Source organism: Schistocerca americana, chromosome 4 (genome assembly GCF_021461395.2).
Source record: "Schistocerca americana isolate TAMUIC-IGC-003095 chromosome 4, iqSchAmer2.1, whole genome shotgun sequence".
Lineage (NCBI taxonomy): Eukaryota > Metazoa > Arthropoda > Insecta > Orthoptera > Acrididae > Schistocerca > Schistocerca americana.
Window position 1 is genome coordinate 251,410,133 of NC_060122.1, and position 72,089 is coordinate 251,482,221.

Below are 72,089 nucleotides of genomic sequence, written 5' to 3' on the forward strand. Positions count from 1 at the left end.
TGTGGCCGAACGGTTCTAGGCGCTTTAGTCTGGAACCGCGCAACCGCTACGGTCGCAGGTTCGAATCCTGCCTCGGGCATGTATGTGTGTGATGTCCATAGGGTAGTTAGGTTTAAGTAGTTTAAGTTCTAGGGGACTGATGACCTCCAATGTTGAGTCCCATAGTGCTCAGAGCCATTTGTTACCAGTTTTAAGTACGACAGTGAGACGTGGAATTTAACTGCACAAATACTCAAACACAGAGGTGAGTTTGTTGTCAGCTGGCAATGGAATCGTTGTTGTTGTTGTTGTTGTTATCGTTCAGCAAAATGCTCTTCTCAACCAATGCTTCCGTTTCATGACCCTCGGCTCTCGTAACTCCCGCCTGGTTTCTGTACAAGTTGTAAATAGCCTTTTGCTTCCCGTATTTCACCCTTGCTACTTTCAGAGTTACAAAGACAATATTTTAGTTAACATTGCCAAAAGCTTTCTCTAAGTCTGCAAATACAATAAACCTAGGTTTGGCTTTCCTTAAGCTATCTTGTAAGGTAAGTCATAGGAACACTACTTCTTCGTGTGTTCCTGCATTTCTCTGGAATCCAAACCGATCTTCCCTGAGGTCAGCTTCTACCAGTTTTTCCCCTCTTCTGTAAAGAATTTGTTAGTATTTTGCGACCATGGCTTATGAAACTCATAGTTCGTAATATTCACGGCTGTGAAGACCACCTTTTTTTGGAAACGAAATTATTACATCTTTGTTGAAGTCTGAGGAAATTTCGCCTATATCATACATCTCGCGTACTAGATGGAAGAGTTTTGTCACGGATGGCTCTCCCAAAGCTATCAGTAGTTCTGACGGGATGTATTCTACTCTCGGGAGTTTTTTTTTCTTACATCTTTCACTATTGTGTAAGACATAAACCTTTCAAAAACAAGTCGGACGATTAATTGAAAGAAATATAAATGACTGAAAGAACGAATCGATACATTATTGGGAATAAGTGACCAAAATATGAAGTTCATTAAAGCATCATGAGTCCATTCTTGACGTTCTTGTTAGATTTTATTCCAAAATTCTGCTGTAAGATTGTCTGTGGTTTACGAGTGGCAATTGGATTTTCAAAATGCAATCAATAATGATACTTGCAAAATTAGTGTGAGGAAGAACTGTACTTATAAAATTCATTAGTAAATTGATAGTGATTGGTGAAATGATATCAGCGTTTCCCCTTTACAACTCCACATACAAACACACTGTGTGCTCGGTTTTTGCCAAAATGGCAGGCTTTCCTTAGAACATGTACCCTTACCAAACATTCCAGTTACAGGGACAGGGAGACGGAACGAAATCCAGTGGAAAAATGTTAGCTACTTACGACGAATTGGTATTGGCTATTATTTCCCGCCTGACCTGGTCGACAGCTTTCTTAGATTAGTTTAGATTAGATTAATTATTCATTCCATCTCATATTAACAGGGGATGGTTGAAGACTATTAATCCAGGTATTATCAAAACATATATAAGTTTATTGCAAAGTGAACTATGTTTTGCTGCAAAATAATCATTCTTTTACTCCGTCTCACTCGTTAGAGAGGTCAGTGAAGGTCTAAAACAAGAAGGAAACTCTGTGTTTAGCAATTGATGGCATGAATAGCTTGCCATATATATTATAGAAAACAAGGCGAGGACGAGCTGGAATTTCAAAACCATTCATCTGCGATGCAAGTACCCATATCAGAAAAATGTGATGTGTGAGACATAAATCCTAGACTATCGAATAGATAAAACGATACGTGATCGCTATCCACCTTCATTACTTTTACGTGAAGCTGCCACTACTCTGCAGGAAAAATGGTACCGGATTCCCCTGACGTGCAGTTATCCACAGAGAGATGACTAGAAGGTGTTTTGAGGATCAACATACGAAGCTTGTCTAAAAATGATCCGATCTTTGGCCAGAAAATAATATTTCGCATACCTGATGGGGATTGGACCCTAATCCCCATCAAAGTAGGCCCCTTGAGCTTGCACACAAACAGCCCATCGATTCTTCCACTGCTGGAAACACTTCTGGAAACCTTCAAAAAATCGTTCAAATGGCTCTGAGCGCTATGGGACTTAACATCTGTGGTCATCAGTCCCCTAGAACTTAGAACTACTTAAACCTAACTAACCTAAGGACATCACACACATCCATGCCCGAGGCAGGATTCGAACCTGCGACCGTAGCAGTGCGCGGTTTCGGACTGAGCGCCTAGAACCGGTTCCAGAGCTACACGCGATTAAACAACCTTATATATATATATATATATATATATATATAGCCATCAAGCGGTTTGGCGGAAGGCACTATTCGCGCAAAAATCATATTTCCCCCGCTCTGTTCCACTCGCAGATCGCGCGAGGGATAAACGACTGTCTGAACGGCTCAGTACGAGCTCTAATTTCCCTTATCTTTGAATGGTGATCATTACGCGATCTGGAAGTTGGTGTTAATAATACATGGTCTATATCCCGGGCGAAGAATAATTTAGTGAGCAGCCCCTTCCGTTTAGCGCGTCGTCTGTCTACAAGTGTGTCCCACTTCAGACGATCTATGAGAGCTGTAACGCTTTCGCGATGGCTAAATGTACCAGTCACGAATCTTGCCGCTCTTCTTTGGACCTTCTCAGTCTCTTAAATCAGTCTCAACTGGTAAGGGTCCCATACAGACGAACAATACTCTAAGACTGGACGAACTAAAGTATTCTAAGCAATGTCCTTTGTTGAAGAACTGCATTGCTTCAGGATTATGCCCATAAACCGCAATCTAGTGTTCACCTTACCCGTTACTTGTGTAATCTGATCATTCCATTTGACATCATTTGGAATAGTCACACCAAGATACTTGACGAATGTTACCGCATCCAAACATTGGGCATTTATTTTGTACTAGTACATTAATGGGGATTTTCGCCTTGTTGTACACAGTAGGTTACACTTACTAGTATTGTCATATAACTGTCAGTTAGTCTGCAAATCGTCATAGATTTTTTCACAACTATCGTGTGTCACTACTTTCCTGTAGACTACGGCATCATCGGCAAACAGTCTAATGCAACCTGTCAATACCATCAACCAGATCGTTTATGTAAATTGTAAGAAGCAGCGGACCTATTACGCAAACCTGGTGCACACCTGATGGTATGCTTGTTCTGTTGAAGTCTCCCCATTCAGGATGACATACTGCTCTCTGTTTGTTAGAAAACTTTCTATCCAACCGCATATGTCATCGGATAGACCGTAAGCGCGCACTTCTGGAAGCAAGCGATAGTGCGGGACTGAGTCGAACGCCTTTCGAAGGTCGAGAAGTATGGCATCAACCTGGGAGCCTTTATCTAGAGACTGTTGTTTCTCATGCACAGTAAGGTCCAGCTGTGTCTCGCATGACAACTGTTTCCTATAATCGTGCCGGTTTCTGCAGTGAGCTTCTCAGATTCAAGAAAGGTCATTAGCTCTGAACACAAATTATGTTCCATGATACTACAACAAAAGAAGTCAGAGAAATGGGCCAGTAATTATGTGCATTATAGAGTCCTATGACCTGGGCCTTCTTCCAGTCCCGACGAACTTTCTGCTGTTCCAATGATCTCTTATAGATGATGGATAAGAATGGTGCTATATTTGTAGCGTAGTCAACATAAAAACTTACGGGGATACCGTCTGGGCCACATCCCTTCCTCGCGTCTAAGGATATTAATTGTCTTACAATACCAGATACACTAAACACTATTTCAGTCATCCTTGCGTTCGTTCGATAATTGAAGGGGGGAATGGTGCTGCAGTCCTTCACCGCAAATGAGTTGTTGAAAGCTAGGTTTAGAATTTCAGCCTTCTGTTTATCATCATCCATTACATTACCCGTACTGTCAGCAAGAGGAGGTATTGAATTATTTGTAGCGCTCATACAATCTACGTACTACCAAAATTCTTTGGGGTAATTTTTAGAATCTGCAAATGAATTAATGCTTTCAAATTCGTTAAAAGAATCTCTCATTGAACTTTTGACAGCTGCTTTCATTTCACATAATTTCTGTTTGTCAGCGGGGCACTGACTACATTCAAAACGACTGTTCAAAATTACCTGCTTCCTCAGTAACTTCCCAATATGTTTGTTGAACCAAGGTCGATCCTTTCCCTCCCCTTTACTTTTGCTAGGCACATATTTCTCTAGAACGTAGTGGACAATACATTTAAATTCCACCAAACATGCTTACTATCTTTGTGTCCCGTGGTGAATGCTGGGAGCTGACTATGAAAATAGCCATTAATGACACTTTTATTTGCTTTCCCAAACAAGATAACTCTACCTAGTTTCTTTTTGCGACTTCCTCTAGATTAAATTCCTCAAAAAGATCATGACTGTTTGACGCCAAGATATCTAATATGTTCCAATCTCGAGTTGGTTTTCTAACCAATTTCTCAAGGTTGTATGTAGAGTGCACTCCAAGAATAACTTCACACGATCCTTTGCTTCTGCCCCCTGTGATAAACGTATAATTTTACCAGTCAGTAGACGCCAGATGAAAGTCTCCATCTATAACTAACGGATAATCGGCATATTTATGTCATGTGTACTCAAGACTTTCCCTCAAACGTTCTGCGACGTTTTCTGTGGCTGCTGGTGGTCTACAAACGCATTCTAATACAATGGTCACTCCTTGTATGATTGACAGCTTTATCCAGAACTTTTCACAGTCCGACCCAGTATTGATCTCAAATGCGTTTAAACAGCATTCAACTGCAATGAACACATCACCTCTTACAGCATCAGTGCTATACTTCCTAACAATGTCCAATCCGATTTCAAAATTTCACTGCTATTTACGTCTGGTTTCAACCAGCATTCTGTACCTAATACAATATATTATTACGGAGAATACACCGGATATCTTGCTATAGACACTTGGACTATTCACTAACATGAGATGTAGCATATTTAAATCCTTCGGAGTGACCCGCTTAGGCGAACTAATAATTTTTTCCCGCTGGCACACCCACACCAGTGTCATAAACTGGTGATTTTTCAGGCCAACGGTTTGTTTCCTCTGGGGACGAACCTAATCTAGCATACCTACATGTGCACGCTACAAGTACTGTGCTACCGACGTAGTTGCTTCCTGTGTGTAGTGCTCCCCTGATCTATCGAGGGGTGTCCTACAACATTCCACCCCATAGAGTAGGTCGAGGAATCTACAACTATTTTCGTCACAGAGTCGACGTAGCCTTTGGTTTAGATTCCCCACTCGACTCCGCACTAGAGGACCCTGGTCCACCCTGGGTACGATGTTGCATATCGTCAACTTGCCTGCCATTCCTTGAGAGATGGAGGCCGCCATCGCCAATTTAGCCAGCCATCGAAAGGACCCAAAGATTTCCTCGGAATCCCGACGACTGGCATCGTTGTACAACACCCTCATTGGCATTGTAGCGAAAAGGAAGCGCTTCTCTGGGCGGTATCACTAACCTGGTGTCTTGCTGCTAACGAGAGTCCCTCGTCCTGCAGTTGTAGCGCTCAGTCGCCAGGTTCTATGTAGGTGGTGATCCTGCTGAAAAGCAGTATGGGATGCAAGTTGTTAACTGTCAACAATGTATGAACTATACTCGTTTTAATACAGAAATGGCTTTGCACACACGTCGGAGAATCAATATTTGCAATATTGCAGCTCTGGACTATGCTGTTACATTCGACCCTTTTCACACATTAACAGTTTTCTGACTTTACATAATGATAGACACTGCCCACGACACGTGGCGTTCTTATAACTAATATCTTCACTTTATATCTTATTTAACATCTGAAATATGCACTCGCGACCGTTCGTTTAGAGCCGCCCGGTTACTCAACCGTGTGTTTTGAGTAGCGCTTCGCTGCTAACTCATCCCGTCTTCCCGAAGGCCGAGAGAGACCACCCCACCTTTCTCTCTCAGTTATTTGGACACTTTTCTCGTTCCCTATATATATACTGGGTGTTTCAAAAATGACCGGTATATTTGAAACGGCAATAAAAACTAAACGAGCAGCGATAGAAATACACCGTTTGTTGCAATATGCTTGGGACAACAGTACATTTCCAGGCAGACAAACTTTCGAAATTACAGTAGTTACAATTTTCACCAACAGATGGCGCTGCGGTCTGGGAAACTCTATAGTACGATATTTTCCACATATCCACCATGCGTGGCAATAATATGGCGTAGTCTCTGAATGAAATTACCCAAACCTTTGACAACGTGTCTGGCGGAATGGCTTCACATGCAGATGAGATGTACTGCTTCAGCTGTTCAATTGTTTCTGGATTCTGGCGGTACACCTGGTCTTTCAAGTGTCCCCACAGAAAGAAGTCACATGGGTTCATGTCCGGCGAATAGGGAGGCCAATCCACGCCGCCTCCTGTATGTATTCATTCAGGAAATTAAAGACGTCGGCCGTGCGATGTGGCCGGGCACCATCTTGCATAAACCACGAGGTGTTCGCAGTGTCGTCTAAGGCAATTTGTACCGCCACAAATTCATGAAGAATGTCCAGATAGCGTGATGCAGTAATCGTTTCGGATCTGAAAAATGGGCCAATGATTCCTTTGGAAGAAATGGCGGCCCGGACCAGTACTTTTTGAGGATGCAGGGACGATGGGACTGCAACATGGGGCTTTTTGGTTCCCCATATGCGCCAGTTCTGTTTATTGACGAATCCATCCAGGTAAAAATAAGCTTCGTCAGTGAACCAAATGCTGCCCACATGCATATCGCCGTCATCAATCCTGTGCACTATATCGTTAGCGAATGTCTCTCGTGCAGCAATGGTAGCGGCGCTGAGGGGTTGCCGCGTTTGAATTTTGTATGGATAGAGGTGTAAACTCTGGCGCATGAGACGATACGTGGACGTTGGCGTCATTTGGACCGCAGCTGCAACACGGCGAATGGAAACCCGAGGCCGCTGTTGGATCACCTGCTGCACTAGCTGTGCGTTGCCCTCTGTGGTTGCCGTACACGGTCGCCCTACCTTTCCAGCACGTTCATCCGTCACGTTCCCAGTCCGTTGAAATTTTTCAAACAGATCCTTTATTGTATCGCTTTTCGGTCCTTTGGTTACATTAAACCTCCGTTGAAAACTTCGTCTTGTTGCAACAACACTGTGTTCCAGGCGGTGGAATTCCAACACCAGAAAAATCCTCTGTTCTAAGGAATAAACCATGTTGTCTACAGCACACCTGCACATTGTGAACAGCACAAACTTACAGCAGAAAGACGACGTACAGAATGGCGCACCCACAGACTGCGTTGTCTTCTATATCTTTCACATCACTTGCAGCGCCATCTGTTGTTGAAAATTGTAACTAATGTAATTTCGAAAGATTGTCTGCCTGAAAATGTACTGTTGTCCCAAGCATATTGCAACAAACGGTGTATTTCTATAGCTGCTCGTTTAGCTTTTATTGCCGTTTCAAATATACCGGTCATTTTTGAAACACCCTGTATATATATATATATATATATATATATATAGGGAATTTAGAAAATAAAAGAACGGGTGGGAGGGTGGGGTATGTGTAACGCATATATGCATTCCCTTTATCGTGTTTAAGCCAAGTATTACACACATTTATGCGATCGGGAATGCTCAGTAGCAGCCAGGCTACATGCACATTTAACAATGAAGTGTCAGCAAGAGCATTAGTGATGAAATCATACAGGGCAATGTTGTGCAACCTTAGTAGGGACAAGATCCGACAATTTGTGAGTAGGATGTTACAATCTAAGACAGTGTTCCGAGACAAACTTCCGTCACAATGTCCGAAAACGTGTCGTCAGGTCTGCCTAGAAACAGCGATCTGTACGCCCATTGACTGAATGTTTCGATATATATATATATATATATATATATATATATATATATATATATATAATATACCATTACTAAACGATTACTGTTCTCATTATTAATCTATCTTTAACGTGATATAGCTATACACATATATATCCCGTTAAATTTGAGTATGTATTTATTTTCAAAATTAATTCTCACCTTTATCTGTTGTTGTTGTGGTCTTCAGTCCTGAGACTGGTTTGATGCAGCTCTGCACGCTACTCTGTCCTGTGCAAGCTTCTTCATCTCCCAGCACTTACTGCAGCCTACATCCCTCTGAATCTGCTTAGTATATTCATCTCTTGGTCTCCCTCTACGACTTTTACCTTCCACGCTGCCCTCCAATTCTAAATTGGTGATCCCTTGATGCCTCAGAACATGTCCTACCAACCGATCCCTTCTTCTAGTCAAGTTGTGCCACAAACTCCTCTTCTCTCCAATACAATTCAGTACCGCCTCATTACTTATGTGATCTACCCATCTGATCTTCAGCATTCTTCTGTAGCACCAAATTTCGAAACCTTCTATTCTCTTCTCGTCCAAACTATTTACCGTCCATGTTTCACTTGCATACATGTCTACACTCCATACATATGCTTTCATAAACGAATTCCTGACACTCAAATCTATACTCGATGTTAACAAATTTCTCATCTTCAGAAACGCTTTCCTTGCCATTGCCAGTTTACATTTTATATCCTCTCTACTTCGACCATCATTAGTTATTTTGCTCCCCAAATATCAAAACTCCTTTACGACTTTAAGTGTCTCACTTCCTAATCTAATTTCCTCAGCATCACCCGACTGAATTCGACTACATTCCATTATCCTCGGTTTGCTTTTGTTGATGTTCATCTTATATCCTCCTTTCAAGACACTGTCCACTCCGTTCAACTGCTCTTCGAAGTCCTTTGCTGTCTCTGACAGAATTACAATGTCATCGGCGAACCTCGAAGTTTTTATTTCTTCTCCATGGATTTTAACACCTACTCCGAATTTTTCTTTTGTTTCCTTTACTGCTTGTTCAATATACAGATTGAATAACATCGGGGAGAGACTACAACCCTGTCTCACTCCCATCCCAACCACTGCTACCCCTTCATGTCACTCGACTCTTATAACTGCCATCTGGTTTCTGTACAAATTGTAAATAGCCTTTCGCTCCCTATATTTTATCCCTGCCACCTCCAGAATTTTAAAGAGAGCATTCCAGTCAACATTGTCTAAGGCTTTTTCTGTGCCTACAAATGCTAGAAACATAGGTTTGCCTTGTCTTAATCTAGCTTCTAAAATAAGTCATAGGGTCAGTATTGCCTCACGTGTTATATTTCTACGGAATCCAAACTGAACTTCCCCAAGGTCGGCTTCTACCAGTTTTTCCATTCCTCTGTAAAGAATTCGCGTTGGTATTTTGCAGCCGTAACTTATTAAACTGATTGTTCGGTAATTTTCACATCTGTCAACGCCTGCTTTCTTTCTGATTGGAATCATTATATTCTTCTTGAAGTCTGAGGGTATTTCGCCTGTCTCATACATTTTGCTCACCAGATGGTAGAGTTTTGTCGGGACTGGCTCTCCCAAGACTGTCAGTAGTTCTAATGGAATGTTGTCTAGTCCTGGGGCCTTGTTTCGACTCAGGTCTTTCAGTGCTCTATGAAACTCTTCACGCAGAATCGTATCTCCCATTTCATCTTCATCTACATCCTCTTTCATTTCTATAACATTGTCCTCAAGTACATCTCCCTTGTATAAACCCTCTATATACTCCTTCCACATTTCTGCTTCCCCTTCTTTGCTTAGAACTGGGTTTCTATCTGAGCTCTTCATATTCATACAAGTCGTTCTCTTTTCTCCAACAGTCTCTTTAATTTTCCTGTAAGCAGTATCTATCTTACCCCTAGTGATATAAGCCTCTACATCCTTACATGTGTCCTCTAGCTATGCCTACTTAGCCATTTTGCCCTTCCTGTCGATCTCATTTTTGAGACATTTGTACTCCTTTTTGCTTGCTTCATTTACTACATTTTTATATTTTCTCCTTTCATCAATTAAATTCAACAATTCTTCTGTCACCCAAGGATTTCTACTAACCCTCGACTTTTTACCTACTTAATCCTCAGCTGTCTTTACTATTTCATCCCTCAGGGCTACCCATTCTTCTTCTACTGTATTTCTTTCCCCGATTCTTGTCAGTTCTTCCCTTATGGTCTCCCTGAAACTCTGTACAACCTCTGGTTTAGTCAGTTTATCCAGGTCGCATCTCCTTTAATTCCTACTATTTTGTAGTTTCTTCAGTTTTAATCTACAGTTCATAACCAATATAGTGTGGTCAGAGTCCATATCTGCCCCTGGAAATGTCTTACAATTTAGAACCTGGTTACTAAATCTCTTTCTTACCATTATGTAATCTATCTGAAACCTGTCAGTGTCTCCAGGCTTCTTCCATGTATACATCCTTCTTTTATGATTCTTGAACCAAGTGTTAGCTATGATTAAGTTGTGCTCTGTGCAAAATTCCACCAGACGACTTCCTCTTTCATTTCTTCCCCCCAATCCATATTCACCTACTATGCTTCCTTCTCTCCCTTTTCCTACTGACGAATTACAGTCACCCATGACTATTAAATTTTCGTCTCCCTTCACTATCTGAATAATTTCTTTTATCTCATCATACATTTCATCAATTTCTTCATCATCTGCAGAGCTAGTTGGCATATAAACTTGTACTAATGTAGTAGGTGTGGGCTTCAAGCCTATCTTGGCCACAATAATGCGTTCACTATGCTGTTTGTGGTAGCTTACCCGCACTCCTATTTTTTTATTCGTTATTAAGCCTACTCCTGCATTAACCCTATTTGATTTTGTATTTATACCGCTGTATTCACATGACTAAAAGTCTTGTTCCTCCTGCCACCGAACTTCACTAATTCCCACTATATCTAACTTTAATCTATCCACTTCCCTTTTTCTAACCTACCTGCCCGATTAAGGGATCTGACATTCCACACTCCGATCCGTAGAACACCAGTTTTCTTTCTCCTGATAACGACGTCCTCCTGAGTAGTCCCCACCCGGAGATCCAAATGGGGACTATTTTACCTCCAGAATAATTTCCCCAAGAGGACACCATCATCATTTATCCATACCGTAAAGCTGTATGCCCTAAAAAAATTACGGCCATAGTTTCCCCTTGCTTTCAGCCATTCGCAGTACCAGCACAGCAAAGCCGTTTTGGTTAGTGTTACAAGGCCAGATCAGTCAATCATCCATACTGTTGCCCCTGCAACTACTGAAAAGGCTGCTGCCCTCTTCAAGAACCATACGTTTTTCTGACCTCTCAACAGATACCCCTCCATTGTGTTTGCACCTACGGTACGGCTATCTGTATCGCTGAGGTATGCAAGCCACCCCACCAATGTCAAGCTCTATGGTTCATGGGTGGGGCCTTTATCCGATGCAAACTTTAATTGACGCCTTCATAGTGTCACCTTTCTAGCTTTAATCCTCTTCTAAATACGCCATAAACATTATCCTTATCCAACATGTACCTTATTTAAATTTGAACATTTATTCACATGTACTTTACCTTATTTAAAATTAAAAAAAATATTCAGATGTACTTTTGTTTTATCTGAGATGCAACCTCTACTCATATACCACTTCCTGTTAGCTCATCTAATCATTCACATTTTAATTATTTCTGAATACAATACAAAACAAGCTAATCAAAATTTATAAAAGAGCCATTAGGATTATCTTAATTTATGATGCCCATTTCCTACTATGTAAAATACCAGGTACTATACCATCGGCTCGGTAATTGCCATCCTATGAGTCACTGTTTCACTACTTTTTTCGTTGTCATCAGCGAATGCCATCTTTCTCACTTTTATAACTTTCAATCAATGGCCTTATTACGAATGTTCTATTGGTTATAAATCAATTTGCAATTCACTACAGTAGAAATACTTTATGAAACCTACAGTTCATGATAGGGTGAGCTGGGAGACGAGAAGAATGTGTGGTGCTGACGCCCATGTGATTGTAGCAACAGCGAACGATGTAGTGTGTAGCCGACGCTGAGGCTTTGGAGACAAGCTATCTCGCTCTATGGTGTTCTATGTCTCTCCACTCCACATTCAAGGATTACATGTAACAATTCACACATACACTTAGTCAATAATTAATGCTATTTTCACATAGCTTCAAATCCAGGTAACTTTCGATACACATTTTTTTTTCAATTTCTGTTCTATGCTTGTTAGTCAGTACTGTGCAATCAAGCAATGCAGCTGCGGTTTTCAGATTCTGCCTACTGCTCTTTTATTAATTTATTTCGTGTATGTCTTACAATTGTCTAAGACAGTTTGCGAGGTGCTGGGACTAGCAGCGTATTTAACACTAAATTCTTCTAGAATCTACATATGTAAATGATGCTCTAAGCCCCCCCCCCCCTATTCTAACTCCGACTTTTGCTGTTGCACAAGGATTAAAAAAAATACGCGAACTGACTCTAATCAACCCTGCCAGTGGAGTAGAAGAGAGTTTGGCACCTGCAATAATTTAATTTGATAAATAAGTTAAAAAACGAAGGTTTCATTAACATAGTGAGGAATGAAAGGGTTGCTCTACCGATTAACAGAATGAAAGTTCTGTCCAAAATAACAATATGATTTATTAAGACTAAACACAAAATAATAAACAAAAACACGTGAAACATTTACAATACATCAAATTGGCTCAAATTGGATACTCAAACAAACGCTGTGAATGTGAAGTTGTGCCTAAACTAGATTGTGAGGATTATGACGAAGTGGTATGTGGAGCCAATTCCTTGCAACTCAAATCTTAAGAAAAAACACATAGCCAACCCAACATTAATTGCTGCTACCCAAGACAGAACAAAGTTAGAAAAAGGCGAACAGGCGCGCACTGCTGAGCTCTGATTACCACCTAGGAAAATCCCTGTCTGCCGGTGCTGCGGACATACATTACCAATCTGTCTTCTTAACTGCAAGAACACGATTTGGCGTACCGGAGGCGATGGCTGGTTGCTTCGACGGCCCGTCGTGGTGATGATAACGTGCGAGTATAGCCCGATACAAATTATCCTGGCCTGGTTGTTCCAGACTAAAGACTTCCTAGCAATACAAATGCGCCTCTGAGGGAGACGACGAAAGCTCACCACACAATCACTGTTGGTACAGTGATTGATTTAAACAATGGAAGTCACCCAGTAACTCCGATACAGTCAATATTAACCAAAACTGCTCAAGACAGGCAACATAGGCCTCTTCTACACAGAACGCTCAATTGCCAACTGTACACGGAAAGTTATGTTGAAGTCGAAACTTTGGCAACTTCGTCAAACAGTTACAATTAAATAAAAGTATATTAGGCAGCCCACGGAAGGCAGGCTGACCCGAGCAGCGAGAGCTCAGTCTTGTAACCTACTTCCACCGAAAGGCGAGAGACGACTACACACAAGAGCACCCATACAGACTGATCACACAACATTCCCGCCCCCACGACAGTGGCCATGGTTAAACGTTCCAGTCAGCAACTCGAAAACCTGGGGAAAATTCCACTCTATTGCCGGAGCACTACCATTCCACCAATGGAGATTCTTGGCGCCAATTTCTGCGCTGATTTTGCTACGTCACGGAGCTATGCCCTGAGCAAGCCAATCACAGTTACTATTTTTCAGAAAGCGCGGGAATTTTCCCGCCACAACTGCCTGGGTACACAAGTCATTCCCACGCCTCACTGGTAGCCCGCCAGAAAGTGTTTTCGCTAAGTTTCTGCTAAGTAATGGAACCTCTAGCCCAGCCGCTACTTCAGACCCCTGCGGGCATGTCTCTTGACAATGTTGGCGTCTGGAAAGCATTCACTCGACTCCCTCACACTCGTTGGCTTAACCCTCTCGAGATCTGCAGAGACCGCCTGTCACCGGACCACCTGGGTGACGAGAGACGCTTTGTGGGAAGTCTGCGTGGGAAGTCCGCGTGTGAAGGAATAGCAACTTTTCACCGCATGCAATTAGAGACGAAAATCGTAACATAGAAATATGAGAGGGGGCTCATGCCACCTCTCATAGCCCCTACGCCATTTTAGATTGTAATTGGTGAGCGGTTGGCTCACTTAGGAGCAAGGTAGTGAGTCAGTCGCCCAAGAACAATCTTACAAACTGACTCCACTTGCCGCACTCTATAAAAAAATTATTGCAACTGAAAAATGCAGCTCCCAGAGGGAGGATCATTTATGATGTAGCCAACTTCATCTTCTTAATATGGAACACTAACACTCACATCACACATCCATACCCAGGGAGCCCCTTCCAAACACCGATTCACACAGACATTCACGCTCTAAATATGGCCCGGGCATGTGAGCCAAATATGGAGCAGTTTATTCTTTGCAATCAGAGTTGGAGAGCTCCGCAGTTAAATGCCCAAGAATTTACAACAATTTGAATCATGAAACTAACCTGAACTCACTCACACATGATACTATTTAAGTTAACAATCTCTTTGTGAGCTTTCAGAATCTAGTTACAACCTCTGATTCATTCTGTCTCCCTGCAGCAAGAATAACCTTTACAAAATGTTCCCTGAACTGATGGTCCGTTCACAATGACAGTGGTGGTATGTGCTTCAGTTTATGTGGATTTCAGCACACCATTTGCATACAGACAACAATAAATACAAAATACAAAAAAAACATGGTGTGGAGAACAATACAGTAATTTGTAATAAGAATTACAGTGTAAAACACAAACGCATACAATGTATAACATACATTACATAAACAACACTAGAGAAAGAAATTTAAGAAAAAAAACAAGGTTCATGGGGCATCAAGTTGTGCGTGCACATTGCACACTGTTCATGACCGTGCTGAGAATGAGGCACTAAATCACATTGTTAGAAATATTCGAAGCACTTCACAAATTCCACAGTACTGACATCACATAGGGCTAAATGTCGGGTGTTGTTTCTATGTTGTTGCAACGGCAATAGGGTGAGCTGGAGCATCTGCAGTACTCTGTTGAGGTTGCACCAAGACCCACGCTTATGATCACGGCAGTACAGTAGGAAGACACAGTGATAGGCTCTCCTCACGTCGATTAACTGTCTCTGAGGTCTACTTGTTGGGATACATCACTAGTCTAGGTCTCTTCTCTCGCTGGACAGTACTTTATGTTTCCCAATGTTGCAGTCCAATGAGGGATGATGGCACATGGAGTGACTCCACACGTGTGTGAGGTAATCGATACAGGATCGAACTAGGAGCGACGATTGCTCCAACTGCTCTCTAATAGAGAGGAGAAGTTAGAAATGAGACCATTCATTTGTTAGTGTGGCACGATACTGCTTTGTGTATGCAGATCGGCCAATGCTAGTGAGTTGTAAAAACCCAAACAGGTGCGTCACTTTCTGTCCTGAGGCACATGAGGCGCAGGTTCTGACACGATATGTGATCTTCTTCGTGTACTCACGACAACGTGGTCTGCTGCAGGGAATCCCTCCAAACGGCTGCCGCATCCGGAGAGCTAGCAGGCTGTCGCATGTGGGTCACATGTCAGTGTCAACGGACAGCCTCACTTTCGCTTGTGGCCCGGCGAGGGCTGTCTGCCGCCTAATCCCTCAGGGATACGGCCCGGTGACTGTCAGCTTGTAGGGCCTGATGCTCTTGTGCCCTTCACGTCAGGTGGCGCGCTGACGCTCTCTTCTTGCAGGTAGCCGATGACCTCTTGTTTTCGCTCCGGCTGGCCTCTGCATTGCCTCTGCATTGCGTCCCTTTCTGTCCTGAGGCACATGAGGCACAGGTTCTGACACGGTATGTGATCTTCTTCGTGTACTCACGACAACGTGGTCTGCCGCAGGGAATCCCTCCAAACGGCTGCTGCGTCCGGAGAGCTAGCAGGCTGTCACGTGTGGGTCGCATGTCAGTGTCAACGGCCAGCCTCACTTTCGCTTGTGGCCTGGCAAGGGCTGTCTGCTGCCTAATCCCTCAGGTATATGGCCCAGTGACTGTCAGCTTGTAGGACCGGATGCTCTCGCGCCCTTCACGTTGGTGGCGCGCTGATGCTCTCTTCTTGCAGGTAGCCGATGACCTCTTGTTTTTGCTCTGGCTGGCCTCTGCATTGCCACGATCCCCGTCATCTGCACAATTCTTACAAAAATCTTATGCCTAACTTTTCCCCATGACCTTCTATGTTATAATAAATTTACATAACGATACATTGATGGTCTGTCATTTCAGACACTCTAATTTTAATTTTATAGTTATTTATCTGTAGCTATCATTATAACAAAATCTTGGTGTATCTAATCTAGACGTGGAAATAATTTATTTTGATATTTGTGTAGAGACCGATCTCAGTATTGTACATGGTGTGTGATAACTGATGCTATGTAATGGATGAACAACTAAATGTGCGGGCCCGCACCAATATTACTATTACTTATATAGATCGACAGTAGACATGCTCAAGAATTAACTACCATATGCCATGTCTTCTGAATAAATTATGTTATTATGCAGGCTGAAGTTTTACTGAGCTATAAATAACATGCAACTATTCTACGTTCGCTCGCCGGTCGTCCCTCCATCTCGGGTCTGTGATTTGATGACCTGAAAAATGACATCCCAACAGGCGCGCGCCAAACACTTGTGGTAGAAAACCCCCACAATATTAATCTAGTTATTGTTAAATCCTACAGTTTAACTTATCCTAGTATATCGTACCCTTTTTTTTATTTATTTATTATTTTTTTTTGTTTACCTCATACAATACTCTTACATAATTCCTGTTACGTTGAGATGTCTCGCTGCTCGCCGCTATTGACGACAGTGATGTGCGCGCCATACGACATGACCTCCGAGTTTTCATTACGCCTCACTGAAACTCCAGCGACTGGGTTAGCCATGGCTATACACGACAATAAATTTATAGTTGCAACTTCTTTTTCTATGTTATGCAGTATTCGCGATCAAAGCACACCTTTCCAGAGGCAATGTAATATGACCAAGCCAGGACTGGTTCCTGTTGAGGATTCCGTCGCCCACCACACACCAGCTACACAGTATGTCACGAATTTCCAAGTATAAATCCTTGGTTATTCATCCGTGACAGTCACAAGCAGCACGCTAAATCCCCAATCCATGGTAGGCTTTGTGCCCGCATTTCTACCGTCTAGACCCTAGGGCACCATTGGAGTCAAACGCTCACAGGTTCACCCAGACTTGCAAGACAACGATGCTGGCGCATCACTGTAAAAACTATACTGCACATGTTCATCCTCGAAATCACGCAAAATACCACAATCTTGCAGTGCACAAACGCGTGCCTGCAAGCATTGGTATGAACGTCTCACGAACTGGTTGTGGCCGCTATGGAGCGAATCACGACTTCTCAGAACGCTTCTAAGAGCACGTTCGTGTATGCGCCCGTTTGTGCGACATCTCCTCACTCATCATTATCCCTCAGCATGGACACCAGACAGGAAAGGACTAAAACATTGCATCATGGAAAGATAGTGTCTCCTACTCCACCGACATTGGAAGTCGCGAACAGAAAAAAAAAGGATAGCAGCAGTAAATTCTTATGCGAGACAACGCAGCGTGTTAATACTTTAGCAATCTTAATCTGTTAATATAACGATTATCGTTCCCCGAAGAAAGGTTCATATATTTGCCTATTCTACTATGTACACCACTTACACTACTACTATAGCAAGGTTCATGTATTTGCCCATTCTACTATGTACACCACTTACACTACTACTATTCCACGAACTCCTTTATGTGAGAGATGTGGTGGAGTCCTATGGACTTCTTTCCTTTCAGCGTCTCCAATTCATAAGCATTGTGGTGAGCTGTTCTCCTTATACGGTACGGGCCGTTGTAAACAGAATAGAACTTTTGGCATTTCATTTTTTGTTTGTTCGAAAGTCGGAAAGACTTCACGAGCACCTTTTGTCCAATTTGGAAGTGTCGTAGACGAGCTCCCCTGTCGGCACGTCTCTTCGTGACCTCTACTGCAGCCCGTATCCTCTTGAGAGCCAAATCCACTATGGCTTGGTCCTGCGTTCGCGCCCTTGGTGGGAAGTTTACGACCTCGGTTATCAAGTCCTTAGGAATCCGGTTTTTCAGTACTGTAATGGGTGCCAATTTTGTTATCCCATGGGGTGCCTCATTGATCACCTCCTGGAAGTCTTTAAGGAAAACGTCCCATGTCGTGTGCTGTTTGTTACAGTACAACCGGCACAAGTTTCCGAGTTCCTTAATAACCTGTTCTGCAGCATTCGAGCTCGGATGGTGTGAAGGTATAAAAATGGGATCAATTTTACATCCACGCAACGTCTCCTTCCATGTTTTTGACTTAAACTGTGGCCCATTATCAGAAATAATTTTACTCACATGACCAACCTGTGGTAGGAAATCCCGGATTAGGGCTCGTGATACAGTTCGTCCTGTCGCCCTCTTCAGTGGCGTAAAGGTAACGTATTTGGACGTTAGTTCAACAAACACTAATACGTAAGTATATCCTCTTCTTGCTCTTGGCAAAGGTCCCATCAAATCTGTTGCTGCTAATTGTCTTAATTTGATCGGTACGATTGGGTACAATGGTGCCTGCATGCTCACAGTGGTGTGCTTAACCTTTTGGCAGTCTTTACACACCGACAGTACCCTCCGTATTCGACGCTCCATATTTCGAAAGTAACACATGGTCCTTAGCTTGAGATTGCACTTGCGTGGTCCGAAGTGTCCATAGCTGAGGTGAGTATGCCATATAACCTTGTTTATTAGGTGTTCAGGGATGCATACCCCCCATTCAGTGTCATTGGCATAATTTCGGTGGAAAATTATGCCTTTCCGCAAAAGGTAGAACTGCCTGATGGTGGCGTGTCTTCTGTCTATCCATTTCTCTTTCAATAACACTAGGGCAGGGTCCTTGTCTTGCTCTTTCTTGATGTCCTGTATACTACAGGTAATAAAATTTTCAAAGGCTACTTTCTGCATATAGAAAAGGCAGTAGTGATTTTCCTCCAGATCTTCTTCCATGTTGTGCTCAAATCCGATCGGTGACCGTGATAAGGCGTCTGCAATAATGTTCTGACTGCCGGGGATATATTCTATCGAAAAGTTGTACTGCTGCAGATATGATGCCCACCTAATGAGCCGCCTGTGATTAAGCTTTGCAGTCATCAAGAACTCGAGTGCCTTGTGGTCTGTGTAGACACTCGTCTTGCGACCAAACAGAAGGTATCCGAATTTTTCAAACGCCCATACAATAGCCAGCGCCTCTAACTCGGTTACTGAGTAATTCCTCTCACTCTTGGCTAGTACTCTGCTACCAAACGCAATTGTCTTCCACACCCTGTTTCCCTCATGTACATAGTCTTGGAACACCATGACACCCAGACCTGAGTATGAACTGTCCGTTACTATGCAAAGCTATTCAGCTAAATTAGGGTGTGATAGGATGGGTGCTTGTAATAATGCGAATTTTAATGCTTTCCATTCGGATTCGGCCGCCTCATCCCATTCCCAAGGAATCTTCTTTCCCGTAAGTCGATGCAACCTAGGACTGCTCTGAGTTTTGACATGTATAAAGCGGTTGTAAGAATTTATGATCCCCAAGAACCCCCTTAACTGCTTCTTTGTCGTGGGAATGGGAAACTTTTCAATCGCTTCGATCTTTTCGGGATTTGGCGCAATGCCCTCACCCGTGATGATATGTCCTAGAAATTTGACAGAGGACGTCCCAAAATTCGATTTTTCGATATTGGTAGTCACTCCGTATTCCTTGAATGTCGCAAGGAGTTCACCGAGGACCGCATTGTGCTCTCCCCAAGATTTCTCCGCGATCAGCAAATCGTCCACATAGCTGGTGACATGACGTTTCAAATTATCGCTTAGTATGCCGTCCAGCCCCCGAATGAATGCGGCAGACGAAATGTTCAAACCAACTGGGAGACGACGAAACCGGTAACATCTTCCAAATGCTAAAAAGGCTGTGTACTGTCTGCAATTTGGATGGAGCTCAATCTGCCTGAAACTCGATTTTAGATCAACTAATGAGAAGATTGATATTCCATGGAAGTTTTGTAAGAGTTCCTCTAATCGTTCCGGTCTGTCAGTTTCGGGTTCTATTATGGTATTAATTTGTCGCGAGTCCAAGACTAAACGAATACTACCATCTGCCATCTCGACTACTGTTAACGGGTTATTATAGGCTGAAGCCGTAGGTTCTATTATTCCTTCACTCAGCATTCGCGTAATTTCAGCTGCTACTTTCTGTCGATATGCCAAGGGGATTGGATAGGGTGGCACACGAAACTGGTTGTGCGGACGTAAATGAAATTCATATTGGAAGTTCTTTATTGATCCTGTCTTGGGAAGGAAGACCTCCGTATGTTCTACTAGTAATTTATGAAGTTCTTTGCGGTGGTCGCACCTAATATTCTTTATTGCTTCCACTTTTTCTCCTATTTTCTCCTTTATTTCTCCCATTATTCCGACTTCATTCTCATCCGTGTCCTCTCCACTACCCGCAACGTCGACCTCCCTTTCTGTCTTTCAGACACGCATAGTTTATCCGTACACAGTTAGACGGTAGTTGAGCTGGGATCAGCTGGTCGTCGAACTTAATGCGGACGGGATTCCCTTTCCTCAAAACCACTTCACCTCGTCCTAGATCAACTATCGCTTCATGTTCATTTAGGAAGTCCGTTCCTATTATCATGTCGATCGAAGTTAGACTCTATTTTGTGTCCTTGGCAGGAGAATTCCAGTCTTGTTTGTTGGGTGACCTCCGTGCATTTACCCGCTAATGCCCCTTTTATTTTGGTTTTCTTAACCGATAGAACAGGCCAGTCCATCTCCTGAGAGCACCTCTTGTATGCTGCCTCAGATATTGCTGTCATGTGGCTTCCACTATCTATTATCGCATTCATCCTCTTTTCAGCTATTGCTACTGTGAAAAGAGGCTGCCGATCTTGTCGAGGAGTTGCTTTATGTTCCTCGAGCAGGATTTCTGATACATCTTCGAAATGTATCATCCGTAGTTGGCCAGGTCCGAGATTACGTGCGAAATTCCGGCGGCCTGTGTTCGCACTAGTCTGGCGTCAATCCCTTGTTAAGCTCCCCCTCCTCTGACGTCCATTAGGATTTGCGGGTCTAGTTTCAATCTTCTGGTTCCACTGTTGTCCTTGGTTTCGCTCTCTCCAATTACGGTCGCTTTGCCGTTCGTTATTCCTCCTATCCCAGATCCCTTGTCTAGACTGACCCTGCTCCCTGACGTTCTGGTTTCCGTGTCTTTGGTTTCCATAACCTTGAATAGCGTAACCTTGACTTCCGTAACCCTGGTTTCCTAACTGACCAGTGCGATTATGCGATCTGTTGTCGTCTTCCCTTCCTGGCCGGTGGTATTTGTTACTTTGCCCCTTCTTCCTGTCCTTTGCGTCTTGTTTATCAAAGACTACTTCGAGTTCGCGCAATAGACTCTTGAATGCTTCTATGTCAGATCCACACTTCCCAACAAGTGTCTGTTGGTACCTAACTGGCAATTTGGAAAAGCAAAATTTAATGATTTCTCCGTTGCTATATGGACTATCTAAAAATTGATTCATCTTGAGTAAATCATCAAGAAATTTGGTTGCGCTCCTATGCCCGGACACTTCCAGTCCAGGACAAAATATTATTTCCTCTTTAATCCTGTCTTGCGTTTCCTTTGACCAGTAGGTCCGCAGGAATGCACCAACAAATTCCTGATAAGTCCGACACGTCACTGCCACACCCCGCATCTTTTCCGCAGCTTGGCTTTCGATGTGTCCACACATGAATTCTAATTTTGTCTGGGTTGGCCATGATGCCGGTAATGAATTTGTAAACTGCATCACCCAGCTTTTCGGATGCATCGACCCTCCATTTTCTTTGAACTTCTGGAATTTTAGTATCGACAGGAAGTGATTGTGATCAAAATCCTGTCTGATCCTCGCACTGGTGTTGTCACTCGTTTCCGATACTTGCACGTCTGCTGAGTGTCCTGTTCTATCTTGCTGATAACTGTGATGTGCTACCTCTGTATCACAGTGGAAGTGGCACTCAGAATTCACTCTCCTAAGTGGGCTATAATTATTGGAGCTATTACTCGCTGTTTCTGCGTGTGCATTGTTAGTTCCGCACTCGGTCATTGGGCTAGAGCACGGCGGGCTTTTCCTTGGAGACACAATTCTGTGTACTCTATCATTGGTATCCGAACGCGCAGTGCTCGTGTGCCCGTTTTGCTCTAGTTTTGCTATCCGACTCTCTACTTCTTCCATTCGTTTCGTGGTGTTCGCAACCGCGATATTACCTTGAGTTTTTAAGAATGCTAGGGATTTTGAGTGGGATTGTGTTGTACGTCGCAAGCGCCCTGCGAGTTTAGAAGTTGCTGCCGCGACTTTCATTGCCCCTATTGCTGCCTTTTTGTCCAGGCCTGCTACTTTTTGTGCAGCCATTGACATTTGTTTTACTTCTCCACATTCTTTCTTCATTGTTAGTAATTCCCCACGAATTTCCCCTATATGCGAAATTATTGCCTCGGTGTCCTTCTTACGCTGCTCGTCAGCTTCTTCCTTCTCCTTCTTACTTTGTTTCTCCTCTTCTTCCTTCTCCCTCCTACGCTGTTCGTCAGCTTCTTCCTTCTCCTTCTTACGTTGTTTCTCCTCTTCTTCCTTCTCCCTCTTACGCTGTTCGTCAGCTTCTTCCTTCTCCTTGTTACGTTGTTTCTCATCTTCTTCCTTCTCCTTCTTACGTTGTTTCTCCTCTTCTTCCTTCTCCCTCTTACGCTGTTCGTCATCTTCTTCTTTCATTGATCGTAGGAAGCTCAGTATTGGCTTTACGTCATCATTTTGATCCTCTTCAAACGCGGGTGATGTAACTCTGGACACCTGGGCGCTACAGCTCTGACGTAGCCGAGCTAGCCCCTGTCTGCTCTCGTTCGTTTGATTATAAACTTCTGCTACCGTCTCGACCTGTGTGCCTGTCTCTGTTTCATCCTCTACTTCACTATCATAATGACGGCCGCAACGCTGCTCTGAGATCGCGTCTAAATCACCTTCCTCATCAATGACCCTGGCGTGATGTCTTGCTAAAAATGTGCCCATCTCATCTCTGAACATATTACAGTCAGTAAACTGCCCCTTATCCGTCATGCTATCCTCTTTTGTTTTAGCTTTGCTCGATAATAGTCGTGCCTCACTTCTCGTTATCATTCATGAAAAACAAATTTATCTAAACTGCACAATAAAATTAATTTACTCCATATATTTTTTACACATAGACATAAAATTTCAACAACGCCTCTCCAATGCTGTAATTATACGCACGATTTGTTGTGGTACAGAAACCGCACACAAACCCGACAAAGTCGGATGTGATACGGACACACCATCAAAGGAACACAAAAACAATGAACAAAAGAATATATATACTGAAAACAAAAACTGTAATCATGCGCCGCTTTTTAAAACTAAACGCGGAACTACCAGAAAAAAACTTGGGTATTAATCAATAAAAAAAATTAAGCAAAAAAAATTCTGAATGTCCCTACTACTAATAATACTTGCTTATCAGCGATTCACAGGAAAGATCCGAGGCTAAGGGTCGCTATTTTATGCCAGGTGCCGGGGCTAGCAGTGTATTTAACACTAAATTCTTCTAGAATCTACATATGTAAATGATGCTCTAAGCCCCCCCCCCCCCCCCCCCCCCCACTATTCTAACTCCGACTTTTGCTGCTGCACATGGATTAAAAAAAAATACGTGAACTGACTCTAATCAACCCTGCCAGTGGAGTAGAAGAGAGTTTGGCACCTGCAATAATTTAATTTGATAAATAAGTTAAATAAACGAAGGTTTCATTAACATAGTGAGGAATGAAAGGTTTGCTCTACCGATTAACAGAATGAAAGTTCTGTCCAAAATAACAATATGATTTATTAAGACTAAACACAAAATAATAAACAAAACCACGTGAAACATTTACAATACATCAAATTGGTTCAAATTGGATACTCAAACAATCGCTGTGAATGTGAAGTTGTGCCTAAACTAGATTGTGAGGATTGTGACGAAGTGGTATGTGGAGCCAATTCCTTGCAACTCAAATCTTAAGAAAAAACACATAGCCAACCCAACATTAATTGCTGCTACCAAAGACAGAACAAAGTTAGAAAAAGACGAACAGGCGCGCACTGCTGAGCTCTGATTATCACCTAGGAAAATCCCTGTCTGCCGGTGCTGTGGACATACATTACCAATCTGTCTTCTTAACTGCAAGAACACGATTTGGTGTACCGGAGGCGATGGCTGGTTGCTTCGACGGCCCGTCGTGGTGATGATAACGTCGCGAGTATAGCCCGAAACAAATTATCCTGGCCTGGTTATTCCAGACTAAAGACTTCCTAGCAATACAAATGCGCCTCTGAGGGAGACGACGAAAGCTCACCACACAATCACTGATGGTACAGTGATTGATTTTAAAAATTGAAGTCACCCAGTAACTCCGATACAGTCAACATTAGCCAAAACTGCTCAAGACAGGCAACATAGGCCTCTTCTACACAGAACGCTCAATTGCCAACTGTACACGGAAAGTTATGTTGAAGTCGAAACTTCGGCAACTTCGTCAAACAGTTACAATTAAATAAAAGTATATTAGGCAGCCATTGGAAGGCAGGCTGACCCGAGCAGCGAGAGCTCAGTCTTGTAACCTACTTCCACCGAAAGGCGAGAGACGACTACACACAAGAGCACCCATACAAGCCGAACACACAACATTCCCGCCCCCACGACAGTGGCTGTGGTTAAACGTTCCAGTCAGCAACTTGAAAACTGGCGGAAAATTCCACTCTATTGCCAGAGCACTACCATTCCATCAATGGAGATTCTTGGCGCCAATTTCTGCGCTGAATTTGCTACGTCACGGAGCTATGCCCTGAGCAAGCCAATCACAGTTACTATTTTTCAGAAAGCGCGGGAATTTTCCCGCCACAACTGCCTGGGTACACAAGTCATTCCCACGCCTCGCTGGTAGCCCGCCAGAAAGTGTTTTCGCTTTCTGCGAAGTAACGGAACCTCTAGCCCAGCCGCTACTTCAGGCGCCTGCGGGCGTGTCTCTTGACAATGTCGGCGTCTGGAAAGCATTCACTCGACTCCCTCACACTCGTTGGCTTAACCCTCTCGAGATCCGCAGAGCCCGCCTGTCACCGAACCATCTGGGTGACGAGAGACGCTGCGCGGGAAGTCCGCGTGTGAAGGAATAGCAACTTTTCACCGCATGCAATTAGAGACGAAAATCGTATCATAGAAATATGAGAGGGGGCTCATGCCACCTCTCAAGTTTTATTCTTACATTTCCATAGGATATCAGTTCCCTTTATTGCCTACTCTTTTTGTTTTCTTATTTAGTTTCTTTTGGTGATTCATTTAATATCTCATTATCTCGATTTGGGTAAAGAATTTTTTTTACTCAATATGGATTATTTACTTTTACTCTTACATCAGAGACCATAATTTTAAATCCTTCATCTGTGCATACTCCAGGTCTTTTACTTGTCATATATAAACCATTATTTCGTGTGCATGAGGAGTTAAGTGAAGCATTGCCTATCTCTCTTCAACTGTTTCTCACCTGTGCTATTCCGTTATGTTTAATAACCATACCGATCGTGTAAGTGTGCCTATTATCTCTTCTTTACCTCTTCTGCAGCCTACTACTTCCCTCTAACTTACGTGTGCCTGTTATGTCTACTTTACCTCTTCTGCAGCCTACTAATTCCCTCTAACTTACTTCAATACTTATTTTTGCTTAAAGTACCTCTCGGTTTACCATTACCCATTAATTACTGTGGGGACCCCTGTGTATGACCCTCATCATCTCTATACTTCATAAATTATAGCCATACCGTCCTCAGGCGCTCATTAACTTATCATAATTATACTCATAACTTATAGTGGTACCGTCTTCGGCCGCTCATTAACTTATAACTTTTCTCACTTTTATTCTTTACGGTTTAGACCCACTTCCCACACTTATACAACTTCAATTCTTCACCTTATTCTGCTGCACTTACCTCTTTCTCCTTTGTTCACGACTTACCTTGTCAGTTGGCTTAAACATGGCTAAACATGGCTAAACCATCTACTTGCTTTGTTACCTCCATGATATCTGCCTCTAATCGACCTAGCTTTGACTCATGTTTTTTAATCTCGGCAGAATTCACGCTCACCTGCCCCACTATCCCTCCTAGTCTATCTGTCATTTCAGCTTGGAATTCAGTTTTCATATTTGCAGTATTGCTATCGACATCTTCCCTAAAACTACCCAGGGATTTGCCAACATATACTTCAACATCTTCAAATTTCTTATTAAATTACCTTGAGATTTCGTCAAACGTTTTGTTATTTGAACTAATGTTATCGTCCAGTTTCTGATCAAGAGCTTGAAACTTATCAACCATTAAAGATAACAGGTCCCTTATACTAGGACTTCTCTTACTCATACTAGGTTCTTTCACCTAAGTGCTTTCATTCCGTTCCTGTTGGCTACCCACAGGAACAGTGTCTGCTGACGCTACACTATGAGGAGCCCTTGTTTCTACCATGTCATTTTCAAGATCTGTTCCTTGCATTTGGCCGTTTGACAAGTACTCCTCCTCCGCTACATTACTAGTGTGTTCATGCTGTAAATACTGACCCACTTCCTGACTACCATCAGCCATATTCGGCTCAATTGCATTAATGTCTCTATTCTGATCTTCTAGTTCTACAGTCTCGTGATTTGTCTCGTTTTCCTCAGAAGGGTCACTGTTATTAATTTCACTTCTCTCTGGAGAATAAATCACGTCTCTGTGACGCAAGTGAATTATTTTCTTATCTTCCATGGCGTCAATAACTCTTAGCTCTCTTTTAATTCTAGGTTGACCTAGGATGCTTAATATTATGTCAGTTCTGCTGCTTTTGACCTCCTTTATCCTTGCCTTATGCTCTCTGCAAGAACGCTGCCGTAGCGGTGCGCTCACTGTTCTGCTGAGGGCGCCGCCCCAGCCGCTGTCCGCTGACGTGTGCTCCGCTGGCTTAATATCAGGCAGAAGCACGCATCCTACCTCTCAGCCTCCTCGCGCTGGTATGTCCTCGCTCGGGTTGCGCCGTCTGTCCTCGTCAAAGCTCGGGGACTCGTTCTCCCAGAGTTGCAGAAGCTGCCCCCTTTCTTCGCTCCAAGCCCCGCTCCACGTTGGTTGTCGTCAGATGGACCTACGGCGGCCGGCTGCCTTCGTGCATGTGGCCTTGACTGACTTCCGAAACAGGTTTCAAACAGCTGCTGCAGCCGCTCGCTTTCTGCTGCATCACGAGCCACCACTGCCCGAAATTTTTTCTTCTGGCGCCGCTCCGCTGCGCCCAGCTGGTTACACATAAACGTCACGCACTGATTATTACATCTCACGTTCTCCACGACTCTGTGCTCTCGTAACACTAACTAAATGTTTACTGTCGAGTCACTGTTTACACTGTCCAAAGTCACTGTGTAAGTCACTGTTCAGATAACTCTTTTTTTCCTGCCTCACTGTTCATGTTCAAGTTCTTCATTCACTGTTTAAGTCACTGTTCATCACCTTCGTATTCTCCCATCCACTAAATTTTAGTGCACATTCTGTTACAATGACTGCTGTGTGCAGACACTGTTACTCCACTTAGCGAATAATCTTCAGCTACATCCCCTCCAGGGATGCCATGTACAACACCGTCATTGGCATTGTAGCGAGAACGACGTGCTTCTCTGGGCGATATCACTAACCCGGTGTCTTGTTGCTTCGGTAAGTCCCTCGTAGAACAGAAGTAGCGCTCAGTCGCCAGGTTCCAGATAGGTGGTGATCCTGCTGAATTGAGGTGTTCAGGATGCCAGTTGTTAATTGTCAACAACGTTTGAACTATACTTGTTTTAATACAGAAATTGCTTTGTCACACACGTCACGGAATCAGTATTTGCAACAAGGCGGCTCTGGACTACGCAGTTATATTCGACCCTTTTCGCACATTAACACAGTTTTCTGACTTCTCATAATGATAGACACTGCCCATGACACGTGACGTTCTCATAACTAATAACTTCACTTTATATCTTATTTAAAATATGAAATAGGCACTTGTGACCGTTCTTTTAGAGCCGCCCCGGTAACTCGACCGTGCGTTTTGAGTGGCTCCTCGCGACTCACTTGCCTGTCTTCCCGAAGGGCAAGAGAGACCACCCCACCTTTCTTTCTCAGCCAGTGAAGACCCTTCTCTCGTTTCCTACACACACACACACACACACACACACACACACACATATATATATATATATATCGAAACCTTCAGCCAATGGCTGTTCAGATAGCTGTTGCTAGGCGGATCTGACGTCACGTTTGCGGACATTGTGACGGAAGTTTGTCTTGGAACACTGTCTCAGATTGTAAGATCCTATTCCCGAATAGTCGGCTCCTGTCCCTACTAAGGTTGCACAACATTGTATCCTATGATTTCATCACTAATGCTCTTGCTGACGCTTAATTGTTAAATGTACATGTAGCCAGGCTGCTACCGAGCATTGCTGATCCCATAAATGTGCGTAATACTTGGCTTAAACACGTGAACGGAATTAATATATGCATTATAATAGCCTATTATAGGCGGGTACTAACAAGAGGAACATGCACCACTACAACCATGATGAGTGTGTACTCATAATCTCTGTGTACACAAAACTGAATTTCGTTGTGTTGCACAAGTGAATGACTTTGACGATGTTTGCTAACTATCCAGCATTCCTTCCCAACCGAACACTTGACTGAATGATCATGGATTGGACAGGTCGTTGAAGGAAATAAGCCACCGTAATGGGTGACCCATTGTCACGTCACTTACAACGGGCACTACACTAACTGTAATAAGATACCCGGGATCCGATCGGTTCTCGGGCCAAAGTAATGTGTCAACAGAATTTATTGTATTCCGGAAGTTTGCAGATATTCCACACCTAAGGAAGACGTCCACCTTAGCTTACAAAGCTTGTGTTTAACTACGGTTCGCGAAGTTTGAAAAGTAAAGATTCTCCAACGGTTACTAGAGAAAGCATGGTAGCTTCAGAAAATTACTATGTGAACTTGTAAATAGGAAGAGCAAATTGATAATTTCTGTACATTGCTATTACGAGCAACTGGAGTTACATTTATGAAATAGTCAGAGTCCGTAACGTCCTTGGTAAACTAGCGTGTTGCACACCACACCGGGTAGCTCAGTGCGCGACGAAGCTCGGACAGGTGTTCACAACATAGACGTATTGTGTTATTTAAATCAGATGAAACAGTCATTGTTCTCTCAGAAAATGAATCTGGTCTTGTATCTAAACCATGGACCTAATTATTTCACTTCGCACTAACTAAATCATGTGAGAAAGAACTTCTTGTCGAGTATAACTATATTTAATCCAGAAAAGAGATAGATGTGCAAGTAGAAACGATGGCACATTTACTGAAATTACTGTGAGAAATTGTACTTAAAACAGAAACATGAACTTTCATGCATCCACGAATTCGAAGTGATTTCGTAGATTGCTTGCTTAAGAGCTTTTCATACGAGAGCTAAGACATCTATTATTGCAAGGTGGGATGAACAGTAACGGCAGAATCTTGTTCTTTTGTACTCTTCCCATTCACCCAGTGATTAAATTAACCCCGAACAGAAATATTTAAGCTTGACCAGATGACATATGCCCACACGGTACAAACTGCATGACTTTAAGAATGGCGGTAACAGTTGTTGTTCTAAAGTTTACTGATTGGTCGTTTATATTATCCATCGAATCACTAGAAAGTGATACTGACTTCTTGCTTGGCAAGCTATGTGAGATATAGTACGCACACAATGGCAAACACTCAGAAAATAGATAAAACGGAGACTGTTGCAAGGGAGGGGTGATAGCTCAGTAATATGGCTGCTAAGTGATATAGAACCGGTACTGCCAGAGGGACGTAGTCCATACTCTGGTACACGAGGATCACCTTAACCAAATAATAACAACAGCAGAGATTAAGTGACAGGTCAGTAAAATAATAGATGGCAAGGGACTGTATAAAGAATATCTACAAGTACACACGGCGGCAGCCGACCGGCAAAACGAAGGACTGCAGATGAGTCTCCCTAGTCCTCATTCTTTCTGTGGATAATGGTAAGTACCTGTATGACAACTTACCTCCCCAGTTTCGGAAGCCTGCGTAGTTTCTATTCTTTGGAATCATTATAATAGATCGACTAATGGCATATCAGTAGAATGTTATATCGCAAACGAAATTTGCTAAATACCTTTAAAGATGTAGCCACTTCAAGCACAAATGTTTGCGGTCGAGGTAGCCTCTGCCACATCCTGTGGGAAAAAAATACACCTTTGTCTACACAACTGAACTTAAGGGTGTCTGAATAGTGCAACGACAGTCAAGGAGACTTCGTCGATGTACCGGGTGATCAAAAAGTCAGTATAAATATGAAAACTGAATAAATCGTGGAATAACGTAGATAGAAAAGTACAAATTGACACATATGCTTGGAATGACATGGGGTTTTATTACAACCAAAAAAATACAGAAGTTCAAAAAATGTCCGACAGATGGCACTTCATCTGATCAGAATAGCAATAATTTGCATAACAAAGTAAGACAAAGCAAAGATGATGTTCTTTACAGGAAACACTCAATATGTCCACCATCATTCCTCAACAATAGCTGTAGTCGAGGAATAATGTTGTGAACAGCACTGTAAAGCATGTCCAGATTTATGGTGAGGCATTGGCGTCAGATGTTGTGTTTCAGCATCCCTAGAGATGTCGGTCGATCACGATACACTTGCGACTTCAGGTAAGCCCAAAGCCAATAATCGCACGGGCTGAGGTCTGGGGACCTGGGAGGCCAAGCATGACGAAAGTGGCGGCTAAGCACACGATCATCACCAAACGAGGCGCGCAAGAGATCTTTCATGCGTCTAACAATATGGGGTGGAGCGCCATCCTGCACAAACATCGTACGTTCCAGCAGGTGTTTATCAGCCTGGCCGGGGATGATGCGATTCTGTAACATATCGGCGTACCTCTCACCCATCACGGTAACAGTTACAAAACCAGAATCACGCATTTCCTCGAAGATAAAAGGCCCGATAACGGTAGATGTGGTAAATCCAACCCATACGGTGACTTTCTCGTCGTGCAATGGAGTTTCCACGATAGTTCTGGGATTTTTGGTAGCCCAGATTCTGCAGTTGTGGGCGTTGACAGACCCGGATTTAGTACGGATAGCATCAGAGGGTATGCCTAAGTGCCAACCAAACAGTAATGTATGGAATGCCAGTGCAACGTGCGACTGCACGAGCGCTGACTTCCCCGTGCACGGACGAACCCGCTACAGTCTCCATTTCTTCCTGAACTGTCTTAGCAGCATTACGCCTTGTGCTCGGTCGACCACTACGGGGTCTATCGTCTAAACAACCCGTGGCTTCGAACTTCGAAATCATTCTCGCCACAGCTGCATTTGTCAACGGACCTTTACCCGTTCGAATCCCCTTCCTATGGCTGAACAAGCACATTCCCCATTCTGATAGTACAGCTTCACTAAAAGCGCCTTTTCAGGTAACGTCAACATGCTGCGACTGCTGGCGCATCTGATTCTCTCTCTCATTACAGTTCCTTTTGTACACGATTGTCATGCCCAGTCACTGACGTTTTGCTGTCCAATGCCATCTGTCGGACATTTTGTGAACTTGTTTTTTTTTTTTGTTCTAATAAACCCCATATCAGTCCAAGCATGTGTGTCAATTTGTACCTCTCTATCTACATTATTTACTCAGTTTTCTAATTTATACTGACTTTTTGATCACCAGGTGTTTCACTAGGGTAGACACAACATGGGGGTTCTGGGACGTGTCCATTTAAAATTTGCAGGCCATTTAAAATAGTAACATTTTCTAGTGTGGTATCCACATCGAAACTGATCCCAAGCGGACTGTTCAATGCCGTTGCTGAATTGGCTACAAACAGGGGAAAAGTTGTGGTAGTCTGTTCAATGACGTTAGCTTCTCCTGGTGCAATAGTACTTCTAAATATAGTTCCACAATATCACAGATAAAACGTACAAGAAAACGTATTAAGAAATGGTGGGCTTCTACCTCTACATCACTCAAGTTGCATAACTTAATTGCATCTGACTTAAAGCGAGGGACTGTCATTACCTTACACACTAGTACACATGTTGTATACAATCAGCGCAAAAACAGAAAATAACAGACAGAAAACATAGTAACTGCAGCACAAACTACTATCAAGATAATAGGAAGAATGTAGCTTGGACACAGCACAAAGAACTATCAGAGCAAAGTGACTTGAGCAGCATACACTCCGTTGCGTAATTATAGTTATTACCGCAATTGAGGACCTTTTTTCAAAACTCGATATCTGCAGAAAAGTCAATTTTTTAGGAAACACAATTTTTAAATGTCAGACAAAAATACAAGTTACGTAAACAAAATAGTTTAACATCTACACCACTTTTGTAGGCAAGATTCCATTTGTGTGTTTAACTTGTCTAAAATTTCCATTGTTTATTTCAGAAGAGTGGGACAGAGTTTCGAAGTTTTTACAGAAGCTGGTAAATGCAAAGATGGAAACTAAGTGTTTTCTTTTTATCCACGTTCAGATCGGTTTTTTTCTGTTTCTTTTTTATGTTTAACATACAGAGTGTTTCAAAATGAATATGCAGATTTTAAGGCTTTGTGACGTTTATTATCTTCAACATAAATTTGTAAACAGTATATGAAATGAAAGAGAAGCTCAAACAGTTTTTCTCAGAATTACTCAATGTTAGCACCATTCTTTACACATCTGTGGGTGAGTTCCTCCCATACCTTGATCAGTGTGTCTGGAGTAATTCTTGCAACAGCGCCGTTGCTAAAGTCAGGTAGATGAGCTGGTAGCAGAGGCACATACACAAGATTCTTTATGAACCACCAACTGTAGAAATCCCATGGCGCCGGATTGTGTGTGTATGTGGAGCTTCTTCCTGTTGAGAAAAGAACCACAGTCTTAGCGCATAAAATACACCAGTTTCTTAACGAGTAAGAGGTCCATAAACTTTTCGCCGGGATAAATGGTTCAAATGGCTCTGAGCACTATGGGACTTAACATCTGAGGTCATCAGTCTAATAGAACTTAGAACTACTTAAACCTAACTAAAGTAAGAACATCACACACACCCATGCCCGAGGCAGGATTCGAACCTGCGACCGTAGCGGTCGCACGCCGGGATACGGCAGCAAAATATTCCATTTAGGATAGTTTTTTGACTTGGCAAGTGAGCCAAGTCACTAGGAGGTGAAGCAAAAGGCACGCGTTTAAGCTCACGCAGGCTGGCGTGAGGTCTGGAACAGTTAAAGGATTTGAGTCTAGCAAATAAAGTACGTAGCTGTTGGTATACTTAACTTTAATCCATAATTGGTGAACATCAGGCTGACGGTACATGCATCGCAAGATAAATAGCAAATGATAATGGCGCCTTGCTAGGTCGTAGCAGATGACGTAGCTGAATGCTATGCTTACTATCATCTCGGCAAATGAGAGCGCAATTTGTCAGTGAACCATCGCTAGCAAAGTCGGCTGTACAACTGGGGCGAGTGCTATGAAGTCTCTCTAGACCTGCCGTGTGGCGGCGCTCGGTCTGCAATCACTGACAGTGGCAAGTGTGGTGTCTGGCGGTGACACCACATTCCTCCCCCGCAAATCGGCGGAAGGTTGTGGTATAAGGCTTCCGCCCGCCGTGGAGAGGACCCCATGTTGGCGCATGCGACGTGGTGGGGAGCCTAACAACAGGCAAGGCTGTGCCACCCGCATCCTGCCATTCGGTCCGAGGGGAGCTAGGAAACGCCTGAAAACCTAGTCCAGGGTGCACGCCAACATGCGGTGTATGCTCCCTTAGAGAGACAGGAGGGGCCGAAGGGTCGACCTCCATCGAGCAGGGCACCCGACGGGCGAAGACGACCAATGGTCCGGAGTGGGCAGGAGTTCCATGGCGGAGGACAATTGGTCACGGGAAGCGATCGGCGGCGCGTGAACCATGGAGGCGCCCGGCGGTGCAGCGACGTGTCCACTGCGGGCGTCGCCGGCGGGAGGACAGGCGGCGACAGAGGCGGCGGCGCGTCGCCAGAGGGCAAAATGGAAGACAGCGTCGGTATCACCTGGGGATGAGGCGAGCCAGTAGATGGGTCCCCAGGGCGCTAACCGGACGGCACCGTCGCTGAAAGCAGACGGGGAGCGGCAGAACCCGTGCGACGACAGAGGCGCAGCTGATTGAGATGCCGACGCACCTCATTAGAGGGCCCCAAAACCAGATACATAGCGCGGCCGAGGCAGCGAAGAATGCGCCTTGTGAGCCAACGCCGTGAACCTCGATAGTTGCGATAGTATACAACGTCGCCTGGGGCAAAAGCAGGTGTCTGCCGCTGCACAGGAACCTGATGCGGCGGATGTAGCAAAGACATCAAGGTGCGATGAGGGCAACCGTGAAGCAACCCAGCCGGCGAGCGACGATGACGAGGCTGAGAGCGATATGTGGACAAAAAGAGCAATAACGCGTCCTCCCGAGAATGCGACTCTTTTAACTTCAACATCTGTGACTTGAAAGTCCGAACCAGTCGTTCAGCGGCACCGTTCGACTGAGGCGAAAACGGCGCGGACGTCAGATGTTGAATACCATTGGCCTTGCAGAATGACTGAAATTCTGCGGACATGAATTGTCGGCCATTGTCGGAAACAATAGTCCGTGGCAGACCTTGAATGCAAAAGATAGCAGATAACGCTTGGATGGTGGCAGATGACGTCGTGGAAGACATGCGGACAACAAAAGGAAAATTACTGAATGAATCGACAACAACTAACCATTGAGCATTCCAGAAGGGACCAGCAAAATCGATGTGTAAGCGTTGCCAAGGGGAAGTGGTTTCGGCCATGCAAAGAATTTCCGCGATGGTGCGGATTGTTGTTCGGCACACGCCATGCAAGAAGAGCACATATTCGTAATCGATTCCGAACCAAGTACAGTGCTGACGAGCAAGTTGTTTCGTTCTCACTATACCCCAATGTCCTAGGTGGAGAAACCGTAAGCCAGAGGACTATAATGAAGGTGGGACCACGACCCTGGACTGATCATTATCAGAACACAACAGCAAAACACCACGCCGTACAAAAAGTCTCTCCTTGTGAGCAAGGCGAACCAACGGATCCTCGATCCGTGACTTTGACAAGGGCCATTGCATAGCAACAAAACGCAAAACTGTGGCAAGGACAGGGTCAGCAGCTGTGGCTGTAGCTACACGGCGAAAATCAATCGGAAACGATTCGACCACGTCATTGGCTTCCGCACGAAGGAACATGCAAGCAAGTTTGGAAGAATCGAATGCTCTATCCTCAGCAACAGGCAAATGGGACAACGCATCGGCGTTTCCGTGCTTAGCAGTGGACCCATACAAGATATTGTAGCGGTACTGCGAGAGGAAAATAGACCAGCGAATGAATTTCTGCGCTGTACGTGGAGGTACAGGCTTGGTGGGATGAAAAAGCGATGTCAAAGGTTTATGGTCTGTGATGACGGTAAAGTGACGACCATACAAGAAATCATGAAACTTAGTAACACCAAATACGAGAGCCAATGCTTCTTTCTCGATCTGTGAATAATGTCTTTGCACAGACAAGAGCAATTTGGACGCAAAGGCAATAGGGCGATCGTGCGATCCATCTTTGTACTTCATAGTTCTTAGCGCTACCTATACCCGGTGCAAAAATGTCTGTAAATTCTTCACATAGACGAGAAACACTGGCTGAAGGCACAGTCTGGTTCACTGATAGGACCTGATTGACTATAGACAAGTTAAACAACTGAAACAAACCTAAACCAAACAAGTTCACTGCAGAAGAAGAACGAAGGACGTACAATGACACAAGTTTTGTTTGTCCCTTGTATGTTGCAAGAAGGCTGCACTGTTCTAACACAGGGAGCCCATGACCTGAATATCTAGTTAGCTTAACATATGTGGCACACAACAGAGGTGTGGCCAGCTGTCGGTACGTGTCGTGATTGATCAATGAAACTGCAGCTCCGGTATCGAGCTGGAACGGTATCACATTGCCATGAATGTGCAAATCTACAAAAAGTTTATTGTCCTGCTGACAAGAGCGACTGTCTCGTGCAATGTGAACTGACACTTGTACAGAATCACTTGCGACTTGACGGGATTTCCGGCGATGTCGACGCACACTATTTGTGGAACGAACACAGTCACTGTGAGAGAGAGTGGCACTGGGCGGAGTGGTTTGAACTACATGAATTTCCATGGGCGAAGGTTCACGAGCCTGAGTATTCTTGGTTCGATTCCGATTCCGGCGCGAAGGACCTGGAATGGTTGTGAGTGTCCGTTCTGAGCTTTTCTGGCAAACACTTTGAACATGTCCTTTTTTATTACAGAAAAAGCAAATAACTTGGCGTGGCGGGCAATTCTCACGGGAATGTCAGGTAGCACACTGCGGGCATGATTTCACCGCATTTGCTTGCTTGCGCGGCACACGTGGCGGAGAGCTTGGCGGGAGCTGCGTGGACGGGCGCGCAGGCTATTTACCGTTCCGTGCAGCTCACCCGGAGGGCCGCTTAATGTGACACACGGCTGGTGAAGTTTCAAATGATTCCTGAGCAAAGTCAAGTGTGTCCTGCCGATCCAATATGTCTGTCACTTGTTGAAGGGAGGGATTGACCACTTTCAAAATCTGTTCCCGTATACGAACATCAAAAACGTTCTGTGCAATAGCATCACGTACCATAGTATCTGAATAAGGGAGTCCACATCCACTCTCAAAAGCACAATCCCTAAAAGGCCTTGCAAGGTTGCAACCCACTCCCTATTAGTCTGACCGGCCATACATTTTGTACGAAAGAAGGTATAACTTTTTGAAACTACATTGACTGATTCTTTGAAATATGCATCTAATGCAGACAAAATTTCGTCGTAGGACAGAGTTGCTACGTCGGGTCAGGGAAATAATTTCACTATCACACGGTACGTCTGGACGCCTACGGCAGAAAGGAGAAAAGGCTGCCGCTCATTACCTTGAATTCTGTAGGCGGCGAGATGGAATCCGAATTGGCGTGACCACTCCGTCCAGCTTTCCAATGCAGCATCAAAAGGACGAAAAGGTGGTGCAACTGCATGTTGTGGCTGCGGTAGCGGTGGAGCGGCGGCCGCCGCATCGGTTTGCATTGCACGTTGACCTTGGACGAGCTGTCCAAGGGCATCCAATAAGGCCTGCGTCTGCTGGTTCTGTAAGCGATAAAATTCGGACAGTACATCTGGAGATTGTGGCGAAGCCATGACACAAATAAATTAGGGAAACAGCAAGACGAACGCAATATCCTCGTCGCCAATTTTTGTGACTTGGCAAGACAGCCAAGCCACTAGGAGGTGAAGCCAAAAGGCACGCATTTAAGCTCACGCAGGCTGGCGTGAGGTCTGGAACAGTTATAGGATTTGAGTCTAGCAAATAAAGTACGTAGCTGTTGGAATACTTAACTTCAATCCATAATTGGTGAACATCGGTCTCACGGTACCTGCATCGCAAGATAAATAGCAAATGATAATGGCACCTTGCTAGGTCATAGCAAATGACGTAGCTGAAGGCTATGCTAACTATCGTCTCGGCAAATGAGAGCGCAATTTGTCAGTGAACCATCGCTGGAAAGTCGGCTGTACAACTGGGGCGAGTGCTATGAAGTCTCTCTAGACCTGCCGTGTGGCGGCGCTCGGTCTGCAATCACTGACAGTGGCGACACGCGGGTCCGACGTATACTAACGGATCGCGGCCGATTTAAAGGCTACCACCTAGCAAGTGTGGTGTCTGGCGGTGACACAACAGATAGTCTCTTTGTAACTGTAGCATCTCATTAGCCTTTAGTGATTTCTGATTTGCAGGTGCGAAAATCGTGTTTCGGCGTGAACCATAGTCTCTAGGCTTTAGAACTTGTTACAACTGCAAAGGATAAGAACGAAGTGGTAAACATCTCCCTAAAAGTCTCAACGCAGATATCACTGTAATTATTAGTTCAGGACTACCCTTCGAATTGATGACTTGGTGCTGGCCGGTGTGGCCGTGCGGTTAAAGGCACTTCAGTCTGGAACCGAGAGACCGCTACAGTCGCAGGTTCGAATCCTGCCTCGGGCATGGGTGTGTGTGATGTCCTTAGGTTAGTTATGTTTAATCAGTTCTAAGTTCTAGGGGACTGATAACCACAGATGTTAAGTCCCATAGAACTCAGAGCCATTTTGATGACTTGGTGCTACAAGTGGGAGATTCTCACTCGTTCAACACGTTCACCAGTCACCCTTGGTCGTTCCCTACTCTTCCTTTCGCTCGCAGGTATACAACCAAAACTGTGAGAAGAATGACATTTTCATTCAACAGCGGAGTGTAACCTGATGTGAAACTTCCTGGCAGATTAAAACTGTGTGCCAGACCGAGACTCGGACTACGCAAAATCCATGCATCCAGGACGGCTAGTACTACAAGTTTTGCAGGAGAGCTTCTGTAACGTCTCAGAGATACGAGATGAGATACTGGCGGAAGTTAGGTTGTGAGGATGGGACGTGAGTCGCGATTCGGTAACTCAGTCATCATTCCAACTTCGCGCGTCAGGGTAGTAGGTTGACCTGGTTCGGCCCCCTACCGCACTGCTGCGTGTCTTCCTTGTTTCTGAACAGTGTCGTGTGAGTCCTCGTGTGCACTCAAAAGCTGTTTGACGGCTAGAGTCCGGCTTTTGTGCAGCTCTTGCTGACGTGGCGTTGTCATGCACTGTCTTATCCAACATGTTTCCCAAGTCCGTTCCATATACAGGTCAACTGCGTGTTTAGAAATACACCACTGGTTGATGGACAAGATCAAGTGCATACTGTATGCTACTTCAACGTGTTACCACAGTCCATCAAGAGTAGTGACTGGCGTACTGTGACTAGCCCGTTGCTCGACCACCATTGACCAGATGTTTACAATTGGTGAGAGATCTGGAGAATGTGCTGGCCAGGGCAGTAGTCGAACATTTCCTGTATCCAGAAAGGCCCATAAACGACCTGCAACATTCGGTCGTGCATTATCTTGCTCAAATGTAGGGTTTCGCAGAGATCGAATGAAGGGTAGAGCTACGGGTGGTAACACATCTGAAATGTAACGTCCTCTGTTCAAAGCGCCATCAATGCGAACAAGAGGTGATCTAGACGTGTAACCAATGGCACCCCAAACGATCACGCCGGGTGATACGCCAGTATTTGCGATGACGAATACACGCATCCAATGTGCGTTCACCGCGATGTCTCCAAACGCGGATGCGACCATCATGATGGTGTGAACAGAACCTGGATTCATCCGAAAAAGTGACGTTTTGCCATTGTTGCACCCAGGTTCGTCGTTGAGTACACCATCGTAGGCTCTCCTGCCTGTGATGCACCGTCAAGGGTAACCGCAGCCATGGTCTCCGAGCTGATAGTCCATGCTGCTGCAAACATCGTCGAACTGTTCGCGCAGATGGTTGTTGTCTTACAAACGTTCTCATCTGTTGACTGAGAGATCGAGACGTGGCTGCACGATCCGTTACAGCAATGCGGATAAGATGCCTGTCATCTCTACTGCCAGTGGGATCCAGCACGGCGTTCCGTATTACCTTCCTGAATCCACCGATTCCATATTCTGCTAACAGTCATTGGATCTCGACCAACGCGAGCAGCAATGTCGCGATACGATAAACCGCAATCCGACCTTTATTAAAGTCAGAAACGTGATGGTACGCATTTCTCCCCCTTACACGAGGCATCACAACAACGTTTCACCAGGCAACGCCGGTCACCTGCTGTTTGTGTATGAGAAATCGATTGGAAACTTTCCTCATGTCAGCACGTTGTAGGTGTCGCCAACTGCGCCAACGTTGTGTGAATGCTCTGAAAAGCTAATCATTTGCGTATCACAGCATCTTCTTCCTGGCAGTTACATTTCGCGTCTCTAGCACGTCACCTTCGTGGTGTAGAAATTTTAATGGCCAGTAGTGTACATACACCGGCTAGGTCGAGGTTACTACAGATCAAGTGCATACTGCTGAGTCGTGGCGGTCCAAGTTCATTTTATCTCTGTCCTCCAGGTGCCTTGTTTCACTGGTGCCGCGATAGGCGGCGTGAATATAACTTTCAGTTTTCGCACGTTATCGCTGGCTCAGAGAGTTTAAAATAGGCCGGCGGTGGGTTGTGAGGTGAAAATGGGGAGGAGGGGCGCAACTTTGGGGTATCATGCGTGTGTTTTCGCGTCAACGGTTTCTTCGGCTGTTACTTCTGTTTGTGCCGAGATCAACTTGTCACTCCTTTCAGTAGCGGCAGTCACATTTCTGTATCGGCCGTGTCCTCCCAGGGCCTTCAGTGGTTCCTCACTTTTCTGTTTATTCGTGCTGTATGGACCTGGACGCTTGCAGTTTTGCCCTCGTCGTTTCCGCGTATGCAGGGAGCATTACTGGAAAATTTTGCCGTCAGTATTGCTGTCACTCCGATATCTGTGCCTCTTCTGTCTGAGCCCTATGGATAACAGGAACATGTGAATTCGTTGTGATTAATTTTGGCCGCAATCGTGTTGTACCTATGCATTTATTTCATTGCTGGAAAGTTTGGGTGTAAATTAGTGAAGGTCCCTGCGTTGGTGACTAAGTGTACCACGGAGACCTTTACTTGCTATGGATTACTAATGCCATAAGCTACGCAGCACTTTCAAATTCAGTCATTTACTAGTGAATCTTAACTTTCACCTCATGTGTATGGCACTTTGCTGTTTGAGCTTTAGTGTTTAATGAAGTTCAGTAATCAGTTTTAATAACTTCGTCATGAGCTGTGTTGCATAGTTAATGTTCACTGAGTTTAAGATTATTTACGTTTTGTAATTATTGTAATTTTACCTTTTAAGTATTTTAAGGGGAATTCTCTCCATTAATAGGCATGTTTTGATACCAGGTTATAAATAGTTGTCGAGCCTGAGAATTGATCCAAGGGAATAGTTTTAGTAATGGCCATTCACTAAGTATTTCCATGGAGAGGTAAGCTTAGACATTTATTTGTTCTATCTGTTTGATTCAAATAGGCACCTGGCCGTGTAATTCTGGTGTAAGGTTTACCTAAATTGTTTGGGTAGTCGTTGATTGTTATATTTTTATACTCTCTTACCACTCACTTAAGATCTACTTTCTTTAGGAAGTTTTCCTTTTTTTTTGAGTAATATTTGCTACTTTGCTACCTTCCATTATGAAGGATTTTTTTGGGGCTTATAGCCGTGAGCTCTTAAGAAGAGGGCGATTGTTGTTCACGTAATTTCTGTTTCTGTAGCCTGTATCTTGGCTATGTGGCGTTTGTTAGCAGCTCCTCTTAGCCTTGTGAAGCGCGTGCCCCACATTTCTGCCGCTGCATTCTTTAAGTTTCGTCTTTTGCTCCTCGAGGCTCTGATGTATTTTCTTTAACTTCTAAACGTTCTACCTTTAGACCTATATGTGAGCGATATTGTAAATGAAATTTGAGTTCTTTTGACTGTTCTAATATTTGCCTATAAACTTGGTGTGCAGATGAGAATTTTAACGTTACTTTCGTTCTGATTGCCTCCCCCTTATATGTCTATTTTGTATTATGACTCATTATTCTTTGCATGAGCTTAACTTGTCATTATATCATTTCTATGGATGCAGGACTTAATAACCGTGACTATTTAAGAAGACTGTCCAAGAGTTATGTTTTACTTACTTATTGATTAAGAGAGGTTTTGTTATTATTTGATTTTCATCTGTTGCTAGCACTGATTCCTCTCGACAGCAAGAATTTAAAGTTAAATCATGTCAATCTGTGGTTAAAACAACAATTTAACAACCTCTTGTGTTCAGAGATACTTCGTGATTATTGTATCACATTTTGTGCTATAATATGCGTTGTAAATAAATATGATCATTCAAAGGACTAATGATGCAAGAATTGTGGGCCAACCTTTCCATGTGATTCTTTTCCTACCCCAACCTGCATCTGGAGGTTACAATGCGTAGTTTTAATCTGAAATATGTGTGTTTATTGTTAAATTTCTAGACCCGCTTCAGGTTGCTAGGATGTTCTTACGTGACAGTATTCAGGTTCTATTTACACATCGTGATGGTTCCGCTAGCACAGTTCTTTTGGCTAATGCGGAAGTGGTCTGTCTAAATGTTCGGGTTTTTAATTTTCCACCATTGGCAGAGGAAAGTTTTTTTGAGATCCATCGTACTCCCTTGTGGGTATCTATAACATATTCGAAGGCAATGCCGGTCCGATCAGCACCACTTAACAGTTCTATAGTAGTTTTCGGTCGGTAGAAACTGTGGTTAAAAAAGGGTTCTCTCCCACTTGCGGATTAGTGATTATCACACTCATATTACTGATACTGGCCTTGTTTGTAATCGGAACGGCCACCTCCGTACGAACTGTCCGCGTCATGTGGTGGTATTAAAACTCCCTTACGCAGAGCGTAAAAAAATGGACTTTAATGGGCAGAATTCTGCAGCTGAGTCAGCCCTGGTTATTAAGGATCAAAGAATATCTTTGAGAGATATGGGCCGAAATTTTTCCTGCGGCATACGCGTAGGGACATTAATACCATCACTCCCCTCGCAGACCACTGGACGATGATGTACTACTTGAGGAACCTTTTCCCTTTCGCTCGCCCTTCGGACACTCTTCTCACTCCCCCTGCCCTCCCCCCCCCCCCCCCCCCACGCGTTCGTGGATGAGGGACCCATGGGTGCTCCTACACTTGATCATGTAGTTACTATCAAGTCATCGGCGATTCTCCTGTCGTCCAGGCCACCTCGTCGGCGCCACCTGTTAACGAATCTGTTTCGGGACCCCTCTTCTCTCCACCTGTTATATCGTATACCTCTTCGTTTGTCTCAGTTCTCCGAAGTACTCCTATCCCTTCTGTCGCTGCCTCCACTCAGAACCTCTTGATGAGCATAACTTAGTTGATTCCCAAGGGCAAGAGGACACTGTCATTACTAAATAAATCTCCACACACGAGCCCCTGTTCGTTGACGACAGGGGTGCGGAGATCTCTGCCTCTCAATCTGAAATGGATATTCTGACTGACCCCCCCCCCTCCCACACGCATACACACACACACAACTGCGTTAGGTAGCAGTAGCTCCGAGCGGTCGCAGTAAACAAAGTTTGCAGCCTAAGAGAGTCGCATCACGAAAGAAGAAAAAAGAAGTTGGAATATGGGGGAGATGTTCACACGTCCTCTCCCTCCATTTCGTCCGTCAATTCTGCCATGTATACTGGTATGTAGATACGTTCACTTTGTAATTTTGTCTCTGTTGTTATAGTTCAATTGTGTATGCAAGCATTGGGACTGGTTCTGAACTCCGGCTCTCCGGCTCTGGTACAGTCGTCATTTTATTAGACGAAGTATTATTTTATCGATTTTAAATTCTTAAGTTCCTGAAGTTTTTTAATGTGGATTCTGATCTTTCTACGTGCACTGCCTTGTTTTGTAGCGAAGGCGTTTGATTACGAAGTTTCGAAGTTATCGATGATGGTAGAGGTATCTCCTTTTACTTTCTCTCTATGCTCTGTTTGTCTCTGGTCGTTCTATATGTGGAGTCTTGCCCACTCTTCTCTTAGAGGGTGCCTTGGATGATGTGTTGTCGGACCGCCAAACAACAGTTCAAGTAAATCGCATTAATGGTTTCTATTACAATAACGTAGATTGATAATACTTAACTTAGGGACGTAAGCAGCTGGCGACAGGAAAATAAGCAATGTCCTACGCTATGTACAATTGAAACTTCGCCTCTGGAAAATTATGAATGACTGTGCTGGTAAACTTATACGTTATTTGATTTTCAAACAGCTCAGCAAAACTGGACGTACTCAGACAGTTCTCTCTTTACTTATTCTGATCATCACTAAACTGACACAATATTTTTCATCACAATGCAATCTGACTTTCAATAATCCCTACAAAAAAATGGCCCTGACTAACACTAACCTATACCTTTCACGAATCACTTACCTAACAAAAATCTTCGTTACTCGAAGCAATACAGCAGGCGCCAATACTGCCAGCTAAACAAATGATTTTAACTCATGAAGACAGTAACTACTGATAGGTACAGTTAGCAAATGAAAGATTTTCATAGAGAACAAACAATGCATTTACCTTAATAGTGCTCAAAATTCATTATATATATATATATATATATATATATATATATATATATATATATATATATAGGGTGTTACAAAAAGGTGCGGCCAAACTTTCAGGAAACATTCCTCACACACAAATAAAGAATAGATGTTATGTGGACATGTGTCCGGAAACGCTTAATTTCCATGTTAGAGCTCATTTTAGTATCGTCGGTATGTACGGTACGTCCTTGATTCACCGCCAGTTGGCCCAATTAAAGGAAGGTAATGTTGACTTGCGGGTCATTGCTCTAGATTACTAGCATCAAGCACATCAGTACGTAGCATCAACAGGTTAGCGTTCATCACGAACGTGGTTTTGCGGTCAGTGCAATGTTTACAAATGCAGAGTTGACAGATGCCCATTTGATGCATGGATTAGCACGGGGCATTAGCCGTGGGGTGGTACGTTTGTATCGAGACAGAGTTCCCGAACGAAGGTGTCCCGACAGGAAGACATTCGAAGCAATTGATCGGCGTCTCTGGGAGCGCGGAACATTCCAGCCTATGACTCGCGACTGGGGAAGACCTAGAACGACGAGGACACATGCAATGAACCAGGCAATTCTTCGTGTAGTTGGCGATAACCCAAATGTCAGCGTCAGAGAAGTTGCTGCTGTACAAAGTAACGTTGTCCACGTCACTGTATGGAGAGTGCTACGGGAGAACCAGTTGTTTCCGTACCGTGTGCAGCCACCATCAGCAGCTGATTGGCCTCCACGGGTACACTTTGCGAATGATTCATCCAACAATGTGTCAATCCTCATTTCAGTGCAAATGTTTTCTTTACAGATGAGGCTTCATTCCAACGTGATCAAATTGTAAATTTTCACATTCAACATGTGTGGGCTGACGAGAATCCGCACGCAATTGTGAAATAACGCCATCAACACAGATTCTCTGTGAACGTTTGGGCAGGCATTGTTGGTGATGTCTTGACTGGACCCCATGTTCTTCCACCTACGCTCAATGAAGCACGTTATCATGATTTCATACGTGATACTCTTCCTGTTTTGCTAGAACATGTGCCTTTACAAGTACGACACAATATGTGGTTCATGCACGATGGAGCTCCTGCACATTTGAGTCGCAGTGTTCGTACGCTTCTCAACAACAGATTCGGTGACCGATGGACTGGTAGAGGCGGACCAATTCCATGGCCTCCACGCTCTCCTGACCTCAACCCTCTTGACTTTCATTTATGGGGGCTTTTGAAAGCTCTTGTCTACGCAACCCTGGTACCAAGTGTAGAGGCTCTTCGTGCTCGCGACGGAGGGTGGATGCATGTATCCTCGGTAACGGAGGACATTTTGAACATTTCATGTAACAAAGTGTTTGAAGTCACGCTGGTACGTTCTGTTGCTGTGTGTTTCTATTCCATGATTAATGAGATTGGAAAAGAAGTAATAATATGAGCTCTAACATGGAAGGTAAGCGTTTCTGGACACATGTCCACACAACATATTTTCTTTCTTTGTGTGTGAGGAATGTTTCCTGAAAGTTTGGCCGTACCTTTCTGTAATACCCTGTATATATATATATATATATATATATATATATATATATATATATATATATATATATATATATACAGGGTGAGTCACCTAACGTTACCGCTGGATATATTTCGTAAACCACATGAAATACTGACGAATAGATTCCACAGACCGAACGTGAGGAGAGGGGCTGGTGTAATTGGTTAATACAAACCATACAAAAATGCTCGGAAGTATGTTTTTTAACAGAAACCTACGTTTTTTTTAGTGGAACGCCGTTAGTTTTGTTAGCACATCTGAACATATAAACAAATACGTAATCAGTGCCGTTTGTTGCACTGTAAAATGTTAAATACATCCGGAGACATTTTAACCTGAAGTTTACGCTTCAGTACCACTCCTCCGTTGTTCGATTGTGTGTATCGGAGAGCACCGAATTATATAGGGAACCGGAGGGAACGGTGATGGACCTTAGGTACAGAAGAGACTGGAACAGCACATTACCTCCAGTTGTTAACACCTTTTTATTGGTCTTTTTCACTGACGTACATGTACATTACCGTGAGGGGGGGATACACGTACACACGTGGTTTCCATTTTCAATTACGGAGTGGAATAGAGTGTGTCCCGACATGTCAGGCCAATAGATGTTCAATTTGGTGTCCATCATTTGCTGCACACAATTGCAATCTTTGCCGTAATGAATGTCGTACACGCCGCAGTACATCTGGTGTTATGTCGCCGCAGGCTGCCACAATACGTTGTTTCATATCCTATGCGGTTGTAGGCACATCACGGTACACATTCTCCTTTAACGTACCACACAGAAAGAAGTCCCAAGGTGTAAGATCAGGAGAATGGGCTGGACAATTTATGCGTCCTCCACGTCCTATGGAACGCCCGTCGAACATCTTGTCAAGGGTCAGCCTAGTGTTAATTGCGGAATGTGCAGGTGCACCATCATGCTGATACCACAACCGTCGACGCGTTTCCAGTGGGACATTTTCGAGCAACGTTGGCAGATCATTCTGTTGAGACGCGATGCATGTTTCAGCTTTTTGGGCTCCTGCAATGTAGTGAGGACCAATGAGATGGTCGCCAATGATTCCGCACCATACATTTACAGTCCACGGTCGCTGTCGCTCTACCTGTCTGAGCCAGCGAGAATTGTCCACGGATCAGTAATGCATGTTCCGTAGATTCACTGCCCCTTGGTTTGTGAAACCCGCTTCATCGGTAAACAGGTAGAACTGCAACGCATTCTCTGTTAATGCCCATTGACAGAATTGCACTCGATGATTAAAGTCATCACCATGAAACGGGTGAAAGCAGTGACGATGCAGTATGCGCATGACACTACTTTGACTCAGTCCACCGGCTCTCGCAATGTCCCGTGTACTCATGTGTGGGTTCATGGCAACAGCAGCTAACACACCAATGCACCCGCTTCTCCTGTGACGGGCCTGTTACGGACCCGTTTGCGTGCTACGACCATACCTGTTGCATACAGTTGGCGGTAGATGTTTTGCAATGTGCGGCACGTTGGATGCTCTCTGTCCGAGTACCGTTCTGCATACACCCTGCAGGCTTCAGCTGTATTTCGTCGACACTCGCCATAGATGAGTATCATCTCCGCCTTTTCAGAGTTCGAATACACCATGGTCACAGTTCCTACAACAACACACTATCACCGACGTCTGGTAACACGGTGTACTACAGTTGGTCTGCGTGCGGAGACGAATGCAGAATAACAATAGCAGCAAGCGCTACATGCGGACACTGCGACAGCTAGACCAAACCACAACAGTGCACTACAGCCACACTCCTAAACACGGTCGTCACCGTAAACATGTCCCTGCAGATGCTGCTCGCCGGCCGTGGCCTGTGTTTGTTACAACACGCAACTGAACGTCGGAGGTTTCAAGCGTCAACTTTAGGTTACAATATCTCCGGATGTAATTAATATTTTACAATGCAACAAACGGCACTGATTACGTATTTGTTTATATGTTCAGATGAGCTAACAAAACTAACGTGGTTCCATTTAAAAAAACGTAAGTCTGTGTTAAAAAACATACTTCCGTGCATTTCTGTATGGTTTGTATTAACCAATTACACTAGCCCCTCTCCTCACGTTCGGTCTGTGGAATCGGTTTGTCAGTATTTGATGTGGTTTACGAAATATATACAGTGGTAACGTTAGGTGACCCACCCTTTATATATATTCTTTTTTCTGACGCACACGCGTCCAGATCGTCCGCTCTCAAAACTCTGGCATCTCTCTCCCCACATCCACTACTGGTGGCTGCTCACCTCCAACTGACCAACGCTATGCACAGTTCACAGCCAACTGCTCAACACTACACGAGCGAATATTCCAACAAAGAGTCCAACAAGCCACAGACTGCACACAGCACACTCAGTGATTTTCATACAGAGCGCTATGTGGCGTTACCAACATAAAAACCTTAACAGCCTACTTACACAATGTCCATGCCAGTTATCACACAAGATCATACGGATCACGGCCCTTCTAGTGCTTCTCTTCCAGTGGTTGTTTCTAATCCGGGTCTAGTAGTACCCGTCTTCTACTGTCTGCCAAGTCTGGCAGGAGCGGCGCGTCTTGTAGAGGCCGCTCCTGTCGTGGTGCAGTCCTAGTCAGCGTACTATTGGCTGACGTCGTCTCACGGCCTTCTCTGCTCTTGCATTCTTGGTCTTCGTGCCGGCTCTTGTCGTTACGCCGGAACACTATAGAACGTTGCGTTTCTACAAAGAGAAAATCATTTATCTACGTCGCAAATCCCCTACAAAGATTCTACTGGCTGGTGATTTTAATCGTGTTTCCAACCAGGGGATCAGTCTCCTAATTATAGTTTTAACAAATGAATCGATGACATGGTACGCTCCCTGCATCTTCATGACACATGTGTTTCTCGGGATACTGCATTTGTCCGCTGCACTCATTCTACTGGCGACTTGATCGTGAGGCGTGGCGGCTCTAATATTGGCGATACGGCATCCCACTGGCGCGACTAACAATTGAGATTGCCAACGTCGATTCGATCACGTGTTGTGAGCTAAGATCTTTGGTCAAGGTGTGTGTGTGTGTGTTGTTGGTTTGGCGGGGCCTGGATAGGACATTTGACTGAGGTGTACATGGCTGGCACGTTGTGGCATTAGGGGTTTCTGGCTGCCCCGCGCGAGTCTCGAGGAATTGTGTGAGGTCAAATCGGTCGGCGGCAAGCCTGGCCGCCTCGCTTAAGAATTCGTAGCGGTGGGTGGCTCTTAATAACCAGGGCTGCATCAGCTGCAGAATTCTGTCCCTTAAAGTCCATTTTTTTATGCTCCCCATAAGGATCTTTCTGCCTTCCCGTGGTGCCAGACGTTAAGCTCACCATTTCACTGGTCCGCCCGGATGTTGCCTTGCATCAAAAGGGAGAGCTGCGTCCCAACCCGATGCGAAAGCGAAGGGTGCGTGACACAGGGGGAGCAGTGTCCAGGGACCACAGATCAGTCCCTTGGGCAGGGAGGGTTGATTGGGGCTGCTAGGCTGCGGGGGGTGCTGCTCACTCTCTGTGCGACCCTCCTGCGGTGGGCGGCTGCTGCTCCTCTCCCTCTCTGCACAGAGCACAGAGCACCGGCGACCTCGTTTATCGGCGTTATCGGTGTGGGATCTCAGCGCGAGTTGTCAAGGACCCTTCGCTGCGCCCGTGGGTAAACGGGGCATGTTCTGCCAAACCTAGGATAGGTGACATCGCCTAGGCCAGCTTAACTGGGTCCAGATCGCTCAACGACTGGGTGACTGGTCCACCATCTGAGTAGGAGTGGGTCCCTGGCCCAGAGGTGGAAGCTCGGGCTATTAGGCTGCGAAGGACGAGTGCATCCACTTCTCCGGAGTGCATGGTGTCCTTGTCGAGGAGTGCTGGGTGAAATAATCGATGATGGGCCCACCGAGAGGGACCAATGCGTTGGCGACGACGTGCTCAACTTGGCAGCTCGGGAGTGCCCTTTGCCTAGGGGCGAGGTTGGTGGAAGAGCTGCATCGGTCCCCCGCCCCCCTCCCCCCACCCATGCCAGAGGAGCCGGTCTGGGGTAAGAGACGGGCTCCCACCGTTTGCCATTCGTTAATTAATGATATCTGAAGTCGAAACGAGTGATGTGAGTGCGGCTTCACGGGCATCAATGATCCTTCTCCACAGGACGAGATGGGACAGGCGGCTGATGAAAATGTTACGCTGGGGCATGCTAGGATTATACTGCTCTTGGAGCAGAATATTAAAAGTGGTAAAATCAGTCAAGCGGCTTTGTTAACTACTAAAAACGAGCATGGCGGCATGGGCTATTACCAATGCCAAACTCGAAGACTGCATTGAAGAACTACAGAAAGAAAACGAGAGACTCAGAAAACAACCGACTAAGACCAGGGCGGGAGTTGTCGTACAAGTGCCACCCAAGCCGCAGACCACTAAAGATACAACAGCGAACGTTACCAAGCGGCCAGACATGGCCGTCTTCCTTAGGCCCCTGCCTGGCCAAGACAACAAAAAAGTTCAAGAACTTTTTACAGCTATTGTCAACCCTTTTAAAGATAAATTTAAGATTAATAAGGTGAAACCTGGCAAACATGTTGTAATTGTAGACGTAGCCACTGAGGAAGACAAAAAAAACTTCTATATAATCAAACGCTAAGCAAAGTATTCAAATGTGATTCACCTAAGAAAATAAATCACTTACTTACATTGTACGATGTATTTACAGTAATGAAAGACGAAGAACTGTATGAAAGAATGAAAAGACGAAATTTTGAGCACATGGAAGGTGAAAAGTTCAAAAATACTTTTAAGTTGAGATTCAAAACAGGGCCTCGGGAGCATGATGTCGCCCATCAAATTGCTCAGGTCACCAAAGCAATGTGGAAGAAAGTCATGACAATGGGCTAACTTGATATAGGATTTCACATAGTCAATAATTGGGATTATCTCGTGGTACCTCATTGCCACAACTGTGGCGACCTGGACCACATTCTCAAGCAGTGCACCAGGGGTCTGGCATGCTCTAAGTGGGGTGAGGAAGATCATACATACAAAGATCGCAAGGCAGCAGGGGTATGTATCCCATGTAAGAAAAGTAGCAAAAGATCATGCAGAGCCACTGGTCAGAATTTCCCTGCGTACTGGATGCTTGGGCAAAGGCTTAGTTCAAGAAGAGTTTATGGTTGAAAATGGTAACTGGAAGAGGATGCTAAAGCAAAAATCCCTGAATAAAAGGAAGAGGGACGCTATGAGGGCAAGTAAATTTAGCGAATTCTTGAGGCCACTCTCGGGCATCCACAAAACTGAAAAGATTGACATCGGGATACAAAAGGAGCTTCCCATAATGATTGCAGTTCCTTCCTCCAAAAGTCAGGGAATTAGGCCGACAAAAGACCTGGAGCAGCAAGGGCATCCCGTTGTAGTGGCTACACCAGTTGCCTCGAAGGAAAATTAACTGTGCAGAGTTGAACAACATCCAGTCCAAGAAAATATAGTAACAAGCACACGTGTGCTTCCATCTACACAAGACACCACTCTGTGCAGGATGCTCCCTGCTGACCCTGTTAGAGTGTATCCAGATATAGAAAACGCCATGCAGTTGACATGGTTGGAGCAGCCGGCTACCCTGACCACTGCTTTGTGACATGTGGTCGGGGTGGGGTATAAATATAGTAGAAAGGTCACCTTATCGGTGATGGAGGCTGTAGACAGAACACAACTCCAGTCGGTGAATCTCCCCACCGTCTTCGGAGCCCTGAGGGATCTCCCTAAGAAAGTTTTTAAAGATGCGAAAAACTCGATATTGATGACTTTTACACACAATCAGTCTTGGTAACTGGTCGCATCGCCTTCGACTGGAGGAAGAACTGTCCAGATGATCGAGTACACTCATATTTCACATAATGCCTAAAATAGCCATTGGCCAACTAAACACTCACAACAGCAGACTGGTGATGTAGGAGCAATGAAAGGTGATGCAGGAGAAGAGACTAGACGTACTCTGCCTGCTCCCAAGCTGGGAGAATAGCTTTTACAGCATGGCAAGTTGTTAGCAGTGAGGATGACCTGAAAGCGGCAATAACAATCATGAACAAATCATTTCAGGTAACGACTCTCTCGCAGTACACTAACAGTCACTGCAAAGTAGTGGACATGCAATCTCCAGCAGGAGTATTAACTTTCGTAAATATGTACTTTCAGTACGGAGACAATATCGAGCTACACTTAGACGATCTTACAAGAACAATCATAGCGTTGTGGGGACGAAAAGTAATTGTAACTGCAGATATAAATGAGAAGTCCTCCCAATGGTACAGCGACAAAAGGGACGCAAATGGAGGAAAAGCGGAAGAATCGATCATGACCTTGCAACTTGTGGTGGTCAACAAGCCTAGTGACCCTCCCACCTACACAGCAGGAGGGGGACAAGGCACAAATACTGACGTAACGTTAATTACACCAAACGCCGTTAATGTCATAAAAAATTGGAAGGCCGAAGATACCGCCACCACAAGTAGTCATAATCTCATCATCAGCTTCACTTTAGTGGAAAGAGAGTGCCACTGGACCATGGTGTGGAAGGTTCAATTTAACTACAACAAAGCAGATGGCGAGCCCTTAGATATGGAGTGCGACATCCCTGCGTTACCAGAAGGTGACCTACACCATGGCATAGACGTGAACAATTATGCCGAAGAGCTAGTGAGTGCGATAATCAGAGCTGTGAAGGCAGCTGTACCAACTAGGAGGAAGAACATAGCGGTCTCTCCGCCACCTTAAAGCACTCCGTCTTCAGACCACGAGTGGCCTACTGGGACCATCCGACTGCCGTGTCATCCTCAGTGGAGGATGCGGAAAGGAGTGGTGTGGGGTCAGCACACCACTCTTCTGGTCGTTATGATAGTATTCTTGACCAAAGCCGCTGCTGTTCGTCCGAGTAGCTCCTCACTTGGCATCACGAGGCTGAACTCCGAAACACTGAAAAATGGCAACAGCGCATGGCAGCCCGGAGGGTTACCCACCAAAGTGCGGACCACGTCTGAGAGCCCTTAATTTCGGTGATCTCACGTGAACCGGTGTATCCACTGCGGCAAGGCCGTCTCATGGTTAGCTGAATTAGACGATATGCGCCAGTCTGTCAGAAGGCTGAGGCGGCACTACCAGTGATGTGTCGTCCAGTGGGAAAGGCAAAGATGCCTGCAGCAATCTGGGAGGCAAAGGAAAGTTTCCAAAATGAACTTCGTGCAATAAGGGTACGAAGCTGGGAAAGCTAGGTACTAAATCTATTAGTTACGGACCCAAGGGGACTTCCCTACAAGTTAATCAGATATGAGATCAGCTCTCCAATGGCGATATCAACAGTCAGGCATGGGGACAGGATTATGGAAACCTGTCAAGAAACTGCTGAGGTCCTCCTCTGGTCCTTACTGCCTGACGACAGTGCAGATGGGGAAACCGAAAGCCAGTGCGTAATGAGAAATGATGATCTTCACAGATATATTAACGATAGGACAGTGTACTCCGTTTCTGAAGAGGAGGTGGACGAACACATTCAATCGCTAAAGAGAGGAAAAACCCCTGGGCCAGACGGAATTGTAGCAGATGTGGTGCAATTTTTTGGCCCTCAGTTGGTAACACCTCTAACCCAATTATTCAATGAATGCCTTAGACAGCAAAAATTCCTGAAGATCTAGAAAGTTGCAAACTTAATCATCAAGAAAGGACTCGATGAAGATCTGGTTGAAACTAAATTGTACAGAGCAAGCTGTTTGTTGGACCTGTGTGGAAAATTACTAGAGAAATTCTTGGCTGACAGACTCGCTGCACATCGTGTGCTTTGCGGGATGAGTAGTAGACAGTTCGGCTTTAGGCCTGGGCGGTCAGCATCTGATGCGATCGTCCTGGCGGCTAGGGTCTGTGACTCAGCCCTATACAAGTACGTGGTTGGCATCATGGTGGACATCAGTGGCGCCTTTGACAACCTGTGGTGGCTTTCTTTCTTCTCCTGTCTACCGGAGAAAGAGTGTCCAGGGCCACTTACACGGCTGCCTGAGGAGCTATTGCGAGGGTCGGGAGGTCTGGCTATCATCCTCTAGCGGGAAAATTGAAAGAAAAAACCAAAGGGATGCCCCCAGGGTTCCCTGCTAGGCGGCCTGTTCTGGAACATCCATATGGAACCACTACTGCATAATATAGAGCAGAGTGAAGAGGTACTAGATGTGATAGCCTATGCAGATGACCTCCTTCTGTTGGTTGACGGCAGTAGCCGCGAAGATATAGAACCAAAGATAGAAATGGCAATGGAAAAAGTACAGCTATGGTGCTGGAATACAAAAATGAGAATTTCACCGAATAACTTTACATATCTTCTGCTAAAAGGTTAACTCATAAGGAACCCCACAGTGAGAATTGAGGTATCTCCAGTACTTTGGCGATGCGAGGCACGCTACTTGGAACTCATCATTGATGAATGGTGGAACATTGGAAGGCATATCGAAACCGTAACCCAAAGAGACCTAAAAGTAATTAATAACCTTATCCCCATTGGTCATAAAAGATTTCACCTTCCCTCTCATCTGATAAAACTATAACAGCATATTAATGTCAATAGTTTGTTACTGCTCGGGAGTCTGGGCACATAGGCTCATGAGAGTGGTGCCCGCCATGTCAGTGAGATGAATGCAGAAGAATATAATATTAAGGGGCCCTACAGGAGATCCCCAGGTGGGGCCCTGTTAGTGATAATGGGCTCTGCCCTCTGGACATGAAGATTAGATCACAGGCAGTATGGTTCTGGGCCAAGGAAGGGAACATTGAGAAAACAGAGGACATTCTGGGTGTTCGGGTTGGGAACAAGGATGCGATTAGGACGTGAGGAGCTGTGGCAGGAATCGTTGGAGACAAGATACTGGCTGTAAAACATTTCTACTTCTGCGGACTTGAAAGAAAGGCTAGGAATGAAGTCCTTTGAGCCAATCCGGAGACTGTCCCACTTTCTCACTGGTCATGGGCTCTATCCGACATATCTATGTCGGTCTGAGGAGGTCTTCGCCTGCGTGTGACTGTGGCACACCGTAGGGTACTCCTAGCCATGTGGTTTATGAGTGTCCTCTTTTCAATGATGCAGCAGCAGCGTTACGATGTCAACTACCAAACAATAACACGTACTTCCTACTGAGACGTGAGGAGACATTTCAAACACTGAACAACCTAGCAAACGAGGTATCACGGGAAGTTCTATCAGAATATCTGAGGGACAGTAGTGAATATCAGAAAATAAATAAATGTGTCCCAGTACCCTGATCCAGTACCGCCTGTGCGTGGACAGGTGACCTTACAGTACAGTTGGAATCTGCCACTTTCAGGACTAGGAGGATTGGGTACAACTAACCAAACTGAGACATGCACCAGACATGCTCGGTGGGCAAAGCTGTGCAGTAGGTTTATACATACCACTGACACACCTGTGACGCTGCAGGCAGTAGAGGTTTTGTCATAAGCAGCCACTAGAACTAAGTAGAATACTAACAGGATAGAAATTACCCATTGTAAAACTGTACTGTAGCTAACTTTAATTACTGTAATTCCTCGTGGTCGTGCGGTAGCGTTCTCGCTTCTCGCGCCCGGGTTCCCGGGTTCGATTCCCGGTGGGGTTAGATTAGATTAGATTAGATTACTACTAGTTCCATGGATCATGAATACGATATTTCGTAATGACGTGGAAAGAGTCAAATTTTCCAATACATGACATAATTAAGATAATTTAACAACATACTTAAGTTAATATAACAACTTTTTGTGTTTTTTTATTTTTTTTATTTTTTTATAATTTTTTTCTTAATTTAAATCTAAAAATTCCTCTATGGAGTAGAAGGAGTTGTCATTCAGAAATTCTTTTAATTTCTTCTTAAATACTTGTTGGTTATCTGTCAGACTTTTGATACTATTTGGTAAGTGACCAAAGACTTTAGTGGCAGTATAATTCACCCCTTTCTGTGCCAAAGTTAGCTGTAATCTTGAATAGTGAAGATCATCCTTCCTCCTAGTATTGTAGTTATGCACATTGCTATTACTTTTGAATTGGGTTTGGTTGTTAATAACAAATTTCATAAGAGAGTATATATACTGAGAAGCTACTGTGAATATCCCTAGATCCTTAAATAAATGTCTGCAGGATGATCTTGGGTGGACTCCAGCTATTATTCTGATTACATGCTTTTGTGCAATAAATACTTTATTCCTCAGTGATGAATTACCCCAAAATATGATGCCATATGAAAGCAATGAGTGAAAACAGGCGTAGTAAGCTAATTTACTAAGATATTCACCACCAAAATTTGCAATTACCCGTATTGCATAAGTAGCTGAACTCAAACGTTTCAGCAGATGATCAATGTGTTTGTTCCAATTTAATCTCTCATCAATGAACACACCAAAAAATTTGGAATATTTTACCTTAGCTATATGCTTGTGATTAAGGTCTATATTTATTAATGGCATCAAACCATTCACTGTATGGAACTGTATGTACTGTGTCTTATCAAAATTCAGTGAGAGTCCGTTTACAAGGAACCACTTAGTAATTTTCTGAAAGACAGTATTGACAATTTCGTCAGTTAATTCTCGGTTGTCAGGTGTGATTACTATACTTGTATCATCAGCAAAGAGAACTAACTTTGCCTTTTCATGAATATAGAATGGCCAGTCATTAATATATATTAAGAACAACAAAGGACCCAAGACTGACCCTTGTGGAACCCCATTCTTGATAGTTCCCCAGTTTGAGGAATGTACTGATCTTTGCATTTTATGAGAACTGCTTATTTCAACTTTCTCCACTCTTCCAGTTAGGTACAAATTAAACCATTTGTGCACTGTCCCACTCATGCCACAATACTTGAGCTTGTCTAGCAGAATTTCATGATTTACACTATCAAAAGCCTTTGAGAGATCACAAAAAATCCCAATGAGTGGTGTTCAGTTATTCAGATCATTCAAAATTTGATTGGTGAAAGCATATATGGCATTTTCTGTTGAAAAACCTTTCTGGAAACCAAACTGACATTTTGTTAGTACTTCATTTTTACAGATGTGTGAAGCTTCTCTTGAATACATTTCTTTCTCAAAAAGTTTGGATAAAGCTGTTAGAAGGGAGATTGGACGGTAATTGTTGACATCAGATCTATTCCCCTTTTTATGTAAAGGTATAACAATAGCATATTTCAGTCTATCAGGGAAAATGCCCTGTTCCAGAGAGCTATTACACAGGTGACTGAGAATCTTACTTATATGTTGAGAACAAGCTTTTAGTATTTTGCTAGAAATGCCATCAATTCCATGTGAATTTTTGCTTTTAAGCAAGTTTATTATTTTCCTAATTTCAGAGGGAGAAGTGGGTGAGATTTCAATTGCATCAAATTGCATAGGTATGGCCTCTTCCATTAACAGCCTAGCACCTTCTAATGAACACCTGGATCCCACTATATCCACAACATTTAGAAGATGATTATTAAAAATATTTTCAACTTCTGACTTTTTGTTCGTAAAGTTTTCATTCAATTTGATGATAATACTGTCAGGGATTTTCTCTGCCTTGTGATGGTTGGGTGTTGTGTGATGTCCTTAGGTTAGTTAGGTTTAATTAGTTCTAAGTTCTAGGGGACCAATGACCATAGACGTTAAGTCCCATAACGCTCAGAGCCATTTGAACCATTTTGAACCAATTGCTGTAATTCAAATGGTTCAAATGGCTCTAAGTACTATGGGACTTAACTGCTGGGGTCATCAGTCCCCTAGAACTGAGGACTACTTAAACCTAACTAACCTAAGGACATCAAACACATCCATGCCCGAGGCAGGATTCGAACCTGTGACCGTAGCGGTAGAGCGGTTCCGGATTGTAGTGCCTAGAACCGCTCGGCCACTTCGGCCGGCTGCTGTAATTACCTGCTAACAATAATGATATTGTAACACCTTAGGACCCAATAATCATGTCAGTTGGTGGGTTGCATATGTATAATATAAAGATGAAGAATCAAGTGAAAGGGTCCTGTAGCCACCTTTCATTGCCAACTCTCGTAGTGGTCAAGTCGGCAAAGAGGTTTCCGCTACTTGTGAGAAATCCACCTGCGTTAGGTTGGTGGCGGAAATGGCATCCTGGGGTTTTCCGGTCCACGCGGAGCGTGGAAGAGGCTGGAGAAGCGGGAGGCAGTCTGCCGCCGGTACGGGAAGCGTACACAGCTGTGCTCCAGTCGAAGAAGGGTGAGTTGGACTGACCGCGTGGCGCGTTGTCACATAGAGATGGGAGCTTTTAGCTTTTGGTCTCGAATTTCGTCTTATAAAGATTTACTTGCTGGGTTGCAGCAGGGAGTGCAAGGCTTTTGTAGACTTTCAGTTTGATTCCCAATGCAGTCTTGACTTTGATCCGTGAGAGGAACGCAGCACAAAGGAGTTGCATATGTTGAAGTGTCCTCGGTTCAGTGTGAATGTTTATGTGCCTACAACTGTGTGTGTATGCTTCTAATCTTTTCCGGATCTTGGTAATTTTTGTGTATTTGTGGATTTTCCTTGTCTCATGTGATTAAAATTTGGCCACGGTCCATAGAAGATGTCTCTGCGGACCGAGTGGGCACGCGAGTCTGTTATGAAACGTATAGTATTTCACAAGCAATTGTACATAGTTAGCATGCAACAGCAGTCTATAGATGCACTACATCAATGTTTTAAGGAATAAATAATTTTGCCTTCAATCTTATCTTGTGTACCGATGTTACGTCGCCGTTACCTTCGCCATTTACCTTGCAGTTTTCCTTGTTGGCCCACCTACAGCGTTTCCATGTGCACAGGTGTGGTGATTAGTGTCCCTTTTTTATCTGAAACAAATGCTCTGGAATAGATCGTGTTTTCAGGAATCTTGCTGCAGACTGCACTTACGCATGGTGTTCACGACCTATTTACTTTACTCAATATTTGAATCACGGGAAGAATGCCTGGATCATATTAATAACTACATCCCATTCTTTATCAATGACTTTACAATGAGTGTTCTTTTGTGAGTTTTTCTTATTAATAAATTAAGTAATTTTCCGACTCAGTGCTACCTCTTCTCTGTCGTGTGGCTAGAGTTGGTGGCGACACTATCTTTTATATTGATATCAGTATCAAATTGCATTTTCTTATTCAAAGTGCGGGTGGGTTTTTTAGCTATCAGGATACATTCAAAGGGCGCTTCATGCTTCTTGCACATAGCGTCCCTTTATTCACGCTATTTACACATGGCTTACCCTGCTCACGGATTTCAGTAAACCAGTGATCTTCTGATGCGCAGTGAGGATTAGTTATTTTCGGTTGGATGTGCTAATTGGTATATTGTCTTTCTGTGATACAGAATTTACGTGAATTTATGATATAGGTGTGCATTTTCTTACGTGTTTTATCTTGTATATGTATTACTGTATAGATATTGTGATTTAGTATTCAATTGTGTTATAAGTGTTGGCTGACTCTTGTCCTGTGGCATGTATCGGTGTCATATAGTAAATCTTGGGTGCTTTGTGGGGACTGTGAGTCCATTAGGAGACTTTGGCATTATTCTTGTTGTATTTTGGAGCACGGAGTAACTATCCTTATGATGGAGACGCGTAGCTGTTCAGGGAGCCACGATCGGAAAAACCTGCCAGGCAATAATCCTGAACAAGGATGAGGTCAAAACGTCGAGTCCGACCAGGAACGAAACGCGGAAAACGCAAGTACAAGTGTTGTCCATCCTGAGCCCGCCGTAGTGATTTCGAATCATTCGATAGATGCAAATTCATTTCAGGCTATGCTATGACAAATTACTAGACAGTAATAGGAGACATATCGAGGAAGTGAATAAAAAACAAGCAGAAGAAAATAGGAGGCATCTCGAGGAAGCGAATAAAAGATTGACTAGTGAAATAGTTCAGGGTGTTGGGGAGAAACTGGCGATCATTGACCAACGCATCTCCGCCTTAGAAGAGGGGCACCAAGTCATTAGCAAGCAGGTGATGGAGCAAGAAGAAAGGTTCGCTGGTAATATACGTATACTAGCAGAACAATGCCAGAGTGAACAAGCGGCTCTTGAGTCCCGAGTAGGACGAAATTCCGCCAGGGATCTCCGCGCGTTAGCAGAACAATGCCAGAGTGACCACGCGGCTCTTGTGTCCCGAATAGAGGACACTGCGGCAAAGTGCCCGGTCCACCTTGGCGCGCAGGTAGAAACCCTCAGCCAGGCGATAATAGCTCTCGAGCGAGAGCAAGGGCTTACGCAAACAAATCAAGACACGGCCCACCGAGAGATGCGAGAAGAAATAGCCAGGATTTCAGATGCAGTGGCGCGTAAGTCTGACAATAATAGGGAAACGATTACCTCGTCATCAGCGGATGCAGACGAAATACGGTCGATAACGAAATGTCCGCGTGGACAGTGTGAAATAAAAATACAACAAAGAGGGGTTACCGAGGGAATATGTGAGTGCATGGCTCGTTTAGAACTTCACCTAAAAGGGTTAAAGGCCCATGAAGTTGAAAGAAATGAACGAAAGGGCCATTATTCCGACGATGATTCCGGGAACGATGGCGAATTTGATCATCGTCACGATCACGGATCTCGTACCAGGTGGGAACAGCGCGGATCCCCTCAGAAACGTTCGCCAAGGGAAACTCACGAATTTGACTTTAAACATTTTCTGACCTTGAGGAAGTTTGAAGTCTTCCGTAACTCGGCTACGGGGATTCACCCGCGGGCCTGGTTACAGCAGTTCGAGGTCTCCCTCCCTCCTATGTGGCCCAGTGCGCACAAAATAGAGTATATGTGCGGCTACCTCGAAGGTGAGCCAGCGGCGCGGATGAGGTCAATTGCACACAATTGCTACACTGTTGGGGAGTTTCGTCAACACTTCCTGTCGATATGTTGGTCAGTGGCAGCGCAAAGTCGTGTAAAACACGGACTCATTATGCTACCAGAGTTAAACAGGTCAAAATTCTCCAGCCCTGTGCAGATGTTCGAGCACATGCTGCAGGCGAATGAACATCTTGACGATCCTTATGGACCTGCAGAAATTATTCGTATTTGCCTGGGAAAGTTTCCAATGCAGTTGCGGCACGTTATCCTTGCAGGACGATGTAAGGATGACGTAGAGGGGTTTCGCAATTTCCTTTTAGAGCTTGAGTGCGATGCGAATGGCACCACGCAGAATTACGGTCAGAGCGCCTACGAGCAGCGGCCGGGCGAGCGAAGCCGCAGCCGTAGAGACAGGTGGCACTCCAGACGTAACGGGTCGCCTCAGAGTTACGGGGCGCGCGAGCGTTGGCAGCGTCGCGATTCCTCACGGAACGCGGACAGAACGAAAAATGCCAATCGTCATCATTCGCCGAGAGTAAATCAAAGACACCCCCGGGAGTTTAGAAGATATGGTAATGAGCAGAGATATTGGAGTAATTATAGCGGACCTAGGAACGGTAGTCGTGACCGACCACAGAATAATTATCGAGCAAACAACAACAGGGGTGCTGTAAACAGTACGGGTGGTCCGCCATTGGGTGTTGAAATTCGTCCCGCAAACCCGCGTCACAATCCGCCACATGACCCTAATTAAAGCGATCAATGGCTAGCGGCTGACTCCGTTGGCGACAACTTAATGAGGACCAGTGATATTGATGTGCATTTGATAGAGGAAGACGATATTAGGGAATATTTGTTGAGGGAGGACCACAGTATTGGTGTGCCCGCGGTAAACCCAGTCGTGTCTGTTTACATTCGGGGAGTCAGTCTTAGATGTGTACTCGATGCAGGCAGCCCCTTTTCGCTGATTAGTGAGGCGGCGTTTCGGAAGTCTGAGGAAATGGGGACTTGGCCAACTTCCCAGGTGAGAGGAACTACAGTCAGGGGCGCGATATACGGAAAAAGTGTTAAAATTAAAGTTCAGACTCGAGTAAACTTCGTCTGTCAAGGACATGAGTTTGAATTCAATTTTTTTGTGATGCCGCTGATGAGCGTGGCGATGATATTGGGGACTGACTTCATGAATGCCCACCGCGCCGTAATCGACGTGGCTGGCGGTGTTATGACTATCATTGCCGGGAGCAACCCTGTCAGTCTAATTTTCGAGGAATGTGTTTTGCGCAAGGAGTCTGAGGTGAGCTGTCTGAAATTTCACGTTAGGACTGAGTCGCGATCTGGGCAGCAGGTTTTGGTCAATCTGATTAGTGACCTAGATTCACAACCGGATGAGTATGGTAGGAACGATGTTTTCACGAGTGCGGTGAAAAGGTGTATTGCTGGTGCGGGAGCCTCGGAAGCGAATCGTATGGAACTGTGTCGCGTTCTGAGAAGCCATTCCCGAGTATTTTCGGATTCACCGGGGGCAATTGATGGATTTCTGTACCGCTTTACGGTGTGCGAGCATCCTCCTTCTGTTCTTTGTTAAGCCCTACCCCATCCCACTGGTGCACAAGAGCAGTGTGGAAGCCGAAATAAGTAGGATGTTGGAGCAGGGTATAATAGAGCGAGCTAGGAGTTCATACAACTCGCCATTACTCGTTGTGCCAAAGCGGGACAAGTCCGTGCGTTTGGTGTTGGACTCGCGGCAAATAAATACGGTAATCATGTCTGAGACAGATAGGCCAGAAGGATTGGAGGAACTGCTGCAAAGGTTTGATGGCGTGAAAGTTTTGTCATCCGTTGACCTCCGAAACAGCTATTGGCAAATTATGCTCGATTCGTCTTGCAGGCAATACACTGCCTTCCTCTGCTATGGGAGCTGCTACCAGTTTAAACGTCTCCGTTTCGGGTTGAATGTTTCTTCAGCCGCCTTCATAAGAGGCCTGAATAGCATACTACCTGACGACCTAAGAGCGCGCGAAACTGTGTATGTGGACGACATTCTAATTGCAGAGAAGTCATGGGAGGAACACAACCGGGTTCTAAATCGATTGCTCGAAGTATTCGAGAAAGCGGGGGTGACCGTGAATCTGGACAAATCCCAGTTCGGGCGTGAAAGCATAAAGTTTTTGGGTCATATTGTGTCGGCGGATGGAATTCATCCTGATCCCGAAAAAATTTCAGCAATTGCGGAGTGCGCAACGCCCACGTCAAAGCGTCAGCTCAGGGGTTATTTGGGGCTTTGCAATTTCTACTAGAGATTTATAAATCTCAATGTTTTGTCCACCCCTCGTTTATGTGCACTGACGGGTAAGAACACCGTTTGGATGTGGGACGAACAAGCACAGAGCGAATTTGACGAATTAAAGAATGCACTCGTTAACGCTCCATTGCTCGCCCATCCGGATTTGAATCAGAAGTTTTGCCTGATGACAGATAGTTCACTGACAGGGCTGGGAGCGGTGTTGTTCCAGACGGATGGTGGAAAGGACCCGTCCACCTGGAAAACTATCTCGTTCGCCAGCCGTGTGCTCTCGCGGAGTGAACGAAACTACTCTGTCACGGAGCTTGAAGCCCTGGCGATTGTCTGGGCATTCAAGAAATTCCGTTACTATTTGTTCGGGCGCACGACCAGGGTGTACAGTGACCACCGAGCACTACAATTCCTAATGAGCGCCAAAATCAATCACGGTAGACTCGGACGGTGGACGGTGTTCCTCCAGGAATACCACTTCACGATAGAGTACATTCCGGGGCACAAGAACATCATTGCTGATGCTCTATCTCGGATGCCTATCGGGCTCACCCATGCTGAGGATAACGCTATTGATGAAAACAATTTCAGTGTGTTATACCTTCAAAATGTGGCATTCGAGAATTATGTCACTACGTCACTAGGCAATATCAGGGCGGAACAAGACAAGGACGAAGTCTTGCGTGACATCAAAGAGAAATGGCATGATAAATCCCACGCGGCCATCAGGCAGTATTATATTATCCGGAATGGCATCCTATTTAAGAGGCGAGCTCTGGATGACTCCAGGTGGCTGTTAGCGATTCCGGAGGAACTGGTGAACAACCTCGTGTGGTACGTGCATTTGAGCTACGGTCACTTTGGTGCGAGGAAATGCTTGGAGAAGCTGCGGGAAACCTGTTACTTTAATAATATGCTTCGGCGTATACGTAAAGTAATTAGGGTATGCAAGCACTGTCAGCAAGCCAAGCCGCCCACTGTGTCGTTTGCCGCACCAATACACCCGATCGTTCCCAATAAACTCAGGGATCTCGCAGCAGTAGATCTATTCGGTCCGCTAGTGCGTTCTAGGAACGGATTTGCGTACATTTTTGTGGCAGTAGAGCTGACGTCAAAATTCGTCTGCCTCACCCCGCTGCGTAGGGCCACCGGGAAGGCATTAGCTGCCGCGTTCGCAAATCACTTCTTACGGGAGGTTGGCACTGTGAAGCGTGTGATTTCGGACAACGGGCCACAATTCAGGTCACGTCACTGGGAGCATATGCTTCGGAGAAAGCGAGTGAAACCGATCTTTATCTCCGTTTTCTGCCCTTCAGCAAATCCTTGTGAAAGGTGGATGAAGGAGATTGGAAAATTGTGTAGGTTATACAGCCACCGTGACCACCGGACGTGGGACACGAAACTAGCCGGTTTCCAGAACATACTAAATGAGTTGCCAAATTCCTCGACGACGTTGCCACCGATTCTGGTCCTGAAAAACAAGGAGCCTCCGAGTAAAATAAAAGAGGTGGTTCCCTGGCCAGTAGGACCCAGGTTACGAAGATCTGCAATTGTGGAGCTTGCCCTGAAAAATATAAAGAGTGCCGCCGAGGCTCGGATAAGAACCTTCAAAAAGAAGGTGCGGAATATAACTTTTCACGTGGGCCAGAAAGTACTTGTACGCTCGCACAAGCTCTCTAATAAACGGGCTGGGTTGTCAAATAAGTTCTTCTTCTTATTCAACGGGCCGTACAGAATCAAGCGGATTCCACATCCAAATGCGCTTGAAGTAGAAACACTCCGCTCTCGAAAGTCGAAGGGCCTGCACCACATCTCCAACGCAAAACCTTACATTGAATAAGAAGCAGAAGATCTTGCCCCTCGGAGGTCGGAATGACGTATTGCCCATATGCTTTTTCGCACTCATTCTTTTGTGAGTAAAATTATAGTGCATATTTTCCAATGTTTTGATTCACACTGGTGTGATTAAAATTAAAGTGTATATTTTCTGTGTATTGTAAAGGGTCCCCCAATATGTGTGTAGCTATTTCTTCTTGTCAGCAGAAAGGAGTAGTGTTGTGCAGTTTCAAAACATCTGAATGTGAATGATTATGAGGCTCATATGAAGCGTTTCCTATTACAGTAAGATGGCTTTCGTTCTTTGATGACTAAAAAGGTATCGGGTGTGTTGGCGTGGCGAGTCAATAGTCGTAAGGTAATTCTTGATGATAAATTACAGTTTTAGTGTTCTTATTCCCCTTAGGTGAGCATGATTCAGTGAGATTTTTCAAATGTATTGCGATGTTAATGAAGCAACTTGGTGACTTGTAGGTGAAGGACTTGTGTATGAAGGGAGATTAATAGTGTTTGATTTTCAGAGTTGCCATCTTATAAGATATTTGGAAAGTGTAACTTGCCGTCACATACTACTAGGTACGGTTGAGGACACCAGGGTGTGAAACCCCAGAAGATGTATATGGAAACAGCTTATAAACTCAAGCAGCTTGATATTTAATAGAGAATCAATGCGACTACCTCCAAGCTAAAATAACATCACGGTAGGTGAGGACCCCTGGGGACATGTGGTGAGTAAGTGTGTAATCATTATGAGTATCTTATGATAGCGGTAAGTTGGGTACTCATGGCCCTGGACAAGGAATTTCTTTTGACAGTATATTTTCATGTACTTATAAGACGAAGTGTTTATGTGTTTGCTAATAGGATAGGATGCCCACTGACCTTTTGCGTTAATCTGATGAATAGATGTTGAAACATTTACCATTCCAGATGTGACTTGAATGAACCTTCTGTGTCTCATTAATCATAACTTTTATTATGCAATGTCCATAGAAAAGAAGTCTCGGAAATTTTTCACAGATCAGCAAACATGTTCTGCAAACCTTGGAGGAGCAGTCAATGAACAACGATATGGGTATTGGTGTTGAAAGGAATATTTTGTTTATATGTGGGAATTGTAGTCGGGCTATATGGTGATGGTGACTAGTACGAGCTGTGTAGATTGTGTGTGAGAGCGTAGTTAGGAGCAGGTAGAGTTTTGTGTCTGTAGCTAGCAGTGGCGCCAAATCCTATCCAAATCCTGACCAAACCTTGTACAAGATCTACCCTGAATGATTGACAGCAGATGTAATGCTGGAACTATATTTTATAAAAAGGATTTTTTGTTTGTTTGAATATTGGTTATTTAATTTTCTTCATTGTTTTTTTTATTAGTAATGTTAAGAAGGCCCTTTTTGACAAGTTAATTTTGGGCACTATTCCATGTATTGATCAGGAGTGAGAAACTCCGAAGATTTTGTGGTAATCTGTACACATGATATTTTGTAACGATCCCTGTGAGCGCAGTTCTTAAGTGGGTGCAAGGCCGCCTAGGGAGCCTCCGCATCAGAAAACACAGGGCTTGGTCCACCGGCAGGCGTTGCGAACCCTGGTATCAACGGCGAAGCAGTGATCTGGCGAGCGGTCACAGCTGTTTCCCCGTCAGAGGGGAGGGGATGCTGGTATTCCCCCAGGCGCAGGCTCACACCGGAGCCCGCAGGCGTGTCACCACGGCAGCGCCAGCTGATGGCCGGCGTTCCACCCCATGCGCTAGTCATCTGACAAGCGAATGGGAAAGTATGACGCACACCAGGCGAGGCCGCCGATCCCTGAGCGCCGGTAGTCCAGACGGCTGCTGCGGTGAGGTAACGCCCACTGCCCCGAGGGATGCGGGTCCCACCACTGACGCATCAGCTGAGACGGTGCAAAGAGGTGATAAGCGGGTCTCAAGCCCGACACCCGCACGAGTTTACGTCGACCTCGATGCGACGCAGAGGAGCGCGTGTCTCCCCATTGACACGACAGGAGACGGGGGCGTGTGTCGGTAAAACACATTCCTACACAACACACGGACGACGACCGCCAAGCCGCCTTCTCGATGATGAGGCAGGGCCCACAAGTGGCGATGTCCTGCAAATCTGCAACGCCGAACCATCCCACAGTATGGACGCAGAGGGTGGAAACGGGCACGAGGCAACGTCGCGGGGTGCTGTCTAGGATGAACAACCTGGGTTACAACGGACGTTACAATCAACGCCGCTGCGAACTCCCCAGTTCAGTGTTGTGGTCCCCTAGTAGCTTATCCTCCAAGTCGCCTTTAGAAGAGACGCCCACCCCAGCACCTAAAGAGAATACTCAGTGAAACAACCATGTGGCGAAACAGCGTGTCAACGAGTTGATTTCTGGATGTGTTATTGTACTCATGTCTTATTTTCCATAGGTGATTATTTACCAGCTGCCATACCATTGGGTTCATTAATGATTTTGTATCACTGTATTTGTTGTGAATATTGTATTTTGCACTTTCACTTGCACGTTTTTATATATGTCAGCACCAGATGATACTGCTTTGGTTCGTGATAATGATTTTGCATCACTGTATTTGTTTATATATTTACATATATTATTTACCTGTTCACCTATGTCTCTATGTTAACTTTTGATAGTTGGTTAAAGCAATTTTAAGATAATATCTCATGGTTGTGGTCGTAGTAGGTCAGATGACATGATGTTAGCGTAGTATATCACGCTTAATTTAATTTGTTCTGTTTGCTTTGCGGACCGCATGAGGTCACAATTATTGACTAAGGTCAGATAAAGCTCACTTGGATATAAGAGATTAATCAACTCCTTTGTGCTGCTGTTTACTGTTGCAATTGTTACTCGTTAGGGTATGTTTGTTTCGAAGACTGTTGGCGAATCTTCTGGCATGGCGAGAAAATTCGCGGCACAGTCTTCTCCGGGACGTTTGGGGTGATGAAAGGGTCCTGTAGCCACCTTTCATTGCCAACTCTCGTAGTGGTCAAGTCGGCAAAGAGGTTTCCGCTACTTGTGAGAAATCCACCTGCGTTAGGTTGGTGGCGGAAATGGCATCCTGGGGTTTTCCGGTCCACGCGGAGCGTGGAAGAGGCTGGAGAAGTGGGAGGCAGTCTGCCGCCGGTACGGGAAGCGTACACAGCTGTGCTCCAGTCGTTGAAGGGTGAGTTGGGCTGACCGCGTGGCGCGTTGTCACATAGAGAGGGGAGCTTTTAGCTTTTGGTCTCGAATTTCGTCTTATAAAGATTTACTTGCTGGGTTGCAGCAGGGAGTGCAAGGCTTTTGTAGACTTTCAGTTTGATTCCCAATGCAGTCTTGACTTTGATCCGTGAGAGGAACGCAGCACAAAGGAGTTGCATATGTTGAAGTGTCCTCGGTTCAGTGTGAATGTTTATGTGCCTACAACTGTGTGTGTGTATGCTTCTAATCTTTACCGGATCTTGGTAATTTTTGTGTATTTGTGGATTTTCTTTGTCTCATGTGATTAAAATTTGGCCACGGTCCATAGAAGTTGTCTCCGCGGACCGAGTGGGCACGCGAGTCTGTTATGAAACGTATAGTATTTCACAAGCAATTGTACATAGTTAGCATGCAACAGCAGTCTATAGATGCACTACATCAATGTTTTAAGGAATAAATAATTTTGCCTTCAATCTTATCTTGTGTACCGATGTTACGTCGCCGTTACCTTCGCCATTTACCTTGTAGTTTTCCTTGTTGGCCCACCTATAGCGTCTCCATGTGCACAGGTGTAGTGATTAGTGTCCCTTTTTTTATCTGAAACAAATGCTCTGGAATAGATCGTGTTTTCACGAATCTTGCTGCAGGCTGCACTTACGCATGGTGTTCACGACCTATTTACTTTACTCAATATTTGATTCACGGGAAGAATGCCTGGATCATATTAATAACTACATCCCATTCTTTATCAATGACTTTACAATGAATGTTCTTTTGTGAGTTTTTCTTATTAATAAATTAAGTAATTTTCCGACTCAGTGCTACCTATTCTTTGTCGTGTGGCTAGAGTTTGTGGCGACCCTATCTTTTATATTGATTTCAGTGTCAAATAGCATTTTCTTATTCAAAGTGCGCGTGGGTTTTTTAGCTATCAGGATACATTCAAAGGGCGCTTCATGCTTCTTGCACATAGCGTCCTTTTATTCACGCTACTTACAAAAGAATTATAAAAATAAAAACGCCCTGGCTGCAATCCTGCAAGCCGCTCACCGTCTCATACAAGTGGAGTTAAATGTTTTGTTCTTGTAAGGCCATGCCTGTGTCACATGGAACTGGACCTGTTATATTAACGCACCTACCAGTGTTTGAGCGCCTGACTATCGGTCAGTGTTACTAATTCCAGTTAGTTTTCTACCCCAAATGTAAGAGTATTCCCTGTGATCGGTTTCGTGAAGGAATAAATTGTACCTAGATCTGTGTGTCAGGCAAGGTGGTACATGAGTATATTTGTGTTGTTGTACGAGCAGGCGCTGATATAACCACTCGTAAATATTAATAACTTATAAGGAGTGTTAAGTGTAACCATAGAGAGGATGTAAAATGTAGACTGGCAATGACAAGGAAAGCGTTTCTGAAGAACATCGAGTATAGATTCAAGTGTCAGAAAGTCGTTTCTGAAAGTATTTGTATGCAGTGTAGCCATGTATGGAAGTGAAACATGGACGATAAATAGTTTGGACAAGAAAAGATTAGAAGCTTTCGAAATGTGGTACTAAAGAAGAATGCTGAAGATTACAAGGGTAGATCGCATAACTAATGAGGAGGTATTGAATAGAATTGGGGAGAAGGGAGTTTGTGGCACAACTTGACTAGAAGAAGTGATCGGTTGGTATTACATGTTCTGAGGCATCAAGGGATCACCAATTTAGTATTGGAGGGCAGCGTGGAGGGTAAAAATCGTAGAGGGAGGCCAAGAGATGAATACACTAAGCAGATTCAGAAGGATATAGGTTGCAGTAGATACTGGGAGATGAAGAAGCTTGCACAGGATAGAGTACCATGGAGAGATGCATTAAACCAGTCTCCAAGCTGAAGACCACAACAACAACAAGTTTTACCATACAGGGTGGTCCATTGATAGTGACCGAGCCAAATACCTCACGAAATAAGCATCAAACAAGAAAACTACAAAGAACGAAACTCGTCTAATTTGAAGGGGGAAACCAGATATCGCTATGGTTGACCCTCTAAATGGCGCTGCCATACGTAAAATGGACATGAACTGCGATTTTTTAAATAGGAACCCCTAGTTTTTGTTATATATATTCGTGTAGTACGTAAAGAAATATGAATGGTTTAGTTAGAACATTTTTACGCTTTGTGATAGATGGCGCTGTAATAGTCACAAACGCTTAAGTACGTGGCATCACGTAACATTCCGCCAGTGCGGACGGTATTTGCGTTGCTTCTTGATACATTACCCGTGTTAAAACAGACCTTTTACTAATAGCGGAGAAGGTCGATATCGTGTCGATGTATGGCTATTGTGATCAAAATGCCCAACGGGCGTGTGCTATGTATGCTGTTCGGCATCCTGGACGACATCATCCAAGTGTCCGGACCCTTCCCCGGGTAGTTACGTTGTTTCAGCAAACAGTAAGTGTTCAGCCACTTGTGAAACGTCAACGACGACCTGCAACAAACGATGATGCCCAAGTAGGTGTTTTAGCTGCTGTCGCGGCTAATCCGCAAAACAGTAGCAGACAAACTCCGCGAGAATCGGGAATCTCAAGAACTTCGGTGTTCAGAATGCTACATCAACATCGGTTGCTCCCGTACCATATTTCTATACACCAGGAATTGTATGGAGACGACTCTGAACGTCGTGTACAGTTCTGCCACTGGGCACAAGAGAAATTACCGGAGGATGACAGATTTTTTGCACGCGTTCTATTTAGCGACGAAGTGTCATTCACCAAGAGCGGTAAGGTAACCCGACATAATATGCACTATTGGGCAACGGAAAACCTACGATGGCTGCCACAAGTGGAACATCACCGGCCTTGGCGGTTAATGTATGGTGCGGCATTATGGGAGAAAAGATAATTGGCCCCCATTTTATCGATGGCAATCTAAATGGTGCAATGTATGCTGATTTCCTACGTAATGTTCTACCGATGTTACTACAAGATGTTTCACTGCATGACAGAACGGCGATTTTTCTTCCAACATGATGGATGTCCGACACATAGCTCCCGTTCGGTTGAAGCGGTGTTGAATAGCATATTTCATGAGAGGTGGATTGGTCGTCAAAGCACCATACCATGACCCGCAAGTTCACCGGATCTGACGTCCCCGGATTTCTTTCTGTGGGGAAAGTTGAAGGATATTTGCTATCGTGATCCACCGACAACGCTTGACAACATGCGTCAGCGCATTGTCAATGGATGTGCGTACATTACGGAAGGTGAACTACTCGCTGTTGAGAGGAATGTCGTTAAACGTATTGCCAAATGCATTGAGGTTGAGAGACATCGTTTTGCGCATTTATTGCATTAATTTGGTATTTACGGGTGATCGCGCTGTAACAGTATGCGTTCTCAGAAATAATAAGTTCACAAAGGTACATGTATCACATTGGAACATCCGAAATGAAATGTTGAAATGTACCTACGTTCTGTATTTTAATTTAAGAACCTACCTGTTACAACTGTTCGTCTAAAATTGTGAGCTATATGTTTGTGACTATTACAGCGCCATCTATCACAAAGCGAAAGAGTTGGTCCACCTAAAACATTCATATTTCTTTACGTACTACACGAATATGTAATAAAAATGGGGGTTCCTGTTTAGAAAAACTCAGTTGATATCCGTTTGAACTATGGCAGCGCCATCTAGCGGGCCAACCATAGCGCCATCTGGTTTCCCCATTCAAGGTAGACAAGTTTCGTCTTTGTAGTTTTTTTCGTTTGACGCTTATTTCGTGATATATTTGGCCAGGTCACGATCAAATGACCACCCTGTATATAAATAGGGTGTGCCATAATTAATGGCGTAAACGTATACAGTTGAAAGTACACGATACTAGAAGGATAAAAATCTTAGTAAACATAACGTCGAAAAGGTAAACCGTAAGAGATATGAACAGTTTTTCATCTTCCATACTATGAAGCAAATCTCTTCTACTGCAAGCTCTTCGGTTTCTATACTTCGGGAAGCGATGGACCAAATCAAGAAAAAAATGTCCAGTAAACAAGTACTCATAACTTTAAGGTGTGCATTTTCGACCCTAAGTTTAGGGAGTCTTTTTTGCTTCCAGTG